At 38.8% G+C, this 72089-nt stretch overlaps 4 protein-coding genes across 6 annotated transcripts; 2 read left to right on the forward strand and 2 right to left on the reverse strand.

The window, feature by feature from the left end:
* Positions 1 to 2500: 2500 nt before the first annotated feature.
* Positions 2501 to 31463, reverse strand: LOC141651853 (uncharacterized). The gene is made up of 5 exons (XM_074459547.1): positions 31318 to 31463; positions 30568 to 31143; positions 29583 to 29598; positions 13954 to 15954; positions 2501 to 2584 (listed from the first exon to the last, which is right to left on the reverse strand). The coding sequence occupies exons 1-5, from the start codon at positions 31461 to 31463 to the stop codon at positions 2501 to 2503; spliced, it is 2823 nt and encodes a 940-aa protein (XP_074315648.1).
* Positions 31464 to 47704: 16241 nt separating this feature from the next.
* LOC141653678 (uncharacterized) lies at positions 47705 to 57649 on the forward strand. 3 transcript variants are annotated; one of them, XM_074461516.1, is made up of 8 exons: positions 47705 to 47860; positions 49955 to 50112; positions 55070 to 55089; positions 55252 to 55389; positions 55529 to 55835; positions 56422 to 56492; positions 56585 to 56707; positions 57129 to 57649. In XM_074461516.1, the coding sequence occupies exons 2-8, from the start codon at positions 49989 to 49991 to the stop codon at positions 57429 to 57431; spliced, it is 1086 nt and encodes a 361-aa protein (XP_074317617.1). In that variant the 5' UTR covers positions 47705 to 47860; positions 49955 to 49988; the 3' UTR covers positions 57432 to 57649. The 3 variants fall into 3 exon arrangements, with proteins under 3 accessions (XP_074317617.1, XP_074317618.1, XP_074317616.1); XM_074461515.1 differs by having other exon boundaries at positions 47706 to 47922; positions 49683 to 50112; XM_074461517.1 differs by lacking the exon at positions 55070 to 55089 and having other exon boundaries at positions 47705 to 47922; positions 49683 to 50132.
* A 1839-nt stretch (positions 57650 to 59488) lies between these two features.
* LOC141653679 (large ribosomal subunit protein uL11c) lies at positions 59489 to 61562 on the forward strand. The gene is made up of 4 exons (XM_074461518.1): positions 59489 to 59874; positions 60051 to 60223; positions 60329 to 60392; positions 61252 to 61562. The coding sequence occupies exons 1-4, from the start codon at positions 59664 to 59666 to the stop codon at positions 61458 to 61460; spliced, it is 657 nt and encodes a 218-aa protein (XP_074317619.1). The 5' UTR covers positions 59489 to 59663; the 3' UTR covers positions 61461 to 61562.
* Positions 61563 to 61845: 283 nt separating this feature from the next.
* Positions 61846 to 63435, reverse strand: LOC141653680 (uncharacterized). The gene is made up of 2 exons (XM_074461519.1): positions 63233 to 63435; positions 61846 to 62210 (listed from the first exon to the last, which is right to left on the reverse strand). The coding sequence occupies exons 1-2, from the start codon at positions 63347 to 63349 to the stop codon at positions 62064 to 62066; spliced, it is 264 nt and encodes an 87-aa protein (XP_074317620.1). The 5' UTR covers positions 63350 to 63435; the 3' UTR covers positions 61846 to 62063.
* Positions 63436 to 72089: the final 8654 nt, after the last annotated feature.

Raw genomic sequence — 72089 nt, forward strand, 5'->3', positions numbered from 1 at the left:
AATAGGGGAATATATCAGATGTGATGAAGCAACTCAATAGAAAACTTTGCTTAGTTTTGCTAGGATACTATTCAAAGTTAAACCTGATCAGAATTATCCTGAAGGACTTGAATTCTTAGATGAGAAAGGGAAATTGCAGAAGATTAAGGTGGAATATGATTGGTTGCCAATAAATTGTACTAGCTGTAAGGGGATGGGACATCTAGCATCTAATTGCAGGAAGCCAAATACTAAATCAATCCCTGCAAAACCTAAGGTGGCAAAGCAAGTCTGGAGGCCAGTAGTCAGAACTCGGGCTCATGTTCCTCCACCCCAACCCATACCTCAAAAACTTGTGGTACTTGAAGAGCTCACTCCAAAGGTTCCTTTTACTCCAGCCAGAATATTAACCAGAATGAATACACAAACATATGGTAAAGAGACTGGCCAAAGTAAGCTACTTTTATGGATGCTTTCAGTGCTGCAGTACAGAGATCAGTACAAATGGCTAAGGGAGGTATAAACAGTAGGAGAAGTGTTGTGGAAGGAATTGTTGAGGAAGGCTCCACTTCAAGGGTGGGTAATGGATAATTTTGGTTTCTGGAATGTTAGAGGGATGAATAGCCTTAATAAACAAAAGGAAATAAGGGGTTGTTTGGTTCAACAAGTTGGAATAAAATGGAATGGAGTTTGATAGTATAGTAGTATGGGGTTCTAAATCCATGCTTGCCTACTCTTGTTTGGTTCACCATACATTATAGAAGGGAGGAATGGAGTTTGAATCCAAGGTAGGAGGGTGGGTATGGGATTCCAAGGGGTTGGGGTGGAGTTAGAATCCATTGGGTATCTAACTCCATTCCAAATCACCCCAACCAAACACTAGAATGGATTGAATCCATTCCAATACATTCCAAAAGCTCCAACCAAACACCCCCTAAAGTGGTTTTTGTATTCTAATAAAATTGGGCTATTTGGTTTAGAAGAAACTAGGGTTAAAAGTAGTAATTGGATTAAAGTAAGGAATAATATGTGCTCTAGTTGGGCTTTATGCACAAATAATAGTTTGAAGAAAGGAGGAAGAGTATGTCTTCTCTGGAACTCAACTAGTTTTGATGTTGATGTTGTTGATATCACTAGTCAAACCATTCACTCTTATGTCCAGAATAAGAATACTGGTAGGAAATTTTGGCTTACAATTGTTTATGATTTCAATCAGAGCTCCAGAAGAGATAGTTTATGGGCTAAATTTAAGGAGTATGCTGGAATGTGTAATGAGGCTTGGGCTGTGGGAGGTGATTTTAATAATGTGCTTAATTATCATGAAATAATTGGCTCTGATGTAACTGCAGCTGAAATTCTTCCTTTTCAAGATTGTGTTAATTGGTGCCAATTACAAGATATTCCTGCTATTGGCTCTTATTTTACGTGAAATAATAAACAAGGAGTGGATACAAGGGTATATAGCATAATTGATAGGATTTTGGTTAATGCTAAATGGATTTCATGCTATCCTGAGGCATTTGCCAATTTTCTACCAGAGGGTCTTTATGATCATTGTCCCTGTATTGTTCAGTTTGATGTTGTGGTTAGAAGTAGTAGGGCTCCTTTCAAATACTATAATATGTGGTCCATGAGTCCAGGGTTTGAGGAAATCGTTAAAGAGAATTGGGGTGAAAGCATTGATGGAACCAAAATGTTTCAGGTGGTCTCTAAATTAAAGAAGTTGAAAAGGCAATTAAAAAATCTCAATAAAAGTGAGTTCAATGATATTGAAAATAATAGCTCCATTACTTTTATGGCTTTGACTCAAATTCAGAAAAATCTTAGGATCAATCCTATGGATCCAGGGCTTATTGAAGCTGACAGGGCCCTAGCAAAGGAGTATGCCCAAATGCTGAAGGCCAAACATATGTTTTTACTGCAAAAATCCAAAGCAGAATGGGCAACAGATGGAGATGATAATACTGCATACTTTCATGCCAGTATAAGAAGTAGAAGAAGCAGAAACAAAGTCATTCAAATTGATGATATTTATGGTGAGTGTCAGAAAGAGGGGCATGGAATCAATTAGGCTTTTATTGAGTACTTTACTAACATCCCGGGGACTAGTAAGAATGTAATGGATGTACATGTTCCTATTGTGAGAAGAGGGAAGCTGATCATAGAAGAAATGTATTCAGTCTTGCTTAAACCAGTGACAGCAGAGGAAATTAAACTGGCTATGTCTTCCATTCCAGGGACCAAAGCACCAGGCCCTGATGGATATACAAGTCAGTTTTTTAAAGATAGTTGGGAGATCACTGGTGGGGGTGCCACTGCTGCTATAATGGATCTTTTTTCAGACTGGCAATTTACTCAAACAGGTGAATAACACAGTGCTGACCCTAATTCCAAAAGTTGATAGACCTACCTTTATTACTCAATTTCATCATATAGCCTGCTGTAACACTTTATACAAGGGTATAGCAAAGCTGTTGAGTAATAGGCTTGGTGAAATTTTACCTCTTATTATCAGTTCTAATCAGAGTGCTTTTGTCAAAGGGAGAGATATTGTTGAAAATATCCCGATCTGTCGGGATTTGGTCAAGTTATATGGTAGGAAATCCTGCTCTCCAAGGGTAATGATCAAAGTTGACCTTTAGAAAGCTTATGATAGCATTGAGTGGGCCTTTTTAAAGAATATGCTTGTTGCCTTGAAGTTTCCTGATAGGTTTATTAAGTTGATTATGGAGTGTGTGTGTGTGTGTGTGTGTGTGTGTGTGTGTGTGTACTCCCTCTTTCTCTTTGGCTCTCAATGGGGACTTTTTTGGTTTCTTTAAGGCTAAGAGAGGGATAAGGCAGGGGGATCCACTCTCTCCTCTCTTATTCACTATATGTATGGAATATCTGAGTAGGTTTTTGCTAATGGTACAGGAAAAGGAAGGGTTCAAATTTCATCCTCTTTGTAAACCCTTGAAGCTTTCTCATCCGTTTTTTGCAGATGATTTACTTCTTTTTTTTTGCAAAGGGGATCAGAGTGTTGTAATAATGATGCTAAGAGCCTTTGAAACCTTTTTAAGAGCATTTGGTTTGTGTATGAATAAAAGTAAGTCGTGCATTTATAGTAATGAGGTATCCAAAGATGTTATTTCTGGGATTGTTCATTTGAATGGTATGGTGGAAGGAAGCTTTCTTTTAGATACCTTGGGGTCCCAATAGCTTCTAAAAGACTATCTGCACTTGATTGCTCTAAACTTGTTGATAAGGTGAGTGAGAGGATTAGGGCAATTGGAACGAGGAAACTAACTTATGCAGGTCGACTTGTTCTTATCAAGTCTGTGTTGAGTACCTGTGGACAGCGGGCCGCCCATGGGGGCGCTTGGTGAAGGGGCTCGAAAACAAGCGTTTGCATTTTGTATGGAGTCGCCACCAATTTTTATGGGAAATTGGAACCGTTCGAATACCTCGTGTCATGTCAAGACACAAAGTAGTGACATGAACACTAAGCAATCGTTACCCTTAGCATTCTATGTCTAGAATGACTCTCGTGGATGCCAATGAACACGGGTGCTCACGGAGATCTGGAGTAAGGGGTGAGGGTACGTATTAGGAAGCTCTTTTGATCGAACACCTAATCCCGCCCGCCTCGATAGCGGCCTCTACTAATGATTAGGGAAGTTATTCGTACTTGATATACCGTCGGCTATATGCATGCAATGCAACATCCATAGATTAATCCTAGCATGTGAGAATTAACTAAGTCGGTTGACATGTAATTAGCAAACAATTAATGTCGAAGTTGGGATTTAAGGTCGATTTACATGTGAAAACATACAAATGATACAAAATACAATAATAATAAATATGAATTACAATAATTACAATGGATTAGGCGATTTATGTCGAAAATACCGCTAAAACGGATGATTTGATAAAAAAGAATAAAAGAATAAAACAAAGAAATACGAACAAGTCAGAAGGTGATAATACGATATATTAGTTAGTTAATACGTAGCTAATTAAACGAGGTCAAGGCAGAAGAGGAGTTCAGGGACAGAATTCACCCTGGAACAGGCGCAGCAGGCACTGCGCCCTTTGGAAGAGGCGCAGCAGTTGCTGCGTCTGTTCCAAGGGTGAGTTCTGGCTGTGAAGCCGGAACTGCAAATCGTTAATGTTAATTGGTAAATTAATGGATTGATTACGATTTTAGACTCGGATGAAAGTGATTAATGAATTATTTACATATGATTGAGGTCATAAAACAGTAAAACATGGATGAGACGGAAATAAGACGGATTAATTATGTGAAGGGTCGATGTAAATGAATGATTAATTAAACTAACTAACTAAACGAATTACACTAAACATGATGAATGACGATGAATTAATGAACAAACAGGTGAAAATATATCAACGATGAATCCCAGAAACTCAACATGAACGAATTGAATTTCTAAAACTCGAATTGAATTTAATGACGAAAACCCGCAAATATTGATTATTTGGGATTAGAGTCGGTTTTATGACGATTTAAACATGTTAATGACGATGGTTAATATACATATGAATTATTAAACTATCATGTGAACGAATTAATCAGACGAACAAAACAAAAGAAATTAATTTGATACGAATTACAGAGGACGGAGGAAGAAGAAAAGAAGCAGGAACTGCGGCAGCCTCACGAAGAGGCGCAGCGGTTGCTGCGCTCCTTCGAAGAGGCGCAGCGGTTGCTGCGTCTTTTCTCGACGTCTGTCTACTGGAAATCCGCAAAAAGGTTTTAAAGACGGTTTTAGAAATCGGTTTTAATGGTGTTTTCGACATAAACCTTACAATTGTTATACAATAATTAAAAAAAATACAATAAATAAAAGAGAGATTAATACACCCTCAGACTTACATGTTTGATGGAACGAGAAGAACTAAGAAGATCGATTAGTGAATGCTCGACGCGAATGCAAGGAAAGAGTGCCCTCGTAAGAGGAAAACGATTTAAACAGATTGATTAATTAGATTGATTGAGTGTAGTGGTCAAATTGGTCGGTCATGCAACGGAGAGGCTGGTACCCGGAAAGATCCGAGCTTACGTGGTCGGAAGTCCAAGCACGTAGGCGCCAATTAGTAAGAACGAAGTCTAGAATGCAAAGGGAGAAGAGAAGGGCGGACACTCGCGTGAGAAATATGAGGAACGAAAGCTCCTATTTATACTAATCACGTGAAGGAATAGGGTTTCGGAGACTCTTTGGAAGTGAATCTCGGAAAGATATAAAAAAGATACGTAAATCATGCAAAGAAGGGCCTGGGAAGAGGCGCAGCAGCCACTGCGTCTCTTGGAAGAGGCGCAAAGACCTGCTTTGCGTCTATTCCCAGGAGGTTTCCTCCGCTTAAGAAAGATTTCGCGTTTGAGTTATGGTAGGACGGAAATAATTCGATTATCTTTTAAATATTACGGGATATTATTTGCCAAAAGATAAAATTTGAGAAATATGGAATAGAAATATCCGGAACATTCCAGAACATTCTGACTCGGGATTTAACAGCTATCAGAAAATGGAGACGGTTTTTGACCGGACTCGAATGTACTCTAATTACTGCCAAAACGACCGTATCGGCACGTAGATGACAACTAAGAGGTTGACATTAATATTTGAGCAATCACTTGACGATAATCTTACGAACTGTCACTAATCGTTCCGCGTATCAAACATGCGGCCCAATCATCACCGGGTGGTTTGCGGGAGGTGCAGAAACGAGGTGTCTACAGAGCCCCCACTTTGACTGAGGCTTGGACAAGGCAAAAGTCAAAGTATAGCCATCAGTTCAATCGAAGATTACAACCTGACGACTATGGCGACGCGAGGCGGCTCAAGGGATCTGAGCGAAGGACCTATCGTCGGGAACATTTTAGAGTTTGTCGACTATCGGGGAGGGTCGTTTAAAGTCCATTAGACTACGTAAGGAGGCTCGCCAGCCATAAAAAGAGATCATACCTGAGATTTCCTCGAACTTTGCGGGGAAATAAGAGATAATGAAAACAGCAGGACGTCGGTAGAAACTGCTGGGGATCCACTTGCGTCGGTCTCAAGCGAACTCTGGCGAAATTTGGAGGTCGAATCTGTTTGCGTTGGCCTCAAGCGGACTCGGGGTTGGAAAATATGCCGACGACTAGTAACATCTTGATCGTCGTAGGGGAAACCTTGAGTGAGCAGTACTGCAAAATACTACTGTGCTGGGGGATAGACGACTAGGAACATCTTGATCGTCGTAGAAAGAAAGTCTTGAGTGAGCAGTACTGCAAAATACTACTGCGCTGGACATAAAAATTGAGCAATACTGCAAAATACTGCTGCGCGGGATAAAATGAATTCGGACAATACTGCAAAATACTGTCGCGCTGGATGAAACGTGGGCCGGAACGAAAGAAAATCGTCGAAACGGACCAAAAGAACATAATAACATTGAAGAAGAGGCGCACCAAAGATGGGCCCACGAATAACGAACTCATAACAGATTTTTGAAAATCCACAAGGAGGGAACAAAAGGAAGAGGCGCAGCAAGAGCTGCGTCTCTTGGAAGAGGCGCAGCACCTGCCGCGTCTGTTCCCCAATTTGGCAATTCTGCGTAAAAAACGCGAAATCAGAAGGTTTATGTTCATTTTATTCGAAACATAAATCACTCCATTCTCTCTCAAATCTTCACCATTTTCGTCGAGGTTGGATTCAAAAGCTTGCTTAAAATATGACTAATCGAGGTATGTGCTTTAATCTTGCATTAATCTTCCATATTTGTTGAATTTTGAGCCGCGAACATTAGGGTTTTCGACCCTTTTGATCGAAAATTTGGGGCTTTTCCCCCAAATGGATTTGTCTTGCCAAATTGATGCTAGAAATGGATAATAGGTAATGTTAGGAACATAACCATGTATTTACTTTGAATTTTCATCGAGTTTTGAGCCCTTGAGCGAATTTTGAGACGGTTTCACAGCTAGATCGTAAATTGCTTCGAAAATGGCCTTAGGATTGCCCATTTGTGATGAAACTTGATATTTGGGACCCTTGGATGATGGGTAAACTTTCTACCATCTTGGAATTTTGGTTTGTGACAACTTTTTCAGGAAACTTATTAGGGCATAATCGCCATTATAGCGAAATGCTGCCGAATTTTCGACTCGAACCCGAGACTAGGCTTTGACTCGGACTTGACTTGACTCAATTCATCACATGAGTGATTGAATTGGTGGGAATATGGCCAAGGATGGCCAGAAATGGGGAATTTCGGGGCCTTGAAGGCTCGAAAACTTCTTAACAAAGGCTTGTCGTCATGGGACGCGGCTTGGATTTGCTTTAATGTTTGCAGGTGACGATGCTTTCTACTTCGGGAGAGATCCCATGGACATAGACGCCGCTGTTGTTGAGGAGGCTTTGGAGCAGGCCTTCACCGCCGTGATGATGGGCTGCTGCGGGACGAGGTTCCCGAGGAGGAGGTGGCGAGGAGGAGGAGATTCGAGACGGGCCCACCTCGGACGAGGGGTCATCGGTGAGAGGTGCTCCGCGTGGCCGAGACCGGGAGAGTAGGCACCTTGTGTGGGCTGCGCAGAGGGTCACTTGTCCTACAGGACGGTGAAGAGCTTGGTAAATAGGAATTCCCTAACTCATTACCTATCCTTTTCTATTTTTGTTCAAATTTCTTTCAAATTTACTCAAAACTAAAGATAGCTTTGTTTCGAATCATAATAGGAGGCCGGGAACATCCGGTCGTTCTCGGGGTATACGACAGCGATGGAGCACTACGAGCGGCTGTCGGAGGAGGAGAGGGCCATGATTGAGCGTGGAGCGTTCGGTCCTCTGGTTCAGGTCTGGAGGGATATCGTGAAGAGGAAGTTGCGGGCCAACCTTAGCTTGGTCCGCGCTTTCTTGGATCGATTTTGGGATACGACTTCCACGTTTCACCTGCCTTTTGGTGAGGTGGGAGTCACTTTGGAGGACTACGGCATGATTTACGGTGCCGTGCGGGATCGAGGAGATGGTGTGGCCGGAGGCGGCATGAGGGCGGATTCGGCCGAGGCGAGGAGGTTCATCGGCTGGAACTTGTCGCCGAAGGCGGGTGCAGTCGGGTTTGGTACCAGTACCTACGTTCGAGATTACTTTGCGGGGAAGACCCCGGCATCGGTGGTGATCGACGGGAGGGAGACGGCTCCTCCTCCTCATGAGCAGAGCAGAGGGCCCGTCGTGGCTTTGGTGGCTCTTGTCTTCGATTTACCTCGGAGACAAGGGTGAGAGGTTGTCGACGAAGCTTCTCCCCTTTCTTTCGACTGAGTTCCCTAGGACGTTGGGGACCGGGTCATCTTGCTGGTTTTGCGGTCCTCATCCGCTTTATGAGGGCCATGGTTCGTCCGGAGTTGATGGAGAAGGGGACTTCTCCGGCGCTGTCGGACACAGGCTCTTGTTGGAGGTATGAACCTTCCTTTAGACCAAAGTAAATTCCTTTCTTTTATCAAAGATCAAAAGATCGTCATTGACTATTCTGTTTTACAGGCGTGGGTGTACTCTTACTTTCCGGACCTCGCGCCCAAGAGGACGGAGCCGTTGGAGAGGGCCTACCCCGTGGTGAGGGAATGGGTCATGTGCCGGACGAAGAGCAAGCGTTCTTCTCACAATGTCTACCGGCGGGATGTGAACGCTCTTCAGCTGAGCAGCGTGAGTATCCCATTTGCATTCATTCCCACCTTCTTATACTTTGTTTTAAATTGATCATAGGAATGACCTTTGCCTTGATATTGTTGCAGTGGGTGCCCAGACCTTGGGCGGAGTACGCTGGAGCGCCTCCTTTTGTTGCTGAGGTCCTTCGACCTAGGAGCCCGAGTCATTTGCTTGTTGTGGACGTCGATGGGTCTGTGTGGTATCCGGGCGAGCGTATGGCTCGTCGGTGCTCTCGGGCGCGTTGACGGTTCCCATCGATCCTCCGAGGACGATGTTCGGGGAGCCTTCGAGGCCGAGAGGGAGGCGGACTTGGCTGGTGCCGATGGCGACGACCTTCTTCTCCCGACGAGGATTACTCGGCGTTCTTTACTGGGAGGTTGGCGTGATGCGGCCGTAGTGGTGAGTATCCTTTATTTACTTGATTTGATTTTGGGAATCACGACGAAAGATCGTCGATTAATGAGAGCTATTTGTCTTTGCGGGAGGTCGGCGGCGGGCATCGAGCCCCGTGTACCCCGAGACCCTCGAGTACCGACGCCTCGGGAGGACGACGATCTCCGAGTTGCGTGACTTTGACGTGGCTGTGACGGATCTTGGCCTAGATGACGGCAAGCATCGATTCGGAGGGTGAGTTCCCATTTTGCATAGTTTTCGTGTAAGAACACATTTGATTGAACTTGTTCAATTTTGCTGAGAATTACTTTTGAAATGCAGGTCGCGCCATCTCGGTTCGTGGCATTATGGAGGGTGGCCAACCGGCTGCGAGCTACCGCCATCGAGGCACTCGTCGGTGGTCGGGGTCGTCAGGTATGAACCTCATTTGTTTTTTCCTTGATTTTTGATTTTTTCAGTTTTGTTTGAATTGATTGACATGAGTCAATTTATTATTGTCCACAGCCGATCGCGAGTGGAGCGAGAGTTGACTTGATCTCGGGAGGAGACGGCTCGTTTGTCGAGGGAGCTCGAGTTTCGGGACGCCGAGATTGCCGCTCTTATGGCGAGGGTTGCCGAGCTGGAGGGTGCCCAGCAGTAGTCTGCGCGGTTTTGGTTTTGAACATTTTGGACTTGTTTTGGGGCGCAAGCCCCCAGTTTACTTGGATTTTTGGACCTGTTTGGGGCGAAGCCCCCCAGTTGTACATTTGGACTTGTTTGGGGCGAAGCCCCCAGTTTGCTTGTACATTTGCTTTTTTGTTGTATATACGACGGCCTGAGTGCCTTTTGCTGTTGGGTTGTGTTGGTTGTACCTGCAGGTTAGCTTTTGAACAGGTTTGGTAGACAACGGTTTACGCCGTCATGCTGCCGGAATTTACATAGAAAATCACGCAACACATACATTTTTTTATATACACATAGGGCCTTTAATTAGTGCAAAATGAGACTCGAAAGGACGTGAAATGCAAAAATTTTGCCGGAAATGACCGGACGGTAGGGAGGGTTACCCCCAAAAAAAAAAAGAAAAAGAGAAATCTATGAGTTAGAAAATGGAAAAAATTAAACAAATGAAATGACTAAGTAAAATGTTGAAATAAAAAAGAATTAAAAGGAAAATTAAATATAAAAGTGTGAGAAAAATGGCGGAAAATGTCGATGTCGCCTCGAAATGCGTGTCCGCGGATTAAGGAAACCTGAAGCATGGTAAATTTCTCGGATTTACCAAAATAAAATCCCGTAGGAATAGGAAATTATTTGTTTATAGAATTAGGAAAGATCCAAACACGGAAATCACGGAAGTGAGGTTGGGGAAGAGGCGCAGCATGAGCTGCGTCCCTTTGAAGAGGCGCAAAGAGTGCCGCGCCTGTTCCCAAGCAGGTCGGTTCTGACGGATTTTTGGAAACAGCAATTAGTATAAATAGAAGCGTCGACGAAGCTTTAAATCATATAATTCTTCCGTCTCTTCTTCGTCGCCTCACATAAAAAACTCCCAATAAATTTTCAAGAGAAAATTATCATCATGGATACTTTGGAGATTCGCTTGAAGGAATGGACTAATGAGTTTTCGAACATTGAGAAGCACGATATGGGTGCTTATAACCTTGGGTCTTTATTGAGTTTGAAACTCATTAAGGTTGTAAGACCGTTCTTGGATGCTTGCCTTGATTATTGGGATCCAAATTATCATGTTTTTGCGTTCCCAGGAGGTGATATTTGTCCTTTTAGGAGGAAATTGTCGCTATTGGCGGGTGGGACCCTGAACATCTACCTGCCATCCCTTCTACTGCTCAAGGGTATAAGAGCAAGTTTAGAGATTTGCTTGGACTTACTAGACTGGAGGTGGATCGCTTAGTTACCCCGAAAGGCGTGAGGATGTTAGATTTTATAGACCGATTCATCGGGGCCGACCCCTCTGTCTCTTATGTTGCTAGGAGGAGAGCATTTGGCTTCGTTTGCTTTGCATGTATATGTCTTCCAGGGACATGTTGATGAAGATTTGAGAGGCGATCCTCGTCTGTTGGGTCTTATTGAGCAAATGGAGCTGCGCAGGAGCCCAGCTTGTCTATGCCTAGGGGAGATCATTTTGGGTTTGGATAATAGGAAATCCAACCGTGATCTGCCGTTCTTGGGAAGTCCCGTTATCCTACAGGTAAAAGACACCTTTCTTTCTCTTTTTTTTGTCTTCGTTTTTTCTTTTTTTTTTGTTTTTTTTTTTTTTTTTTTTTTTTTTTTTTTTTTTTTTTTTTTTTTCGGGTGTCTAATACCTGTTTTTTTGGTAGGTTTGGCTTATGGAACGGCTCCACCGCTCGAGCCCCGGTTCATGCACTTTCCTATCATGCCCGTATGATTTCGATGAGGACACGGCTGTACATGGTGGACTTCACCCGGGTCTGTGACTATTGGAAGAACAAGCTGAAGACTGATGATGGCCCGCTGATCAGGTGGGTCGTTCCGTGGTGGCACCTCAAGTCTGTCACTGGAGTGTCTTCTTTGGATCCTACTAGGTCCGTGCGCATTCCTGGATTGGAGTTTATGGTATGCATCTTCCCTGAGAGATTGATGAGGCAAGTCGGGTTGAAGCAGATGATCCCTAGGCTTGACACCGTTCCGCAGACTGCTATGGCGCTTACTACAGAGAGCCGAAGAGAGTGGGCTATGAAATGGGCCCAAAGAAACATGTGGTTCTTGAACTTCTCCTCCAATGCCTTGTGGGTGTCGGACTCTTATCTGAGGTGGAGGAAGGCGACAACTTCGGAAGAGCGCGAAAGGCGAGGAAGCGCGAGCCCGTTGACTACAAGGTGCGAGAGGGAGAGAAAGAGAAGGAGAAGCATCCGATGAAGGAGAAGAGGAAGCCGGGTTCCAAGTCATTCATCCTTCGAAGAAATCAAGACTACTCTGTCGCGAGAGATGGTGGTTGGCAAGAATGGGAGAGTCGGGCCTCGAGAAAGACCGTTGGTGATTAGGTCGAAGTGGTGCAAGAGCGCTCGGCTCGAGGTCGTGACAAGAAATATGACAAGAACGACAAGGGCAAGGGAAAGATGGAGGAATAGCCCAAGTCTTATTTATTATTTAATTATTATTATTATTGTTGTAATAAGGAGGGATTTTTAGAATCCTAGCCTAATCTATTTTTATTATTTGTCGTATTATTATTATTAGAAATTGAATGAAATAAAAAGGTTAAATGGTTATGAAACCGTTGTGATTTTCTTTAATTATTCTTGTCGAATTTCATATGCAATGCAAATGTCCTTCTATTTACATTTTAAATATAATGGTGGGTTGAATCCCGTGAAGGATTGCCTACGTATTCACTTAGAGAAAGCGAAATCAAACCCTTGCGCGTAGTTCGAGTAAATGTAAAAGAATAATTGTTCGAAGCAAGAGCTTGTAATGAACATAGAAAATAAGCATGAGCTTTTGCTTACTCGGGAGGTGCGAATTTAGTTTGTTTGATGATATGAGGATGACAAGTTTGCCAAGATGCAAGAGCATAGTGACATTCAAATGGGCCAGGGGCCGTTTATTTAGTGTCACAAGAGCGACACGTAGGTTTACGCGAGGCGCGTTTTTATCCTATTCTAGGCATAGTATCGTTTCAGTTGGTCGAGATTTGTGGGGTTTGAGAACTCATTCCGTCTAGGTCCTGTGATTCGACCGCACCCCCGGGAGTATTGATTTGACTAGATATGGTCCGGCCGATTAGGTTTGAATTTTCCCCTTGGGTCGACGGGTAAAAGAGCTCTGACCGATTTGAGAACTAAATCTCCTTCTTTGATGTTTCTTGGCCTAACCCTTTTGTTGAAAGCTCGTTTGATACGTGCTTGATATGTTTGGACATTATGTAAGGCACGAAGCCTACGTTCATCCAGGAGGATGAGTTCTTCGTATCTATCTTTCTTCCAATCGGCTTCCGGGATTTGACTTTCTAGCAGAATACGCAAGGATGGTATTTCTAGCTCGACTGGTTGTACGGCTTCCATGCCGTAAGTCAAATAGAAAGGAGTAGCCCCAGTGGGCGTCCTAACTGATGTACGATACCCCCACAAAGCGAAGGGTATTTTGCTTGGCCAATCTCTATAATTGTCAGTCATTTTCTTGAGGATTGTGACGACATTCTTGTTAGCCGCTTCTACCGCGCCGTTAGTACGTGGTCGATAGGGCGATGAGTGATGATGCTTGATCTTGTACTTGGCTAGCAATTGTTCGGTTTCGGCTTGGAAGTGGGACCCATTATCGCTAATGATTTCATGTGGGCAACCATATCGGCAGATGATGTTGTTTTGTATGAATTTGGCTACATTTTTGGCCGTAAGAGCGGTGTAGGAAGCCGCTTCTACCCACTTGGTGAAGTAGTCAATTGCTACTAGGATGAAACAGTGACCTCTGTACCGGGTGGGGTTATTTTCCGATTATGTCAATTCCCCATGCGGAGAATGGCCAAGGAGATGTCATCGTATAGAGCAACGAAGGAGGGACATGTTGTACGTTCCGAAGATTTGTGATTGTGGCAATGTCTTACATATTTGATGCAATCGGATTCCATTGTGGTCCAATAGTACCCTAGACGTGTGACTTTCTTTGCCATCATAGGTCCACTCATGTGAGGACCGCATTCTCCGTCATGGACTTCTTCCATCACTTTTCGTGCCTGTGAATGATCAAGGCAACGTAGGACTACACCAAGAGGTGTTCTTTTGTACAATTCTCCTTGCATCAGGATGTATTGGGAAGCTAGTAGGCGTATAGCGCGTTGTCCCCTTTTGTCCATATCTGGCGGATAGGTACCATTGAGCTTGAAATTCAGGATTGCTTGGAACCAGGGCTCCTGTGCGATTTCTTCTTCATCGGTAATTTGATGGACATAAGCCGGCTCCGACCGTCGTTCGATACACAAAGGCATTTCCATCATGTAATCCGGCATGTTTATCAAAGATGCAAGTTTCGCAAGAGCGTCTGCAAATTGATTTTCTTCTCGAGGTAGGTGTAAGTAGGTTACGTGATCAAAGAATTGAGCGACTTGGTCTATTCTAGCCTGATAGGGTGCTAGGCTTTCACTTCGGATTTTCCAGGATCCTGTAACTTGGTTGATGATTAGTGACGAATCCCCGTGCACTCGGAGGTTTTTGATGCCTAAGCTTACTGCCGCTTGTAGTCCAATTAGACAAGCCTCATATTCTGCGGCGTTGTTTGTCACCTCGAAGTCGAGTTTGACAGCAATCGGTGTATGCTCACCTTCAGGAGAAATGAGCAACACTCCTATCCCAAATCCTCTTAGGTTTGATGCTCCATCGAAGTATAGGTCCCAGGAGTCTACATCTGTTTGAAGTATATCCTCGTCGGGAAATGACCAAGTATCTATGGTTTGTGCGTCGTTGATGGGATTTTCTGCGAAGAATTCGGCGACGGCGCGACCCTTTATAACTTTCAGTGGCACATATTTGAGGTCAAATTCTGAGAGCATCATGGTCCATCTTGCCAGACGTCCGTTGAGGACGGGTTTCTCGAAGAGGTATTTGACTGGATCCATTTTGGAGAATATCTTGACGGAGTAGCTAAGCATGTAGTGACGTAGCTTCTTCGTCGCCCACACAAGAGCGAGGCATGTCTTTTCGAGTTGTGAGTATTTGCACTCGTATTCCAAGAACTTCTTACTTAGGTAGTAAATAGCTCTTTCTTCACTTCCTACGGTTTGAGCTAACATGGCACCCATGGCGGTTTCGGTTACCGTGAGATACAAACCAAGAGGTTGATCTTGTTGTGGTGGCATGAGCACTGGTGGTTTAGCCAATATCTCCTTGATTCGGTCGAACGCCTTTTGACAATCATCGTCCCACATGGTGTGGTCTGTTTTCTTGAGTTTCTTGAAGATAGGCTCGCAAATCATCGTAAGTTTCGATATGAATCGACTTATGTATTGCACTTTTCCCAGGAATCCCCTGACTTCCTTTTCTGTTTGAGGTTGTGGCATTTCGATCAGAGCTTTGATTTTGGAAGGATCTATTTCTATGCCTCGTTGGCTAACGACGTATCCTAGGAGTTTGCCAGATGTCACCCCAAATGTGCACTTTTGAGGGTTGAGTCTCATGTTGTACTTCCGTAGCCTTGCGAAGAATTTGCGAAGGTTCGCAATATGTCCCTCTCTTTCCTTGGATTTGACAATCATGTCATCTACATATACCTCGACTTCTTTATGCATCATGTCATGTAGGAGTGTAGTCGCGGTGCGTTGGTATGTAGCTCCGGCGTTGATCAATCCGAACGGCATTACTGTATAGCAATAGGTTCCCCATTGGGTGACGAACGCGGTCTTATGCATGTCTTCCATGGCCATTTTGATTTGGTTATAACCCGCATATCCATCCATGAAGGATAGTAATGCGTGGTCTGCAGTATTGTCCACTAATATGTCGATGTGAGGTAGAGGGAAGTCATCTTTTGGGCTGGCTTTGTTCAAGTCCCTAAAGTCAACACAAACTCGGATTCTCCCATCCTTTTTGGGCACGGGTACTATGTTAGCTACCCAGTCAGAATACTCGGAAACTTTGATGAACCCGGCTTTGAATTGTTTGTCAACTTCTTCCTTAATCTTTAGAGCCCACTCTGTTCTCATTCGTCGAAGCTTCTGCTTCACAGGTTTGAAACCTGGTTTAATCGGAATCCTATGTTCGGCGATATCCCTGTCGATCCCTGGCATGTCTTTGTAGGACCAAGCGAAAACGTCTTTGAATTCATTTAGGAGGTCTATGAAGTCGGCCCGTTCGGTAGAGCTCAAGGTAGTCCCTATCCTAAGTTCTTTGGGTTCTAGTTCGGTTCCTACATTGATGGGTTCGGTGTCCTCAATTACAGGTCCCCCTTCCCCTTCCTGTAGTATTTCTTTGGCTACGTAGGGAGGTATTTCGGTCAAGTCGGGGTCTTGGTCATCCTCGGTATCATCATAAATGTAATTGCACTCAAAATAACGCAAAGAGTAAGCGAGAACCCGATTTATTCATATTAAGATTTGAGTAAAGTTGAAACAAAGAAGCCAACCGATCCATGGTCGGTGGCGGTAAAGGGACGATAATGGTGGGGCATTTCCCGAACTACGTGGCTACTTGAAAACAAGCTAGGAGAAACGAAGGGAGTGGGGATGACGACAGGAGTAGACTCTCTAATGACTTCTCTAGACTTTGACTCTGACTCCGACTCCGACTCTGATTCTGATTCGAACTCGTCGTCTTCTGGTTCTTCTTTGAACATCTCTCCTTCTCCAGTGGTGAGTTTGAAGAGTCTTCCTTGATTGTCGGTCCATTTGATTGATTTTCTCCATCCTTTCTGCTGCTTTGTGTCGATTTCTGTGATCAATGCGGTGGGGTTGAAGCGATCGTCTTGAAGTATCGTAGTAATGATCTCATCCTGCGCGGCCTTAACAAATCGGTCCTCTCCAAACAAAAGGCTAACAGCTTGTTCGTCTAAGCAAGGTGCTTGACGGGTTTTGACGGTAGGAACCGTTTCTGGAGGGATGAAGTAGCAATCGTGAAAGATCTCGATTCCGGCTAACTTCCTCTCGAGGTAATGCCAAGGTTCGGGAAATCCGTGAAAGAGTTCCGAACTTCCTTCTTGAACGAAGTATCCATTTAAGGTCGGGAGATATGGCCTCATTTGGACTCCTACATACTTGCGATTTTGGACTTGGGCAAGCATTTCGATAACTTCTTCTGTTGTGGGTTTGTACCCTAGTCCAAGTGGTATTCTCGATGAGTTGCCTTTCTTGTATGGCGCGAAGGTGTTCTTCCGAGCCGGGTTCAAAGGCATTCCGGGGAAGTATCCCTGATTTTTGAGTATGTGGTTGACCACCAAGTTAGAGTAGGGATTATAGTATAAGGGTGCCAACTCACTTTCTATGACATTTACACTTTGGAAGCCCCCAAGTTCGTATATGGGATCCGCAAGGACTTGATTGTTTGATTGCTTCTCGATTATGGCCTTGATGGGCGACGAAGTGATCGTCACAACTTTGCCATTTAGTGGGATCTTGATCTTTTGATGAAGGGTGGATGTTACTGCTTTGGAAGCGTGAATCCAAGGCCTTCCCAGAAGTATGTTGAATGAAGCTTCGATGTCCACTATTTGGAAGTTAACCTTTCGTTCGATTGGTCCCGTTGCTATGGTTAGGTTAGCAAGTCCTACCACTTTTCGTCGTGTACCGTCGTATGCACGTACACCTTGATTTGTAGAGGTCCAGTCCGACTCTTTCATGCCTAGTTTGTATGCCGTTTTGAGGGGTATGACGTTGATCGCGGAGCCATCATCTACCAAGGTCATTGGCACATTTTTCTTTAGACAGATGACAGTGATGTATAGAGCAAGGTTGTGACTGGCGCCGGAAGGTGGCAAGTCTTCATCTGAGAAAGTAATAGGATTACTTAGCTTGGGTGATTCTTGGAAGACCAAGTTGACTACATCTTCAGGGGTAGAGTTATGTGCTACATTCAATTTGGCCAAAGCTTGCAGTAAAGCTTGGCGATGCGGAAATGAGCTTGCTACTAGTTGCCAGACTGAAAGATCAGCCTTGGTTTTCTGTAATTGCTTGAGCAAATGATCAGTGGGGTCGTCTTCGTTGTCATTTGGTGTGATGACGTTGGTTGGACCGTTTTGAGTGGTGCTTTGATATGGACGATCCGAACGAGTTAGGTGATCCACATCTTGGTCTTCACCATTTTGGACTATTTCCTTTACCAAAGAGTTTTCAATGAGATATTCGTCTTCATCGTCATCGGCCCAAACTCCATTGATCGCAGCTAGTTCCTTCATTCTCATGATGTCACTTTCGAGTTGTATGATTTGATCGACTAGCTTGTCGACCACGGCGACTACTTCTTGCATAGTGGCATTTTGAGAGAAGGTCAATGGTATGTGCTCCTTAGGTGTTGCATTGGGATTGCGCAAGACCATTACCATGTTTTCTAGTTCCCACACTTGTCTATCTACGCTCCTTTCCCATGCGATGAAGTCGAAGATGGTAGGGGAGATGGTAGAGTAGAGTCTTTCTTTCTCAATTGCATGAATGTCGTTTTCGGTGGGAGAAATGAGATGTGAGCAATCTAAGGTAGATTCGTCACTTGTAATCACTAGAACTCCAAGAGGATTCTGAGTGTTGTTGGGCTTACCTCCTGGTGGAATTGGAAGTCGACCATCTTCAATCATATCTTGTAGCACGTGTTTCAACTTGTAGCATTTTTCTGTGTCATGCCCCTTGCCCCTATGGTATTCACAGTAGGAATTTTCATCCCAGAATTTGGACTTCCTTTCAGGTTCGGGAGTAGGTCCGATGGGTTGGAGTTTGCCTTGCTTCATTAGTCTTTTTAGAGCGTTGGAGTATGTATCCCCAAGGTTTGTGAACTTCCTTGGTGGGCTAGTTTTCTTGGATGGCTCGAGAAGGTTAACTTCGTCGGTCTTGCTAGTAGAGCCGTATGAACGACTCGTGGACCCTTGGTATCCTCGACCTACCGTTTTGGACAAGAGTCCTTTGCGGATATCATCTTCAATTCGTGTCCCTAGTACAGTTAAGTCCTTGAAGGTCTTGATGTTTTGATATCTCAAATGGTTGGCATATATGGGCTTGAGATTGTCCACGAACTTCTCCACAAGAGTGGCCTCATCCGGGCGTTCAACTAGTTGAGTACTAGTCTTCCTCCACCTACTTAGGAAGTCGGTGAATCCTTCCTTATCATTTTGGGTAAGAACCTCTAGAGTGCGCATGTTGACTTTGATCTCAGCATTATCCGCATATTGTTTTGAGAACTCGATGGCGGCGTCCTCCCAAGTAGCGACCTTTTTGTGATCTAAAGTGTAGAACCATTGCTTTGGGATGGTGTCAAAAGATGAAGGAAAGATCCTTAAGAACATCTCGGGTTTGATGCCTTTGATAGACATGTAGTCCTTGAAGGCGCGGATGTGGTTCAAAGGGTTCTCATGTCCTTTAAACTTAGGGATATCCGTCATGCTAAAGTTAGTGGGCAATTTGGAATTGACGGCTTCATACTTACGATTGTTCTCCCTGTAAATGTCATCCCCCTTAAGGTACATCAATTGCTCCTCTAGGTATTGGAGTCTTTTCTCAGCTGCGGTTGTTCCTAGGATAGGATTCTCATCTTTAGACTCGTCATCGGAGAATTGTAGCACTCCACCTTTAGGAGGAGGTAGCTTTCCCTCTACATCAAAGATACGGCCTTCGATAAGCTCAAGGCGGTCATAGGTTTGTTCTTGGGTAATTTGCATTTGGGCTATCGCGGCTAGGATTCGATCATTACTTTCTTGAATTTGCTGGAGGTTCGTTTCATCACTTGACCCAGGCATCTTGAAAACTGGACAAGAGATCGGCGACGAATCAAGACACGATCGACCATTCTATCACACTTGCTAAAAGAGGAAAAGTTTTGACTCATGAAGTGGGTGTGTGCCACTTGTGTCGAGTGAGTTTTGAAGAAAGACAAGGTCTTTGAAAATGTGTGTCCTAGTCAACTGTAGTGTAGTTGTAGGAGCGGACTCGAGGTGAGGTTTGAAATGGGCTTGTGGCCCGAATTTTGACACGACAAATGGACAGAGTTTTGACCGGATTTTGTGCTAATTAAAGGCCCTATTTCGAAATTTCTTGATTGAAAACGGGTTTTGATTTTTGAAAATTCGTCATGGTTTTGTTTAGAAATGGTGATCACATAAGGTTTACACGTTTATACAAGCATTATAACGGGATGCTGAGTGCATTTAGAAAGGTTTTTGGTTTAAAGGGTGGGTTGCCATACCGAACCATCAAACCCGAAGTCTGTGGAGAGGCTCGTGCCAAACAAGAGTAAGGCCGATTCCTAGTCCATTTCCTCAAGTAGTGAAGGCCCTTGATACAAACAAGAGTAAGCATCATGGTATGGATGACGTCAATCGCTATCCATCCTTAGGCCCAAATAAGAATTAGGACCGTTTAGACGGGACGATTGGTCGAATGGGTTGGGTTGGGCCTAGGAAGGCCGAATAAAACGATCTAGGAAGACCGAGTTATGAAAACCGACAATTGTCTTGTACAAACTTATTCCGTAACCTTGTTCAAGTTTCACCCTTAGCTACACGTAAGTGTATTATCCCCAGCGGAGTCGCCAAAGCGTGGAGCGGGCCGCCCACGGGGCGCTTGGTGAAGGGGCTCGAAAACAAGCGTTTGCATTTTGTATGGAGTCGCCACCAATTTTTATGGGAAATTGGAACCGTTCGAATACCTCGTGTCATGTCAAGACACAAAGTAGTGACATGAACACTAAGCAATCGTTACCCTTAGCATTCTATGTCTAGAATGACTCTCGTGGATGCCAATGAACACGGGTGCTCACGGAGATCTGGAGTAAGGGGTGAGGGTACGTATTAGGAAGCTCTTTTGATCGAACACCTAATCCCGCCCGCCTCGATAGCGGCCTCTACTAATGATTAGGGAAGTTATTCGTACTTGATATACCGTCGGCTATATGCATGCAATGCAACATCCATAGATTAATCCTAGCATGTGAGAATTAACTAAGTCGGTTGACATGTAATTAGCAAACAATTAATGTCGAAGTTGGGATTTAAGGTCGATTTACATGTGAAAACATACAAATGATACAAAATACAATAATAATAAATATGAATTACAATAATTACAATGGATTAGGCGATTTATGTCGAAAATACCGCTAAAACGGATGATTTGATAAAAAAGAATAAAAGAATAAAACAAAGAAATACGAACAAGTCAGAAGGTGATAATACGATATATTAGTTAGTTAATACGTAGCTAATTAAACGAGGTCAAGGCGAAGAGGAGTTCGGGGACAGAATTCACCCTGGAACAAAGCAAATCGCTGCGCCCTTTGGAAGAGGCGGCGATTCTTTGCGTCTGTTCCAAGGGTGAGTTCTCGCTGGAAGTTTTAATCGCAAATCGTTAATGTTAATTGGTAAATTAATGGATTGATTACGATTTTAGACTCGGATGAAAGTGATTAATGAATTATTTACATATGATTGAGGTCATAAAACAGTAAAACATGGATGAGACGGAAATAAGACGGATTAATTATGTGAAGGGTCGATGTAAATGAATGATTAATTAAACTAACTAACTAAACGAATTACACTAAACATGATGAATGACGATGAATTAATGAACAAACAGGTGAAAATATATCAACGATGAATCCCATAAACTCAACATGAACGAATTGAATTTCTAAAACTCGAATTGAATTTAATGACGAAAACCCGCAAATATTGATTATTTGGGATTAGAGTCGGTTTTATGACGATTTAAACATGTTAATGACGATGGTTAATATACATATGAATTATTAAACTATCATGTGAACGAATTAATCGATTTAACAAAACAAAAGAAATTAATTTGATACGAATTACAGAGGACGGAGGAAGAAGAAAAGAAGCGAGAGCTGCGGCGGCCTCACGAAGAGGCGCAGCGGTTGTCGCGCTCCTTCAAGAGGCGCAGCGGTTGCTGCGTCTTTTCTCGACGTCATCTCCGGAAATCCGCAAAAAGGTTTTAAAGACGGTTTTAGAAATCGGTTTTAATGGTGTTTTCGACATAAACCTTACAATTTTTATACAATAATTAAAAAAAATACAATAAATAAAAGAGAGATTAATACACCCTCAGACTTACATGTTTGATGGAACGAGAAGAACTAAGAAGATCGATTAGTGAATGCTCGACGCGAATGCAAGGAAAGAGTGCCCTCGTAAGAGGAAAACGATTTAAACAGATTGATTAATTAGATTGATTGAGTGTAGTGGTCAAATTGGTCGGTCATGCAACGGAGAGGCTGGTACCCGGAAGATCCGAGCTTACGTGGTCGGAAGTCCAAGCACGTAGGCGCCAATTAGTAAGAACGAAGTCTAGAATGCAAAGGGAGAAGAGAAGGGCGGACACTCGCGTGAGAAATATGAGGAACGAAAGCTCCTATTTATACTAATCACGTGAAGGAATAGGGTTTCGGAGACTCTTTGGAAGTGAATCTCGGAAAGATATAAAAAAGATACGTAAATCATGCAAAGAAGGGCCTGGGAAGAGGCGCAGCAGCCACTGCGTCTCTTGGAAGAGGCGCAAAGACTGGCCTTTGCGTCTATTCCTGGAGGTTTCCTCCTGCTTAAGAAAGATTTCCGCGTTTGAGTTATGGTAGGACGGAAATAATTCGATTATCTTTTAAATATTACGGGATATTATTTGCCAAAAGATAAAATTTGAGAAATATGGAATAGAAATATCCGGAACATTCCAGAACATTCTGACTCGGGATTTAACAGCTATCAGAAAATGGAGACGGTTTTTGACCCGGACTCCGAATGTACTCTAATTACTGCCAAAACGACCGTATCGGCACGTAGATGACAACTAAGAGGTTGACATTAATATTTGAGCAATCACTTGACGATAATCTTACGAACTGTCACTAATCGTTCCGCGTATCAAACATGCGGCCCAATCATCACCGGGTGGTTTGCGGGAGGTGCAGAAACGAGGTGTCTACAGTACCTTACACTGTTATTGATCAAGAATTTTCATTCTTCCGGCCAGCTAGTATTCTTAACAAAGTTGAAGTCATTTGCAGAAGTTTCTTGTGGCAAGGGAAAGAATATGCTAACTCACCCCCTCTGATTGCTTGGACAACTTGCTGCAAAAGTAAAAAGAATGGAGGCCTGGGAGTTGTTGACTTGAGAAGATGGAATAAAGCAGCTTTAGGCAAGTATATCTGGTGGATTAGTCATAAAAAGGATCACTTATGGGGTCAAATGGGTTCATTCCATTTATTTAAAAATTCAGACTGGGTGTCTTATCAACCTAAGGCTACTTTTAGTTGGTCCTGGCGCAAAATTTATGGTGTCAAGGAGCAGCTTAAAGCTGGGTATCTTGGTGACTGGTGGTTACAGGATGGTAAATCATATACCATTAAACAAGGATATCAATGGTTGGGAAATACTGAAGGTTCACATAAGTGGACTAAATTTGTATGGAACAATATGAGTCTGCCTAGGCATTGTTTCATAGGATGGTTAGTTGCCAATGGGAGACTTCTCACGAAAGATAGATTACATAATCTGCATTTATGCTCTGACAAAGTATGCGTGTTATGTGGAGTTGAAGATGAAGATGAAGATCATAGATAATTGTTTTTCAACTGTGAATTCAGTAGAAGATGTGTGCACCTGGTGACCCTCATGCTGGGTATTCTTATTCCTACAGATGACTTTATTCAATGGTGGCTGAGAGTGAGAGTCAGAAACCTTTTTAAGAAGAAGATAATTGCAGCAGTGATAAAAGCCCTTGTCTATAAAATTTGGGAGGCAAGGAATAGATGTCGATTTGAGTATGTTTTGGGTAGGCCTGAAGTTATTGTAAGGCAGATAAGAGAGGAGGTTAGCAGTAGAGTTTTTCATATTTGTAATGCTAAGGATAGAGAAAGGGTTAGGCAGTGGCTTAAGTAGTTTGTTGCCTGACTAAGTGGATTGATGTAATTTTGAAAGTGTTATTGGTATTAATATACTTAAATTTTACCAAAAAAAAGAAAAAAAAGAAATGGTTAACAATAGTGATTACAAAGGTAGGGGCAGACTAGGAGGAAATGTACAAGATTACTGCGGTGATAGAATTTTGTACATTTCTTACCATTTTGACCTTGCATTTGTTAGTCACTAATATTCTTCTCACTACTCATTCTCCACGTATCTTCTTTCATGTTCATTCATGTCTCAGTGGATAGAACAACATGATTAAAGAGATTGTTCTACTTTTGAAGTGATCTTTAATTTAGTTTGAAATGCGCCCCTACTATTTAATCCTGACCCACATGCTTCAACACATTCAAAGAGTCTAATATGTTTGTAGGAATAATTATACTAAGAACTAAAACTCATTTGTTAACTTACATAAAGATAAAATCCAAAGACTTTGAGAAAACGATTGGTAAAGGGGAAAAATTAGAAACTTGAAGCGGTGGAAGAAGGAGAAGGAAGTGATTTAGACGAAGATCTCTGACATCCGTCCTCAACAACCACTCTTACTTGTGCCCTTTACACTCATGTTGTTTTCCCTAGCCAATTCATTTAGTGAACTTCTGCATACAACTGCCACAAGTAATGTACAATTTAATGTTTCTTTCAGTTTCTACCATATAATACTTTCAGGACATTCTATTTTTAAGCAAACAGAAACCTGTTCATTTTCTTTTACGATATTACTAATTTTTATTCCCGTTGCTATTATTTTCGATATCACACATTCGTATTTCCTGCCTTGTTGGTAGTGGCATTTATTTAGGGAATGTTTTTAAATGCTTTTGAAGCAAGTTAAAGAACAACAGTGAGAGATGGCAGGTGTTTTTGCACTAATTAGATGTAATAACAAGTTTGTACCAAAAAAAAAAGATGTAATACCACGTTGTTTTTACTTGTCCTATGTCACTTTTCTTGTGCGTGAGGGATGTTTATTTTCTTGTAATTTTTTACAAGCGGCCATTCAGGCGACGTAAAAGGTAGTGACAACTCACTTATTTAGGACGCTTTAAGGTAGATTAAAGGTTTACAGCAAGATGAAGTCGTAGCATTGATAGATAAGAGGTTGTTTTTTCCAATAATTGGTTGTAATGTCGCATTGATTTGAACTGTGCTATGTTACTTTTCTTATGTCTGATTGATGTTTCTTTTCGTATCATTTTTTAGGAGAGAAACTAAAGCAGCATAAATGTTGTGGCGAAGTACTTATTGAGGAAGTTTTGGGTCAGGTAATTGTAATATCCGGATATTGTGGACCCATATAAGAACCTCGAGATGCGTGAGAGGACCATCAGAGTTGATGAAAGACTACTCGAGAGTAAAGTATATCCATACACTAGACCAAGTAAGACTTAGACTAGACCTACTGAGACTTCAGTGGACCGAGTAGAGCGGTCAGTTGATCGAGTGGCTGACACTCGGCTGAGTACGGCGGTACTTGATCCAGTGAGTGGCACTCGGCCGAGTGGACTCAGCACTCGACCGAGTGCAGCTGAACAGTACACGATCAAGCCTATTTCGGGATCTTATCCTAAATCATTTTATACTTCTTCTTTATCACTCCAAATCCTCTTCCTTCTCTCTAAAACCCTCACAAACACCTTCTCATGTGATTCAAGCTTGGTTTAGGATATTACTCACCTTATCCTTCCTTCCTTTTAGCTTGTAAGTTGAGATATACCTTTCTCTAGTTAGTATGAACCGTAACTTTCGGGGTTTTTGTTATGAGTAATTAATTATTAATTAGTATGTGTAATATGGGCAAGTAATGGGTAATAATAAGGGGTTTTGTATTGTATAATAGTGTATGATATATTATGATGGTATTGTGTGACTTGTATTGGATGTGACGGTTTCATGAGATGGAATCGAGTCGGATTCGGGTAGCTTATGAAGATTGCTAAAAGGTTGGTTTATCCTACTCAGTTTTGATAATGTATATACTTGCCAACATGTCTTTTGTCATTGTTTTACTTAGCATGAGTCGTATTGCATCATATGAGAGTATTTGAGGATGGTTGTGAATCTTATGTGGTGTTAAAAATGCATTATAACATGATATTGAGTTATGGCGACTCTATGAGTCGGGATATGGAGGATTTGATGTTCATAGCATATTTGGGAATGTGTCTCATAATGATTCATGTACTTGGCATAAAATGTTATTTATTACATATTGTGGTTATTGTGTATGTCGGAGGTTGATGGTGATACTTGGTGGTTGTAGAGACGTAAGGCGGTTAGGAGACCATGTTATACGCTTGGGTCGCCTCTTGGAGCTTCCCGCTCCAATAAGGGTGTGCACATTAATGACTTGAGTATGGAGGGACGCTTGTGGTTGAGGCACGACGTCTGACAGGGGATCCGATCGATTGGCTTTTGGGCCCGATACCACGGGTGTGTCCCGAGTACCTTATTACGGACTAAGGTCCGGCTGTTTGGTGGGAGGTGCTACGGTGCTGTTACCTGGTTGTGGGTACGTATGGGTGTGTCCCGGTAACGGTTTGGTGATTGCATAATCGTATCTGATGTACGTCATTGGCATGTTGCATGTTTACATATCGTCTAGTGTCTTTTGTCTTTATTTATCGAAAATGACATGTTTTGGGTTGTGTGTAATTGTCACCTATTTCTGGGGTGGCCTGTGTTGATCCATATGATATTTTCGATCATATGGGGAGCAGTATAACTACTTCATGCTTAATGAGCTTCATAGTTGATTAGAAATAAAAACCATATAATTCTAAAAAAACCATGTTATATATAAATCGCCTTTATTAGTCTTTGAATTTAATTGTTTGAAATACTGTAAGTTGTAAATATTCTATTTAATTTAAATTTAAATCTTAAGAAGTGTGTTGTTGCTTTAGCAGTTAATTATGTATGGGTAGTTTGTATGAACTGAACTGATCTGAATTTACAAGAACCGAAATTAAGTTTAAAAGAACATGTCCTTAATGTGTCCTTAACGATGTTAGTTGTTAGTAATTTACTTTTTTCATTTAGTTTAATTAGTTCTTGGAAGTATTTGTTTTTTAGTGTTTTAGGAATTTAATTAGAAGGAGAGAAAAAGGGCATTTGGGATAGTTTAAAATGGTAAAAAGTTAGTAATTTATTGATGATGAATAGTGATTGAGATTATAAATATGTATAGACATTAATTATCTTTCTTACTCAATAGAAGGTCAAACTCAGATAAAAGGACTTAAAATATGTTGAAGCGAATTACTTAATTTATTATTAGTTTAGACCCGTGCAATAAATGCACGACATAAAGAGTTTTTTTTTTTTATTTTGAATAAATTGCTTACATAATAGTGGTATCTTACTAATTGTTCATATTTTTCATCATTGTATTATACTTTGAGGAAAAAAAAAGTTGGAGCTGAAAATTAATCAATGTGCATAAATGTATTTTACAGAAAGTATTTTTATACCACAAAGTTAATGATTTCAATTTAATTAAAAATATTATAATCTAAATTTTAGTGAAAATAATATAATTTGATGGAACAATTATTTTAATGAAAAGAAAATAATTTATTGAAATAAATCGTAATTATTAGTTTCTTTATTTAAGAAGATGCTTTATTGGAGGAAAAATTTGTGAGAATTCCTATTTTTTTAGTAGATAGTTTATGTAGTTAATTGTAATTAGTTTTCTTATTTAAGAAAGATCTTTTTGGAGGGAAAATTTGTGAAAATTCCTATTCTTTTAGTAGATAGGGGATGTCATATACTTCATTGTGCAACCAAACATTGTATTGCTACTGCACAAGTAATAACTAAAACTCTCTTCAATAAATAAGACAACGAACAGAATACTTATAAACTTTATAATATTTAGTTATTATCTAAAAGCTATATTAACTAGGTTCACGTTTTAAATTATACTTGATTACTCTATGAACACAAAAAAAATTCAAGCATATATTATTTTATTGAACATACCTAGACTTATTAATTTCCCTTAACTCGGTGTTACGGTACGACCCACAAAATTCCATGATAAATTCTTTAATGCCACTATGACGATATAACCCCGGCAACTCCCGGACATGAAATCTAGTTATGTATAAAAAGGGATCGGAAAATATAACACTTTTTATTTGTATCTCTACACTTGATTTTCACTCACTAATTGTACTAAAGGAGTATATTTCTTAATCATAATGATGTTTCTGTTTCTATAGCGTTCATCTTTTGTCTCATACTACTCTCACCTTTACACATCAAAGACAAAAATAAATAAATACATCCTAAATGTGATTTTTTTTTTTTACGTAAAAAGCATGTGACGAGATATCAAAAAAATGGTGGATCCTCATTGACCTAAAACTTAATATTTTAAAGATAATTTTTGTATTTATGAAGTATTAGTTTTTTCTTGTCGAAAAGTTAATTTACAATCTCCTACAAATAAATGTAAATAAAATTATATTAATTTCAAAATTATTTATGCATTTTATTTATTTATGGACTTAAGCCATAAATGTAATACTTTTATTTTTTATTGTCCAAATCTCCCATTAAATATTTATGGTATGTTTGAGAATTTATAATCCGTAATTGAGATATTCTAAGCGTTAAAAAATTTCTTTCAATTACAACCTAGTAAAAATCGACCATGTTGTTCGCGAGGCAAAAAAGGTAGCGGATTTGCTTGCTAATGAAGGGGTCAATTCCGAAACTACTATCAACTATTTTGATCATCCACCCGATGACATTCTTACGATTCTCCGTGAAGATTTACTTGAGGTTGCTATTCCCCGTTAAGTTCCTATTTAAGTTTCTCATTTGTATGGGGGCTTAGCCCCCGCATCAAAAAAAAAAAAGAAGCTTCTCAAATACTCGTATACTACTCAAGTGGATAACCGACATACATTATTTTGAGTTCTTGACTTTGTGTGTCGGCTTTGAACCAAAATCCTACACTAAGGTGTTGTTTGGCCAAGTTTATGAGAAAGAATTTCTACTTTTTAAAAGGAGTTTTTTTATAAACTACTTTTTGGAAAAATTGTGGTTAGTTGACCTAACTTTTGTAAAAATAGTTTCTTAACAAATGAATGTGTTTGACCTACTTTCTATTTTCCAGCTTTTAGTTTTTTTTTCTTTTCTTTTTAACTAACATTATTAATGATAAGATCAATTGATGAAAACACCCTTTAATATTGCACTTTTTAAAACTTAACTAGCTCTTGTGCCCATGAAATTCACGGAACGTTTATGTGTAGTTGTATGTTTGACGACAACGTGTAATTTTCTCGAGAAAAAATGGTCGTCACGATGGCGTCATTGTTCATACATTAAATTTAGCAGAACAATTGTTTTCATATATATTTTTTTAATTGAAAATATATATGTTATAACTATCATATCGTACATTGAGTGAAAATAGTGGTTAATATAAATCATCGAAAGCTAAAAACGACTACGTTTAAATAGTGAAACTATGCAAGGACTAAAGGACCACTGAACTAACTTCAGATTCAATATACAGAGTTAATGAGATAAATACGATTATAATCCGCCTAAAATTAATCTTATACACCCTATACAAATACACTGATGGTTCTTAGATAAACGACATAATAAAAATGGTAAAACTGGAATTCAAAATTTATTCGTCGTAACAAAATATCCCATCTAAATGACCTTACTACGGGCCCTCATTGATCCAAAATTTGCGGCTTTTTTATCCTTTTTTTTGTGGCTGCATTGCTCAGATTTCTCTATTGTTTTAATTACTTCATTTGCGCCAAAAAAAAAAACAAAAGTTAACAGTTTCTACAATGAGCATAAAGTAGGAAATAAAATTAATACAATGACTACCTATCAATCCTTTAACCAAAACTTATAAAATGATGCAAAAATTGTAGTTTTGATAAATGAAGTGATAAATTACCTACCCGCATAAGTACCATGAATTACCTTGAAAGAAGACAATCTGAGTAAATATTAGAAGATGTTAACCTAAATTAGGCTTTTCTTCCTGTAAAACTTAGTGATTTTACAAATTTAGTAGAACTGTAAATCGAATTATACTATAGACTAACACACTTAATTCAGTATGAAATTACAATGAAATGAGAAATAAAATTTAGTTATTAGGAATTATTATGGAACCAAAATAAAATTTAAAATCGTACATAGGGTTCAATGTGAAGAAAATTTTATGGAGCATAAAATGTGTTTATCTTATTTTTCATGTGAACATAAATGAAGTAATAATTTTAATAAGAGAATTAAGAATAAAACCTTTTGTCTTTTGAGTTATGTGTGCATTGAATCAATTATCAATCATTATGATGAGCATTCATTTAAGAAGAATTTTTAAGACCATTTTAACAATTTATTGAGAAGAAGTTTGAAGATTACAGATCAAATAACGCTTTTGTGAAGGGAGTATTCAAAATTCTATTGTGAATGATAAAAACTTTTAACTCACATAAATGATAGTGATAATTAATGCTAATAATTTTTTTATATTTATTTTTACATATTAATATGCTACATTAAAAGTATTGCCACATGGTGCATCTATAGTGTGACTTGATTTTATTAATATCAAACAACTACTCAATCTTTCTTTTTTATATTATTTATAGATATCTTATGAAAACTTTTTAAAACTTAATACATTAATGTTCACTTTATTCACATCTTGGTACCTTAAGTGAATTTAGGCTAAAAAAATGTGAAATACTGCCGAGATTGAATCAACGTGACTTGTAGTTATAAGAGGGAAAGGAAGAGGTTCAAAATGTGAACCGAGTGCATCATAAATACGTCGTCATGTCCTTAAAAGATGGTCGGAATATTCTATTTTTTTTTTTGGCCTAAATCCATTTAAGGTATCAAAATGTGAATGAAATGCACATTTTTTTTTTGGCAGCAAACAAATAGCATAGCTTACAAAAGAGCTTCCTGAGCAAGATTATGAGCTATCCTATTCACTCCCCTAGGATAAAAACTAAGAGAGTAACAATGAAAACGAGGTGCAATAGACTTAAAATCCTGGATAATGCAATTAATAGACGCAATCGCCTTCTCCGCTCCAGCAACCTGCATAACCAAGGTAAGACAATCTGTAACCAGTCTAACATGAAGATATCCTTCGTTCAAGGCCCATTTTAGCGCCATGATAGCAGCGTGTCCTTCGGCATGCAGGGCAGAGGAGGCAAACGAGCGAGCGTGAGAAGTATTCCTTAAGGTCCCATTACCATCCAACAAGCACCACCCCATGCCAGAACTTTTATCAGCCCTCCAAGCAGCATCACACTTGCTAGTGCAAATATTTTTGCACACAGGTCCACCAACAATCCAAGAGGGAAAAGAGTTCCTAATCCTCTTTGATAATTCAAGTTCAGGAGAGAAGTCCAACAAAGGCGCTTGAGGAAGGCTAGCGTCCTTATTACACACAACCTCATTCATACATTGAATGTCACCAAGAATAGAATTGAAATCACCCATAGGCCAAGGGCGACGGTTCCTGAATACCATATCATTCCTACAACACTAAATTCTCCAGAGAGTAGCGATAAGGGGAAAGAGGAGGGAGTTAGGATCGGGGCCATTTAAAAAATAGATAACCCAGTTAATGACTCATACCTTAACATCAATATCCACCCCTCCCGTGATTCTAAGTCCTAAAGGGCAGCCAAACCATATAGCCTTTACAAAGCTGCAATCTCTGAAGAGGTGAGAAATAGTTTCCACACAAGGAGATAAGCCATCGCAAAGAGAACAGAAGGAACGCCAATTCAAATTTCGTTTGAGGAATTCAGAACCCACGGGAAGAGCATTAGCCATAAATTTCCATAAAAACACCCTTAGTTTGCTAGAAATAGACAACTTCTAGAGCTTTGATTTGCAAAACGCAACAATGGTTGTAGACATTCTAGAGTGATCAGCAACCGAGGTATGCCCATTAAATAAGGCCATTGCAGCAACGTAGTATCCCGACTTGACAGTGAAAGCACCATGTTTAGAAAATTTCCAATAGAAGGAGTCATTCGAAGGATAAGACGGGATATAGGTTCCGAGGATCTTCTTTGAAACTTCCTCACCCGGATCGAAACCGAGAGATGAGAGATCCCATCTTCTATGATTATCATGAAGGTCACCAACCAGGAGAATAAAATCAGTAGGAGCAATAATAAAATCCCCGCAAAGATCCTGAAGATTAAACCCTCTATCCATTTAATCTTCCAAGCATTAACACGAGAAGACGAGCCATTAGGCTAAGCAATATTGTTATAGATAAGATCGGATCCCCATACAAGGCTTTTAAGAGCCCATGACGACGCCTGTGGGGCCTTCCAACGATTTTGGAATAAAATATCATCTTGAGCACCAAGCTTGGGACCAATAACTTTACTAATAAGGCTTTCCGGGACACTTAAAATTCTCCAAGCAGACTTAGCAAGAAGGGCTTGGTTAAAGCATCCAATATTGCGAAGACGAAGAACCCCTTCTCCTACAGGCCTGCTAAGGAAGTCTTTACTACACCAATTAATAGACTTATTAGTTCTAGTTCTACTCCACCATAAATGTACCATCAAAGACTGAAGTTTTGATGTTACACTTACCGGTATTCGAAATACCGATATAGAGAAAAGAGATAGTGAAGAAAGAACAGAACGAATAAGAGTCAATTTCCCAACCGAAGAGAGAAGAATATTATTCCAGGACGAAAGCCTTCTCTTAGTTTTGTCTATAAGGAATTTAAATAAATCCCTCTTAGAAGACCCAATACTCGTTGGTAAGCCAAGATAGTTACCAAGATCATTTTTAGGGGCAAAATTATACTCAGCCAAGCACTTCTTGACCATCATAAGAGAGTAGTTTAGACTGAAAAGAATAGAAGACTTATCTTTATTAAGGCGTTGCCCAGAGGCAACACAATATTCATCGATAATATTCATCAGAAAGTCCAAATCCCCATAGTCACCACGAAGAAAGAAGAGTGAATCATCCGCAAACAATAAATGGGAGATTTCCGGTCCATTCTTGCATATTTTGATACCCTTAATGAGATTGTCATCCCGGGCGTAGAGAATCATTTGAGATAGGACTTCCGTGCAAAGCACGAAGATATAAGGGGATAATGGATCACCTTGCCTAATACGCTAGCAAGGCTTAAATTTTTCCATAGGTGCACCATTAAGCAGAATTTCATAAGAAACAGATTCAATAGTGCTCATAATAAGTTGGATCATAGAATCCGCAAATTTAAGTAAGAGAGCACCCCTCTTATAAAATTCCAGTTGAGTCTATCATAGGCTTTACTCATATTTGCCTTTAATGCCATCATACCCTTCTTACCGTAGCTCCGATGATTAATAACATGGAGAATTTCTTGGGCAATGACAATATTATCCGCAATACTTCTATTTGGGACAAAAGCACTTTGAAATGGACTAATGAGATCATCCATAACCCCATTTAATCTATTAGCAATACACTTTGTAACCACTTTCATAATAACATTACAGAGGCTGATCGGCCGAAAATCCCCAACTCTTTCCGGGCAATCATTTTTCGGGATAAGGACAATAAAGGTTTTATTGAAATTTTTAAGCACATTACCCGAATTGAGAATAATGAGAGCACCATTAATAACATCATTCTTAACAATAGACCAATACTTCTGGTAGAAGGCCGCTGGTATACCGTCAGGACCTGGTGATTTTAAAGGTCCCAGTTGGAAAACAGCCCGACGTACTTCCTTTTTCGAATATGTACGGCCTAGCTTAGCTCTCTCCTCCATGCCCACTTTGCGCTTAAGATTATCAAATAAGTAACCGTAGTTATTTAGGTAATCTTCAAAACACTCAGGCCCCGCTTCAGAATTAAAGATAGTGGAAAAGTATTTGTGAAACAAACCACCAATCTCCTTCATATCAAAAGTCCATTCATTAGACTCCTTCTTAATACCCAATATAAGGTTATCACCGGATCGTCCTTTAACCCAATTGAAAAAATATTTGGTGCACATGTCACCCTCACAATTCCATTTCAGTTTGGCGCGTTGCCGCCAATAAGTGCCAGCAGCAAGAGAGAATTCCATAAGCTTTTTGTGACAAGCTTCGTAATTAAGAGTATCACCACCATTTTCAATGTTCAAAAGATAGGACTCAAGATCTTGATCAAATTCACTCCACTTTAGCCCCCATTCATTTTTTTTGTTACAAGCCCAAACTCTGAAGGCATTATTTATATGACGTAATTTTGACAAAAGGACATGCGAAGCATCACCATTATCTTTTCTTTCCCATCTTTCTTTGACCAGTCCACAACATTCGGCATGATCAAAACACCAAGTCTCTAGTCTGTAAACTTTCTTTTTGGTATTGAGGATCATATTTGTATCAAGGATTACAGGTGCATGATCCGATATTTGAATAGGCAAGTGTTTGATAAAAGTATTTGGGAATAGGGAAAGCCAATCATTGGAAGCAAACCCCTTATCAAGTCTTTCGTATATCCGATGTGGACTCTCCCTATTATTGCACCAAATGACTCTAGGTCCTTTAAAAGGGTTATCCATGAGGCAATGGGTATTCTTCCAGTAAGAGAACAAGTTTGCTCCTCTAATCAATTTATCACTGCCACCTAATTTATCAGAAGAAAACTCAACTTGGTTGAAATCACCAATAAGTAAGAAAGGTTTGTCTAGGGAATAAAGATGACAGGTAAAAGTTTCCCAAACAACACCCCTCTTTGTATGATCAGGCTCACCATAAACACAACACAAATACCATAATCTACCCTTACACTGATTAACCAGGAGGATAAGAAGATTGGAACTGAAAAAGACACATTCTAATTTACAACTACTTTTCCAGCCAACCCAGAGCCCCCGAACCAAAGCATCACACCCGTCTGACTCAAGAAAACCCATAGGACGCAAAAGAACATCCATGGATCGTACATCACATTTGGTTTCAGAAAGGAAGATGAAATCTAAACTATTATTAAAAGACCTGCATATAGCTCTAATTTTATGGATTGAAGGGGAAAGTGGATCTTTAAGACCCCTACAATTCCAAGCCAAACCTTTCATGGATAATAATGAGATTAAGACCACCGCATCCGGGCCACCCAACAATGCCAAACCCCGACTTCACCCTACCAAGCAAATTTCATACGGGAACCCAACAAACGAAAAAAGACTCCAGCATAAGCACCACCTCCTAATAGTCCAACCCAGCCGATGAGACCAAAACAAAACTACATAAAAACACACCAGGAACCAGTACCCCCAGACTCACCAATCCGAAAAGAACCAGCTTAGAAACCGATACCAACAGCAACCACTCAAACTAAGGCTGCCAAACAACAAGTCATGAGTCACGAGACAACGCAACTCACACCGAGACATCAAAAACACACTTTCAACCAACAGGAGCAGGAGATGAAGGTCCACCAACAAGACAATGAGGCGGATCAAGACACCACAGAGACACCCGAAGCACCAAGGGACACCTCCCAGGACCACCGCCAAACAAACAACTAGACATCACAGAGACGCTAAGGATAAGGACGAGGGAACAACAGGTGGGGGAAATGAGGGGATCACCGTATCGGACCCAAAAGGCAGCCACTTAGAAAGTAGCAATGCATACAAATGAGCTAAGACTCATCAACACATACACATAATCTCAAGACAGGGCAATCAAACCACAGGTGGGGGGAATGGGGGGACCACCCATGGATTGAAAGCGAAAACAAAGGCGGTGACAGGACAAGGAGCCAAAGGAACGGGAACGTCAAAGAGAGATCCACACCAGACAAACGATAGTCTTTAGCAACCATTAACGAAAAGAGAGAAAAATCACGAAAAGAACACAAAAAACGTGATTACGTCTCAATTCCATCCGTGACAACAACGAAAAAACATAAAATGGAATTAATCTTGTCAGCCGTAAACCATCTAATACCATTTCCAATCATAGCACAAACCGGTGCCGATCACAATCAAGCCCCCAGACACATATTGGTCATAACCGACCAGCACCAAGAATAAAGAACCACTAATCAAATCAGAACCACCACAAAACCCCGACCCGAGGGCCTCTAAAAAGCAGGTCGAAAACAAATCGATAAAAGAATGGTCTGGGTAGAGGTGAAAGAGATTAAAGGCGATAGGCAAAACGTCACCGGAGGAAAGCCAGGACGGACCCAATCCCGGCGACAGAGCAGCAGCAATGGAGCATCAGGCGGACTGGAGGTGCGCAGGAAAAAATTGAATTTGGGGGTTTTAAAGTATGAAATGTGTCGAATCGCCGGAGACAAGCTAAGGGACGGACCCATCTCCGGCGATTGGGTAGGGGAAGAAGGAGGGGCAGGTGTGGGTGGTGGAGACGGCGGAGCAAAAGGTCTAGGTTAAGGGGTGTTTTTTTTCGCGTTATCGAGCTTCTTTTAATCGCGGCTCGGTGTCTTTTTTGAAATGCACATTAAGGCATTAAGTTTTAAAAACCTTTTCATAAGATGTTAAGTTTTAAAAAGTGCAACATTAAAGGGTATTTTCATCAATTGATCCTTAATAATATATATCTTTTGGATAAGAAAACTTATGATAATAAAATCACAATTTTAGTAAGGCAGTGTTTGGCAATTTGAAATTGATTTTGTTTTCATGAATTGTATCTAGATATTGAAATGGTCATATTTAGTTTCAATTTCAATTCCAAGATATTGTTTGGGGACCCTCAGAATTCAATTGTAAAACCTAGGAGTAAGATAACAAAATCGATTTACTTACCTGAAGTTAAATTAATCCAAAAAATCAAAATTAATTACCTAATTAGGATCATTAGGATCAAGATACTTTAATTTTGAACGTAATTAGGATTTTATACTTTCATTTTGCACCTAATAAAATGAAAGATGTCTTACCTTCATGCTTGATATTGGCTTAGCAATGACGTCGATCAGAGCAAAAGTTGGTTGACGTTGAAGTTAGGAAGATGGAGAACGTGATGTGAGAAAGGAAGAGAGGAGTCCAAGAATTGAAATGACGTGCTAAAAACCGTCATTTAATTTGGGTTATTTTGTACTTAGTTGGAATTGGGCCCAATTCCATTTCCAAGTTATTGGAGTTTCCAAACATAGATTTAGGCCAATTCTGGATTTAGTTTCCAACTTCAAGTTTCCAAACAAGGCATAAAGTTGCTTTTTAGTGTGTGTGGAATTGTGGGAAAGACGAGCACAAGCACCAATTTAGTGTGCTTCTATTTCTAGTGGCTTTTTTTTCGTAATTGCTAAATCCCGCGCATCATTTTACTATATCGCACGCATTTTTCCTCTATATTGCATTTCTACCCTTACTCTTAAATTTTTTTTTTTTTAAAAAAATGGAAAAAACCCAAACTACCAGCCTCTTTTCCCGACCCCCTCACCCGCCCCAGTCACCACCCTGACCACCCTCCTCCTAGCGGCCAGCCCCATTCCCAGTGCTCATCCTCATCACCGTTGAGTCGTCGAACGCACCGCCCTCGAGTTTTTTAGCGCATCTACCCAACTCCCTCTCCAATTCCCGCGCGTCGAACCGATATTCTATGCCCTCGAGTCATCCCCGGTGGTCTGTGGGCCCAACTATAGTCGAATCCGCCCCTGTCCCCAGCCGACCCAACTCCCCTCCTCATTTTCCGCGCGTCGAACGGTGGTGGTATGCGGCCTCGAGTAGTCGCTAGTGGTCTATGACTCGAAGTCATCGTCGTCGATGGATGTCATGTAGGCCAACACTATCGTTGGTGACCTGTGGGACCGCGCCGCTGCCGGTGGCATGGGTTTCATCCTTGTGTTGCTGCTGATACCGTCGCCAGGTACCAAAAATAAATACCTAAGTACAACTAACAGAAGTCAGCAATAAGTAGGGTCGATCTCCACAGGAAGGCGGTCACTATATACTTGTCTATTCGGTCTGTCTAAAGTCACCAGAAGGGGGTTTGAATTGATTTAACTAAACTAAATGAAATTAAGGCAAGAGAAAGAGAAAACTAGGATCGTCGGGTCATCAACGAACGTCAGTTAATTGCAGTTAAGGTCACAGATCAGTCGATGTGTCGGTCTAAGGAGCAACGAATATCTCCTTCCAGTCTCAATTCGCCCTAAAATACTATTAGCTTAGCTTCTGCCCTCACTAAAGCATCATATTGTTCACTGCGGGTCTCACCCCTTCCAACCTTCCGGTCTAGGTCAAGGCTTACCAAAGTTAAAAAGGCTAAATGCATCGATTCAAATAGCTAGATACAATTAAAGTAGTGATTAACAACATAGACATAACAATAGCGAACGATCTGTAAACCTAATTAGCAATTAACATCAGTTCATTGACTCCCCTAAATCCTAGCAGAGCAATTAGCTAGACATAGTAAATAAGAAAGGAGCAAGAACAAGGGATAAAAGAATAATAAGCATTAAATAAAGAGAGTAAAAGGGAAAGGAAAATTACAGACTAAGATCCGGAAATAAAGAGAAGCAGAGAACAGTTTTTTTTTTTGATAAAGATGTGAGTCCTTATGAAGTCTGTCGTCTTCCTATTTATAGGAAACACAATTTATTTGACCTAGAAACGAAATAAAGCTAAAAAGCCCGAGCCCAATAGAGATTTACTCGATCGAGTTATTTTAAACTGCTCGATCGAACAGATTCCTGACAAAACCTCTCGATCGAGTAGAAAAACTACTCGATCGAGGAACTCCAATTATGCGCATTTCGATCGAACATAAATGTTACTCGATCGAAGATTTCTTCTATCCAAAACTACTCGATCGACTGCGAAAACCTTTGATCGAATGACTTGGACTCAACCAACTACTTGTTTCGTTGGTTTCAGCTTTGACTTGGTTATTTAGCTTCCGAAATGACTTCACGCATCCCATGACAGCAGTATTTCCGCTCCAAAGCCACTCATCTTCCAAATCCATGCAAAATAGACGATAAAAGGTCTGATTCCACCACTTTCAGGTCCATTCCTGAAAATAAAGCAAAACAAACCAAAGTAGAATATTCGGGGCATTTCGTAGCATAAAACTACGAGAATCGCATGGAAATACGTGCATAAAAGGCTTATAAAGACTGTATAAAATGCACGTATCAAATCTCCCAAAACCAAACCTTTACTCGTCCTCGAGTAAACTAAATGCAAACTAATGGAACGGATATGAAAACTCAGAGCTAGCTACAAATGCCCACTTAAACCAATTTAATGCAAGCAAACTAACACTTATAGCAAAAACTGTCAAATGCAAACGAGTTGTAGGATGTTTATAATCAAGCTGAACTGTCGACCTTGCAAGACCTTTAATAATGGACTCTCACGGTCACTCTTCTCTCATAAAGCAAAGGGTAAGCATATGAATGTAAGAGAGAAAGAAATATAGACGCTCACCTAGACTACGACCCACATAAACATGCATGCAACTAATATGATAGACAATTCTAACTACCGAACATACATTCCAACCAAACAAGGTCCTGTCACAGCCGAAGGCTTACAAAAATATGGTAAAGTGAGGCAATGGGTAAGAAAAGGCAAAACATTTATGGGAATGTGGAGGTATAGGCGGCCAAGCTAGTACCTAAACAATACCATATAACAGCATATGATTCTCACTCAATTATAGAATTAAGCACATGTGCCTTTCATTTGGCACCAAAACTCACCAACCCAAACTGAACATACTCCTCAATAGATATAAATAAAGCATAGGAGCAGAAACCGTAAACAATCGAATCTTTCCATTTTTTCAAATTTTTTCTTCCTTTTTTCGGTTTTTTTTTTTTCTTTTTCTGTTTTTCTTTCATTTTTCAATTCTTTTTTTCTTTTTTTTTTCATTTCATCTCATCCTCCTTCTTCCTTTTCTACCAACTCCAAAACGATGCAATATAAACCAAACTTGGACCAATAAAATATACACCGCAAAAACATACACTAAACTAGCTTGACAAGGCAGGCTAAATTTGAGATGTAGTTAAGGGTCAAAAGGCAAATTTGGCTAATGTGGAGTTAATTGGGTAAAAATGGAAGAAAAGGAAATGTAAGCACTGTGACACCCCGCGATAAAGCGGAAAATATAACTTATATTTTAAAGTTTTAAAATTTAAAGCGGGGGTTCATTAAAACCCAAAACACAAATAAAGATTTCGGAAATAAAGATTAAATTATACAAACGTGATAGTCAAGGTGAGGGAAAATATATCCCTCGAATGACAATACAATAAAAGGTGAGTCAAATCAATCCTAATAAACCGACTACAAGGCCAAAGTGCTCGCTAGCTCACACATGTCTTCACCCCATGAATGCACCAACTAGTACCTGTCATTCATGTAAACATGAACGCACACATCGGTGGGAGTAACTCAAGGTTCTCCGCCCACAAAATGTCGAAACGAACATAACAAAGAACTAAAACAGGTAAGTCATGTAAGATACTTACAAAAGATATGAATATCAAGTTTATATTTAAACATGGCAATTAAATGAGATGGAACAAGATAGATCAAAATTAGCATAATAAAGATTCAACTAATCATGTGAGACAATTAAATAATATGAAAGACAAGAATACGGTCATTTATACAAGGGCACGCATTTCAGGGAAATTCAACATAGATGTGAGATTAGAATCCGAATCATGTGTAGCAGTTAAGTAAGGGATCAACCAATGCAATTTATAAGAATAGAAATTGTAGCCATTATTTGGAAAACCACTTAGCAAACATTGTACGGGACGTGGCTACTAATGTCACATTCATACTTATGGCTTGCATCTCACCATAAGAACGGATGGGATCATCAATCCCGACGATCATATCGCAACTAGAGGGCTTCTAGCTCACCCCTAGTATCCGATAGGACCAAGACAAACAACAGACAAATACCAATATCTATAACCAAGCAAGACCTTTACTACTCATATATCAAAATATAATTCCCCTGGTAGGACGACAATGGTACTCCCAAGACTCAGTCCTAGTCTAAATCTGGCCAGACTCTCGGGACAGCACAGTTCCCGATTCGACATACGGCAGGACAGTCCGCATCCAAGACCCGAACCTTAAATCGAAAATCGAGAACCCATAATCGGCAGGACAGTCTAGAAGAGGCGGAAGATATGAGCTAAACCCACAATCGGCAGGACAATCCGAAAGAGGCGTAAAGATAAGTCAAGCAATACGGTATAGCATAGAGGCATTATCAAGAGAATACGACTCAACCAAGCGATACGAATCAACTTGGAAAGAGACTACTACATGTAATGAACCGATGATAATCCAAGTGAGACATTTCATGCCAAATTATATTCATGAACATGAATGAGTAACCCAATTCTTCAATATTTGTCACTTGAATAAAAATGTAAACAAACGAAAATGAATCATTTATAATAAGCAAAACAAGCATTCAATTATAAACGACTCAATTTAATTAAACAAGTAGAATAATTTGCTCATATTTGAGATAAGATAAATAAATGAGAATGAACGGACTAAAATTTCATATTATAGGTAAATGAGACATTTCATTAAATTTTGACTTGAATAAATAATAAATTCCACTTTTATGATTAATGTGAGAAAAATATATGAATGAACGATATTTAATGAATTAAGTTATATAAGGCATGAGACGAAATTTAAGACATTCAAAAAGAATCACATTTGCGCCAAAATAAACTCGACCCACAACTCAAAGTGGCCATTTGGATAGCCCCTACACGAACTCAGACAACCAGCCATAACCACAGTGCGAGACAGCCCAGTTTTGGGTTCTCAAAAACCCTTCCCAAGCAATTGTCAATTACCAGCTCCTAAGTCATTTTCGAGTAATGCATATTATTCAAATGCCAATAATTTCAGCATACAGTCTAGTTCCGCTAAAGAAGCAGATTATACGGCCCAGAAACCTACTTAATCACTGGCTCTTAAAAGGTAGTTGCATTTACCATCTTAAAATGGAGGTATGAATATACTGAAACACATAACTGTGCATTATTTCATGAGGATCTGAATATCATCTCTGGGATCAAAACAAACAGCAGTGTCCCCACAATCCCACAACTCAGTGAGAAGCAAAAATGCATATGCCACGGTGTTTACCTATTCCTTACAATATCGCAAAATGAAAGCTTATCCTTACTATATACTCCCTCCGTCCCAAATATAGAGTTCGGACAATCTTTCCACGGTTCCCAAGACAGTACCAAAACATCCCACCAGACCCACCAAGGACAGGCCGAAGTGCAGGCCGTAACAGGGCACACAAACAGACTGTAAACACCCATTTCTCGGCTGAAAAACAAAACTAATCCAATGACACTCAAGACCACCATGGAAACAGGCCGATTTACCTGTCATTTGAGACGGAAAAACCCAGCTAAAACCATCAAAACGGACCCGACCCGGACCGTGATAGGACACCCACAACCACTATTTCGACTACTAAAAAAAATTGCACAACACCAGTCCGCGCGACCATTATTTCGACGGTTCAAAACAGAGGATGAGACCGTCCAAAACAACATCAATTTGAGACGAAATTTACCATACAAATGAGACAAATGTAAAGAACCAAACTTTATCAAATAAGGACATGTAAACGACCCATAAGACGGAAGTTTCGACAATTTTGTCGAGTAACCTATCACCGTTACCTTTTTGCCCTTCAAAGAACATGATTCCGTCGCAAACTGTTCTGAGTTGTCCAATCTTGCATCTACACACGCAAAACGAGGAAACTTAGTGAAACCCGAACCCTAAGGAGGGACGACAGTCACGAAATTGGAGGAAAGCTGGGGCCTTTCTTACCTAGAAAGATGGAGAACGGAAAGGGGAAGAGAACGGCGCAAGAATTAGCTAAAACCGTCAAGAAACGAATGAGAAATCTAAGGTTTAAGACGGAAGTTTAATGGGTTTAAAATGTCGATGGTGTTACTGTGTTTGATCGAAAAAAAGAAAGGGAGGGAGGGAAGTAGGGAAATGCAGACGGTAGTGAGTGATCGAGTGATAGAGGGTGAGAGAGTAATCTGAGCTTGAAGGATTAATGGTGGTTTATTGATGTTATTGTTCATTGGTGGTTGCTGCGAAAAATTGAAAGGAAATGGGGAAAAGGAGAGTGGCGGCCGGCGGGGTACAGGTACAGGTACAGGTATAATAATAATAATAATAATAATAATAATAATAATAATAATAATAATAATAATAATAATAATAATAATAATAATAATAATAATAATAATAATAATAATAATAATAATAATAATAATAATAATAATAATAATAATAATAATAATAATAATAATAATAATAATAATAATAATAATAATAATAATAATAATAATAATAATAATAATAATAATAATAATAATAATAATAATAATAATAATAATAATAATAATAAAAATAATAATAATAATAATAATAATAATAATAATAATAATAATAATAATAATAATAATAATAATAATAATAATAATAATAATAATAATAATAATAAGCTGTGCGCATCCTTATAATAATAAAAAAAAAAAAAAAAAAAAAAAAATAATAATAATAATAATAATAATAATAATAATAATAATAATAATAATAATAATAATAATAATAATAATTAAGTTAAGGATAAGGTGAGTGTGAGTATGTGTATGTGTAGTAGGAATCGGGTTGGTCCGGGTTGAAATAGCTTTATAAGAGAAATGCGACGATCTTTGCTAGAAGGAAATGTGACGGTCTAAGCTAGTCGGAATAATGTCTCGAGTCTATATTAACTTTAGACGGAAACTAATATTATCACTGTCACTATTATTAATGTCCGACTAAAATACGTATTTTTATATAAATGAGCTTTTATATATTATTTTAATAAAAATCGTATTTGAAATAAAATTAATTAAATTGAATAATTCGAAAAGATAAAGTAAAGTGATCAAACAGTTTAATAAATCTTAAAATGTCAACATATGAAATTCGCGGGTGTTACAAGCACCTCCATGCATGTGACACCAACCACTAACCCGAATGTATGTAGGCAAAAAGTAATTGAATTTCATATACGTGTAAATTAATGATACATGTTATGCAAGGAGTAACTACTCACAATCCTAGATGAAACTGGTCACAAATGACACCAGTTTATACGGCTCTAAATCTTAGAATTTATAAGTAGTTTGCCAAAATTTCAGGTCAAGTCTATTTGTTCAGCTGAATTAAACATTAACTCGTAGATATGCAGAAGACAAAGCTAAAGATATTAATTTATGCAAGGCTTAAGTAAAATGACAAAAAGTAGTGCAGTTTCATCACTGAAATCTACTGTTCCGACTCAACCTATATGCAAAAGTAAACGTGAATATTTTTTGAATTTTATATTTTTATGGGATTTTTGAATTTTTATAAAAATAAACAACAATGCATACAAAAATTAAACGTGATAACAGAAATGCAATAAAAACAACATGCAGACACGGATATGGATGCATAACCTCCCCAAACCAAACCGTACAATGCCCTCATTGTACTCAAAAATAGGGAAAGAAAATGCAAACTAAAAAGGAGAGCGTGGAGATGCGGAAAACGTACAAGAACACGCGAAGAAGAGACCTCCCCAAACCAGCCAGCAACGTGGGAGGTCGCTAATAGCTACAAAATAGCGTCGTAGGAAGCGAGTCAAGTCAAAAGTACTCGATCGAGGTGACAGAATAATCGATCGAGTGACTTGGGCATCCAAAACAATTCGATCGAGGAAGTAAGGCTCTCGATCGAAAGATCCTCTTTGGCAGGCACTCGATCGAGAAGAAGTTGTATTCGATCGAGTGAAATCATCAGCAAAGGGATTCGATCGAGTATATAAAGTACTCGATCGAGCCATCCACAAGAGATTCCTGCAAAGACGCAATAAAACCGCCCGCGAAACTAACAAAACAAGCTTAACTGATCCATTCTATGGTATGACAACCAATTATTACAAAACTAATTGAAATGTTTAACAAAACAACTAAAAATAAATATCCGGGTTGCCTCCCGGGTAGCACTAGTTTCAGACAGGTCCCAGGTCGACCTTCTTTTCTTCAACGAGCCTCTCTAATTTAGCCTGGTCAAAACAGCTCAGAGCACACAGCAACCGATCAAATAGATGCGCATGTGCTACACAAAACTGTAAGTAGCACCATAGTATAACAGCAACATAGGAAAATAGCATGTTCAATCGTTTAAGCTTAACAAATTTCCTATGACAACTCCCAAATTTGTCCACAAAATAAAGGAGTTCAGGAGCACTTAAAAATAAACTAAGGTACCGTTTCAGCCTAACGAATTTCGGATGACAGGAATGGTGAAAAATCGTTAAATTGTATGAGATAGCGTACCATTAATATCAACAATAATAAAATTTTCGTTAACTACCTCGGTTTGGTTGCTCTCAATGACGGAATCATTGACAAAGGAATTTATTACCTCTTCCGTACTAGGAGCAATCACTGACTTAGTTGTCTTCTCGTTACCCTCCTCTGTGGGTTCTACCCCGTAAATCGCAGCCTCCAAGGCATCCAGCTCGGCTTTGAAGATGGGGGATTCACCATAACCATTGTCTTCGTCCATATCATCATCCAAGGCGGACCAAAGTGACATATCATTACGCTTCATGGCCAAAATGGTCGATCGAGTAGAGATAATACTCGATCGAGAGCTTTCCTATTGAATTTTGCTCGATCGAACAAAAGAATCTGCTCGATCGAGAACTTCCTCATAATAATTGTTCGATCGAGTAGTATTTGTTGTTCGATCGAACATTTCCTCAGACATATCACTCGATCGAACACAATAATCAGTTCGATCGAGCATTTGTTGCTGTGCAGTGCAGAAATCCTCGTATGAAGCTTCGTTTTCTGATAGACCGTCATACTCCGAGTCATATAGATCATCAATACCAATAGGCAACTCGGGTCCTTCATGGGAAAGACCACTCTCAGCGTGCCTAAAGTTTGTCTCAGCAGCTAGCTGAGCTATTTCAGACTCGAGCTCATTAATTTGAGCGTAATTAAGTCTATCATGCTCCTGCAATTGGAGCGCAAGCGCCTTCACCAAAGATTTGAGTTCAGCAATCTCTTCTTTCTGCTTATCAGGAGGAGGAGGAGCTTGTTGTTGCGGCGGCCAGACAAACGGAGGCTTTTGATAGCCTCGTTGATAAGGTAGATGTGGCGGCACAACTACAGCGGAATGGCTAGCTTGTCTACGCTGCTTGAACGCATAAACCTCGTCATTTCCCGCTAAGCAAACAGCTGCATTGTGCCCAGAAGCACCACATCTCCCACATAAACCACCTGCTGCGCCATAGAATGGAACATAGGTGGAAGGTCAAAGGTACTCAAGCCTTCCCTTTGACGATCTTTTACCTAGAACTGTCTAGGTAGGACCAGTAGGACCTATCAAAACAGCACTAAAGAAAAAGATGAGAACGGCCTCAAGGGATAAATCCCTTGAGGCTAAAGACAGACAAAAATAACAAGCAAATAAATAGTTGCCTCCCCGGCAATGGCGCCAAAATTTGATACCGTCGTCAGGTACCAAAAATAAATACCTAAGTACAAATAACAGAAGTCAGCGGTAAGTAGGATCGATCTCCACAGGGAGGCGGTCACTATCTACTTGTCTATTCGGTCTGTCTAAAGTCACGAGAAGGGGGTTTGAATTGATTTAACTAAACTAAATGAAATTAAGGCAAGAGAAAGAGAAAACTAGGATCGTCGGGTCATCAACGAACGTCAGTTAATTGCAGCTAAGGTCACAGATCAGTCGATGTGTCGGTCTAAGGGGAAACGAATATCTCCTTCCGGTCTCAATTCGCCCTAAAATACTATTAGCTTAGCTTCCGCCCTCACTAAAGCATCCTATTGTTCACTGCGGGTCTCACCCCTTCCAACCTTCCGGTCTAGGTCAAGGCTTACCAAAGTTAAAAAGGCTAAATGCATCGATTCAAATAGCTAGATACAATTAAAGCAGTGATTAACAACATAGACATAACAATAGCGAACGATCTGTAAACCTAATTAGCAATTAACATCGGTTTATTGACTCCCCTAAATCCTAGCAGAGGAATTAGCTAGACATAGTAAATAAGAAAGGAGCAAGAACAAGGGATAAAAGAATAATAAGCATTAAATAAAGAGAGTAAAAGGGAAAGGAAAATTACAGAGTAAGATCCGGAAATAAAGAGAAGCGGAGAACAGTTTTTTTTTTATAAAGATGTGTGTCCTTATGAAGTCTGTCGTCTTCCTATTTATAGGAAACACAATTTATTTGACCTAGAAACGAAATAAAGCTAAAAAGCCCGAGCCCAATAGAGATTTACTCGATCGAGCTATTTTAAACTGCTCGATCGAACAAATTCCTGACAAAACCTCTCGATCAAGTAGAAAACCTACTCGATCGAGGAACTTCAATTATGCGCATTTCGATCGAACATAAATGTTACTCGATCGAAGACTTCTTCTATCCAAAACTACTCGATCGACCGTGAAAACCTTCGATCGAATGACTTGGACTCCACCAGCTACTTGTTTCGTTGGTTTCAGCTTTGACTTGGTTATTTAGCTTCCGAAATGACTTCACGCATCCCATAACAGCAGTATTTCCGCTCCAAAGCCACTCATCTTCCAAATGCATGCAAAATAGACGATAAAAGGCCTGATTCCACCACTTTCAGGTCCATTCCTGCAAATAAAGCAAAACAAACCAAAGTAGAATATTCGAGGCATTTCGTAGCATAAAACTACGAGAATCGCATGGAAATACGTGCATAAAAGGCTTATAAAGACTATATAAAATGCACGTATCAGCTGCCGTCGTACAATGTCCCTCTCTCTATTCTAAATTATTTTAGGGTTGAGTGGTTGAAATGAGGGGTAAAGTTGAGAAAGACGGAAAATTAGCACGAGATTGAGTAAAATATTACGCGGGATTTAGCTAGTTCCATTTTTTTAGGTTTTGACTTTTTTTTTTTTTGGCGTGGAGATTTTGACTTTTTAAAAGTAGTTTTTAAATTTCCTAGATTGTAGTGTTTGACCAAAATTCTCCTTTTACATTAGAAAAAAGCTTTTTAAACTTGGCCAAACACCCCCTAAAAACTCCAACCCCAATTTCTCCGACGATTCTCCGGCGACGTTCACTTCAACATCGAATTTTTGAATTCCAATCCTTTGAGGTTCGTCTTCTTTTAATTAATCTCAATTTCAAGAACTATATTCACTGAGGTTTTATAAACGCGTAAACCCTAGATTCAATCGCCATCCAATTTTCCCCCAATTGCGAGTCTAATTACTTAATTAGCTACTGAAATTAGTATAATTGATTAGTTAACAATGAAAGGAGCCCGGTCGAACCGGGTAGCGACTACTGAACCGCCGAACGACTGGGTGAACGGTTCTTGGACTGTGGATTGTATTTGTGGAGTGACTTTTGATGACGGGGAAGAAATGGTCAATTGCGATGAGTAATGTTGCTGATGTTGAGGAGACCGAGGTTGCTCGTTGAGTTACCGACTAAAACTATGCGTCATAGTCATCATAGTATTAAGATGAGTAGTAATATTAATGTTGGTTCATGATGAAATTGACTTGGTCATTATCATCCCTATTCGTATCCAATTCAATTATATAAACGGGTCAATTGCATATACCTTAATCCGATCCATTTAATTTTTCTATAACTAGTCTCACATGTTCAACCCATTTATTTTTAAGCTGTTCCTTTCAACCCATTTAACTCGAATTCCCTATTAACCCAACTAATATATAGCCCGTTTAACCCAAAAATGATGAATGTTACTCCATATCTTAATTCACAAAATCTCATTTGTGACGGTACGTATCCGTCATTTTAGAGTGACGGATACCATTTTCCCTCATAAATGACCCAAATAGAGGAGAGAGGGAAGCACATGGGGGTGCCCCACCTTGTCTCCCCTATCCGTTTTGTGAGTGACATTATCCGTCACTTGCTTCAACCCATCTCCAGCAAGACTAATTGATCTTAATTTTTGAATAGGTTAGGTAGATTCTTATGGTTGGTGGTAGGGGTTTCTAGATTAAGGCCTTAAGTTGCGGTGGGTTTGAGTGGTGTTAGGATGTTGTGTGGTGGAATGTTGGGTAAATCGGGTGTAGTGCGGTTTTTTGTGTAGTATTCGTGTTGAAAGACATCAACCCTAACCCAACCAAATAATTTTCGTATCTTAAACATGTCTACCCAATTCTTAAATGGGTCATGGGCTAGGTAGCACCAAAACGGACACGGACAAGTGTTACGGCATCCCATGAAATTTAGGACACGGGATACGCTATTTAAATCTAAGAAAATATATATTTTATGGTTATAAATACTGTATGATTTTAGTTTTGTAATGTATTTGATATTAAATTTAGATAAGTGAAGGTCAAACTAATTCTCATTACCACCCAAATCCATCTTCTAATAAATCTCTTTTGACATTTCATTCCTCGTCTAAACTATAACATGTTTAGGCGTGTGTCCGACACGGGCAGCGTCGAACACGGGACGGCTAGTTAGGAGGAGTGTCCATACTACCTAGGTCATGGGTTACAACATCTTAGCTCGAGCTCTCTAACTTTGTGTCGGTTTTTCGGTGACACCGACAATTGGAAATGTGGAACCTTCCAAGAATAGGAGGGAGTATGATATAGGTAATCCCAAAAGCAGTCATTTTTTTGGATTTTTTTGTTACCTCAAACCTTAATTCCTTAACAAGTGGGCAACTCTTACTAAAATCCCATCACTGTGGTCCACCTTGTACATTCCCTTTTTTAGATCCTACTTGAAACACTTTATAAACCATTTTTTCTGTATGGCTGAGATCTGAGACCGCAATTCTGGCCTGCGACTGCACATCTAGTTTTACAAAATTTTCAGCTGATCACATTATCATAAGCAGTAAGATATAGACTTCAGCTGTCAGCTCCTCATGCCTGGTACTTTTGCCCTATTGCTGCCATATAGTCTTTTTTTATAAGCGTAATGCTGAATTGGTTAGGAATTTAGAAGCTATCATTCTCCCGGAAACTGATCAGTGTAGTAATGAAAGAAAGTCGGACGTCCCTTGTGATAATCCAAAAGAGGTTCTGGCAAGCCATCTTGATAAAGAATGTAAAGCTTCTAATTTAAGCGAAGTAGCAAATACGTCTACACCTTCGGAACAGGATGGGAAGGACAATGTCAATGGTTTAGAAGCTGTGACTGACTACCACTTTGGCAGAAATGATGAAATCACTGATATTCGATGCAGTGCAAAACTTGAATGTGAGGCATCAGAAAGTTCCATGAATATGCAAAAACTTCTTCATGATTCCAAAGAAGCTGCAAGTGCAGGACAGACACCCCAACCAAGTGGAGCAGCACCATCACCACGGAATCATCACAAAATCTCATTATTTGGGAAGTCATCATCTACTATTAGAATATTGGTACCGACTTATATGGTAACCATATATTCCGTAGTGCATCTGTATCATTGTATTATTAGCTAGTGTATATTGTGAATATTTGGTGATAATTAGTTACCATAGAAATAGGAGTAATTTAGTCATAGCCAAAGATTTGACCTAGTTTGTTTAACTATATATGTGGAAGGGATGTATTACGTTTGATATCAAGAATAATAACAATCATCTTCTTCAATACTTGTTCTCTAGTTTTCACATGGTATCGTGAGCTAGAATTCGATTCCCGAAAAATATATACAATACACCATGTCAGGTGATAAATTGAAAGGAACTAGTGGTGGTGGTCCAAAGACCATCCCGACAACATCACCCCTGTACCTCCACCCTTCGGAGAATCCAAACCTCAATGTCACGCAAATCGTATTCAATGGAAATAATTACGATTTGTGGGCTGAGGCAGTCAAGAACGGGTTGGATGCCAAAAACAAATTAGATTTTTTGGAAGGAAAGGTTGCCAAACCTGAATTAGATGGAGGAGAGGAGACTGTCGAAACTGTCGCATGGCGGCAATGCAATGCGATGATACGAGCATGGTTACGTAATGTGATCGATGAGAAATTGCATCCAAGCATCACGTTTACGCAACCAGTAGCAGAGATTTGGGAGGAGTTGCGTGCTAGGTATTCGGCCGGAAACGCGCCACGAGTTCACCAATTAAAAAGCGAACTCAATGAATGCAAACAGGGGAACGATACAGTGGTAGAATACTACACTCGACTCAAAACCATATGGGATGAGTTGGGAAATTATAGCAAGATAAAAGCTTGCACCTGTGGAGCGGCTAAATCAATAATCCAAGAGCGAGAAGAGGAGAAAGTGCACCAATTTCTCATGGGATTAGATTCCAAATCATATGGAAATTTGAGAACAAACTTATTGATGGAAGATCCAATTGCGAATTTAAATCGCGCATATGCTATCGTTCTCAGAGAAGAGAGACATGCTTCGATTACGAAAGTCAAAGAAGACCGAGTAGAGGCAGCGATGGCGGTTCGAAGCACTGGAGGACAAGGCAGAAATTGGGGTCAAAAATCAGAGAATGAGGATACAGAACCACCACCGAGGTGCTCTGCTTGCGGAAAATATTATCACACAGAAGAGAACTGCTACCAGAAGCATGGATATGAGGCTGTGATATCTCGCGGAAGAGGACGAGGAAGGAGAGGTTCTGGCCGTGGTAATCATGGAAGAGGAAGAGGCCGCAATCACGAGAACCACCAAGCTAATGCTGTTGGTAATTCTTCTGGAACGAAGGAGTCTGACTCTACTCAAAGGACTTATACATTCACCGGTGAAGAATTCGAGCGATTGAAATTATTGCTAAGAGGAAGTCCTGAGGGAGATGACAAATTGAAAGGTATGAAAGCATTTTTTGATGTTGAATGGATGCTAGATAGTGGGTGTTCTCACCATATGACAGGAAAGCAAGCACTATTGGAGAATATTTGGATCGAAGATGGGTGTTCTACTGTGAGTCTACCTGATGGCAGGAGGGTTGAGACGAAAGTACATGGAGAAATCAGATTGAGCGAGACATTCGTATTGAAGGATGTTTTATTTGTACCAACCCTTACTTGCGATTTAATTTCGGTTAAGCAATTAATTTGTGAAAATAATTGCATAGTAACATTTCATTCTGATTTTTGTGAAATACAGGACCTGAGTACGAGGATGATGATTGGACGCGGTGAGCATCGTCATGGGGTGTATTACTTAAAGACGGAGAAGAAAGAAATGGTAGCTCGCACTGTTGTCACGAAGGAAGCAAAATTATGGCACAAAAGGCTTGGACATCCATCTAAGAGTATTTTCCTTAGTTTTTCTGATTTAATTGGCAGTGATTTACAATGGACATCGGATACAGTATGTGATTCTTGTTGTAGGGCAAAACAATCCCGTACACCTTTTAAGTTGAACAATAAACGATGTGATTTTTTGTTTGGTCTAATACATTGCGATATTTGGGGGCCGTATAAGGTTGCTAGCTTAACTCGGGCTCATTATTTTTTGACCATCGTCGATGACCACAGTCGGGCTGTTTGGGTTTACCTTATGAAAGATAAAAGTGAAGCTGCTTATTTTATGAAAATCTTTTGTCAAATGGTAAAGACCCAATTCGAGTTTTGTGTTAAAAAAATTCAAAGTGACAATGGTACGGAATTGTTGTCGGGACCGATGCAACAATATTATGAGGAGAATGGGATTTTATTCCAAACTAGCAACACTGGTACACCCCAGCAAAACGGACGAGTTGAGAGGAAACATCGTCATATATTAGAGAAAGCCCGTGCCTTACGTTTTGAAGGAGGGTTGCCTTTACAGTTTTGGGGGGAATGTATTTTGACCGCTGCTTATTTAATAAATCGAACCCCTACACCATTGTTAAATGGGAAAACTCCATTCGAAATTCTACATAAAAAAAGGCCAAATTATGAGAATGTCAAAGTTTTTGGATGCCTATGTTATGTGCACAATAATGAAAAATCGAGAGATAAATTTGAGGAGCGTGGAAAACGATGTATTTTTATAGGTTATCCACATAGTAAGAAAGGATGGAAGGTGTATGATCTTAAAGAGAAACGTGTTTTCGTATCCCGAGATGTTAAATTTTATGAACACGTCTACCCATATTCAATCACTAATGATGCAAGCCAAACCAAATTACATGCTGATGGATTGTTAAATGAGAAGGATTGGGTAGACAGGGGGAGTATTAACATGGGTACGAGTGATGTGGACACAAGTGCTGATACATCATTAGACGCACAAAATGCTGCTGATACATCATCAGACGCACAACATGAGGGTACTGATGCAATGACAGACGCCAATGAGGCCATAACTGACAGTGCCGAGACCAGGGACAGCATTGCAGGCCATGAAACAGAGGAAAGAATGGGTCGAGGGGCTCGAGAAAAATTTGAGCCGGCATGGAAAAAGGATTATTATTGCAAGTCAACAAGAGTAATTACCCCCGATCAAGATGCTCACCGTACACAGTCAGCTTCCTCTAAATCAGGTACTCGTTATCCATTAATCAATTATGTTACTAACAATTGTTTTTCCAAGACACACAATTGTTTTCTAGCCAAAATTGACCAGCATAAGGAGCCAACCTCGTATCATGAAGCAGCCAAAGATGCGAGATGGCGTGAAGCGATGACAAAAGAGATAAATGCACTAGAAAACAATGGAACTTGGCGAATTGTTGATTTACCCGAAGGGAAGAAAGCCATTGGGTGTAAATGGGTGTACAAGATCAAGTATCATGCGAATGGAGAAATAGAGCGATACAAAGCGAGACTCGTAGCCCAGGGATTTACACAAATTGAAGGTGTAGATTTTCATGAGACTTATGCGCCAGTTGCAAAGATGACGAGTGTACGATGTCTACTCGCCGTGGCTGTAAAGAAGAAATGGATTATTGAGCAATTAGACGTTAACAATGCCTTCTTGCACGGAGATCTTGAAGAAGACGTGTATATGAGGATTCCACAAGGATTTGAAAGAGACAAAGGCAGAAAGGTATGTAAATTAATGAAGTCCATTTATGGTTTAAAGCAAGCCTCGCGTAACTGGTTTGCAAAATTGAATGTGTCATTGAAGGATTACGGCTTTGTTCAATCCTTGGCGGATTATTCATTATTTACATTGAACCGAGATGACATTTTTATAGGGGTTTTGGTGTATGTCGATGACATGATAGTAGTGGGAAATAATAGAGTAGCATGTGACAATTTCAAGAAATTCCTCGACAAACAGTTTGGGATCAAAGATTTGGGCAAACTAAAATTTTTTCTTGGAATTGAGGTTGCTCATGGCGCTAATGGATTGTTTCTCAATCAAAGAAAATATGCCATAAATATTGTTGAAGACAGTGGTATGGCAGGCGCAAAAACGGCATACACTCCCATCCAAGCTCGGCATAATTTGGGGCTCGCAAAGGGGCCTGTTTTGCACGATGTTATGAAGTACCGGCGATTAGTTGGAAGACTGGTATACTTGACGATAACCAGGCCAGATATTGTGTATTCGGTTCATGTGCTATCACAGTTCGTCAACGAGCCCAAGAAGGAGCATTGGGATGCCGCTTTGAGAGTGGTTCGGTATGTTAAAAGAAACCCTAGTAAGGGAATTACCTTTAATGTCAATTCGGATTATCAACTTCGAGGATATTGTGACTCGGACTATGCTGGCTGTCCCGTCACAAGGAAGTCGTTGAGTGGATACTTTGTGTCAATTGGAGGATCACCCATTTCTTGGAGAGCGAAGAAGCAAGTTACGGTGGCCAAATCAACGGCTGAAGCGGAGTATAGAGCAATGGGATCGGTCACAAGCGAATTGTTGTGGCTAAAATCGTTTCTCGTGTCACTTGGAGTTTTTCACACCAATCCTATGCTAATGTTTTGTGATAATCAAGCTGCACTTCATATTTCTAAAAACCCCGTGTTTCATGATCGAACGAAACACATCGAGATTGATTGTCATTTTGTTCGTCAACATTTGGTGTCCAATGTGATCAAAGCGCAACATGTGCCAAGTAAGGAACAAATTGCCGATTTGTTCACTAAAGCTCTTGGAGGGGAATCTTTTGATCATTTGTCGTACAAGTTGGGTCTCGGGTTACCCCGTGCTCCAACTTGAGGGGGAGTATTAGAATATTGGTACCGACTTATATGGTAACCATATATTCCGTAGTGCATCTGTATCATTGTATTATTAGCTAGTGTATATTGTGAATATTTGGTGATAATTAGTTACCATAGAAATAGGAGTAATTTAGTCATAGCCAAAGATTTGACCTAGTTTGTTTAACTATATATGTGGAAGGGATGTATTACGTTTGATATCAAGAATAATAACAATCATCTTCTTCAATACTTGTTCTCTAGTTTTCACATCTACCTCTCCTGCTATTGTAAGTCATCATCTACATCACAAAATCTCATTTTCATGATTCCAAAGAAGCTGCAAGTCACATCCTTGATTAGCTTTATTTAATTCACACATGCTTTACGTACTAAGGTTATAGCACGCTTATTGGGGGGAACTGATGCAGCTTGCTTTGCTTTTACATCAGGAACTTAACAGTTCTCCTAGAGTTCCTCAAGTGCCACGTGTACGTAATGTTGGGAGCTTACCTCAACTACCTTCTTCCTCTGCGGCAAACATGATAATGAAACGTACTTCCATTTCAGGAGGGAAAGAGAAAAATATGGTAACATCATTGTTCCTTTTCTAATCTCTCTATTTTTCGTATTAGAACCTTATTTGTTTTGGTAATCAACTTTGCAACAAGATGATATTATTCTTCCTCTAGTACATTTAAACTAATATGATGGGTAACGTTGTACTAGTTTTCAAGAAGAAAAAGTAGGGACGCTCCCAAGGACGAGGCTCGTAGTTCTCGTGAACAGGACAGTGAAGTTGGTAAAGTTGATCGGGTGCCCTCGTCTCCTGATTCATCAAAGCAACCAGACACTTTTAATCTAGCTGAGGTTAATACTGATTCTAATGCGAGAAAATCTCGGATCTCTTCGTCAGCTGCAAGTAGTGGCCCATTAACTACTGACACTGCTGAATTGAAATCTTCAGCAGTAAATAGTCACGAAGATGAGACAGACGCACATAAAAATCCCGAAGGGACTTATCGCACTTTACCAGGTAGCAGCACTATGAATTCTATGTTGTTTTGCTTTTCAGTTACACTTTTGGGATTTGGAGGGAAGGAAGGGAAAGGGGGTGTAAAAGGGATATAAAATCCCTTGTTTACTTAGCAAATAAGGGTGGAAGGAAATAGTGGGTGAGGGATTTGGAGGGATCTATTTTATCTCCTCTGAGGCAAATCAAAATCCTTTTAACAAAGAAAAGATTTGGAGGGAAATTGTATCTAAACATCCCTACTTCGTTCCCCCTCGCCTTCACTGTCCTCCCTTAACTTGCATCCTCTCTCCTCCCTTCCCTCTTAGTTTGCTATCCAAACAAGCGCTAAGAGGTGGTTTGGATGCTGGGAACTCGAAGGAAAGGGAAGGGAAAGATACAAAATTCTTTGTTTAGCTATCAAGTGGGGTTTGACGGAAATGGACAATTAAAATCTTCCCAACATAGGTAGTTGGTGAGAAATCTTCCTTGATCCATAGTCCTTTCCCCCTTCTCTCTCTCTCTCTTTCGTTCCTTCCATTCCCCTTCCGTTCCCAAATGCTGCCGAAACACACTCTGATTAGTTTTACTTGTTTCTCTTTACTTTTAGGATTGATTTCAGAGATCATGGGAGCAGGCAAGCGTATGGCATATGAAGAATTGTGTGACGCTGTCCTTCCAGTGAGTTCCATTATGTGAATGATGCTGCTAGTGTTTTGAACTTTTATACCATGCTGACTGTCGTGAAATGTGTGATTTTGTTTCATTTACAGCACTGGCCACACTTGAGGAAGCATAACGGTGAGAGGTATTCATACTCCACTCACTCTCAGGCTGTTCTAGACTGTTTGAGGAATCGCGCTGAATGGGCACGGCTTGTTGATCGTGGTCCCAAGGTATATCCTAGCTGCTTCTGGTTTCATAGTATTCCACTCTCTTTCAGATATGATTTGGTCAGTGTTCATCTTGTGGCCTACACATTCTGTATTTATTTTGATTTTAGGACTACTGACCAACTCTTCTGCACTAGTTAAATTAGAGGCAAGTTTAGTGCATTTAGAGTCTTGAGGTGGCATGTTCATTACTATCGGATTGTTGAGATATTTTTGTGGATGGTGATTGATAGTTACTGGTTTCCTTAATAATAGACCCTTGTGAATTGTGATATAATATATAGCTGCTAGAGTCACCTATGACGAGTAGGATGCATTATGCATCAATTTATTATATGCATGCCTGCATATTGGACACACTGTTTACCTCAGCTGCATTATTATACTACACGGGAGTATTAATTTGGAAATTTGTCTGGATCAGACCAGTTCAAGTGGGAGGAAACGGAAGATTGATGCTGAGCTTCTTAGCTCCGAATCAGAGGATGGAAACCATAAAGACGGTGAAAGCAAGAGCTTTGAGTCAAATAAAGAGGAATTTCCAAAAGGAAGGAGAAATGCGCATAAACGCAGGGGACTGGCCCCGCAAGGAAGAAATGGCTCTGGATCAATTTCTAACTCCAGTGAAGACAGTGTATCTTGTCAAGATGACAGTCACGGAAGCGAAATGGATGTGGCTAACACCGAGGTATCTGCTAGTTCACAGGAGATGGGAGCGTCGTCATGACGATTCGGTTTACACTTTAGTCTGACTTACCGAGTGAGAAACTTTGTTAGATGTGAGAGGTTGTCAGGGAAGATGCTATGCTTTTGAATCCTCCGATTTATACTTTTGCCGTTGTGATTTAGCCATTATATGGATGAGATTGTATCGGAGGTAACTGGATCGGTAGATGATTCTGCTCGTTCATGTTGCATGTTATTCGTAAGAAGCGTCACACATAATATTCGTAAGAAGCGTCACACATAATACTCGGTGTTCAAGGCCGAACACCATAATAGAACATCTCAAATTCTCATTTAAGACAGAAGTATCCATCTTAAGAGAGACTAGTTGATAACACATACGGAATTTAGTTACAAAAATTTACTAATACAACCATAATTTGATCGACTAAGGCATTTGGATTTGAGTTTGAGATTGCATTGGTTGAACTTAAAATAAGTCAATCATATGACCCTTTCGATTTGGCTCGATTTAAGTTGGGTTTATTCACCTTAGGTGATTTGTGTAACTAAAAGTTGAAAACGGGTTGTGGTGAAGTCAATTCATTTTTGGTGAATTTATTTCAGATATAGTTCAATTTACTCGTTTCAGCATCTAAAATATAAAGCCAATTCAATATTGTATTTAAAGTTCTTATCTGCCTTGTTAGGTCAAAATAAATACGCAATATTTATTAACTTATATGGAGTATTATTATATTATGCATGGAAAATTGAAATCTCATACACACAATTATTTTGTTTTTATTCTTACAAGAAAAACATTAAAAATAAACTTAAAGCCCTGTTTGGTAAAGAGTATATTGAATGAAATTAGTATATTTTGGCCTAATTAGTCGATTGATAAATCAATTTATTAATTTCATGTTTTTTTTTAAATATATGATGCGAATAGCAACACATTGTAACAACATATTTATTTAATGGGTTTTTTCTAAAATGTGCCCAATGGCACATGTTAATAAATGTTCAGGCATAGGTTAAGCTTTATTTCAATATTAATTTATTCAAATTTCCTAAAATTTCTCAATTATAATCATCATTTCCTTATTTTTCTCCACTCACGATTGAGTGAGGAAATATTCTATTAGTGAAAATAAATAAATTAAGGATATTAATTTGAATTTAGATAAGCTTATCATGTGCCTATTGAGCACATTTTGGAAAAAAAACCTTAATAAATAATAAATGAAAACAATCTAGTTGTCTTATAATCTGCTAATTACCAAACAGTGTTTCTTAATTTGCAAATTTAATTTGATAGTCAAGCCTATTACAAAAATCTGCTGTATATCCGCTATTATAAATTTGCTTTTACCGTTTGCCAAACATGTCTAAGTAGGGATGTCAGTGGGTGGGTTTTTGGCTTTTGGCGGGTTTCGCCCCCCACCCACCCTAAGTGGGAAGGGTGCGGGTAATGATTTGATGAGTCGTGGGGCGGGGATGGGTTTCAAAATTGTTATTCGTCGCGGGTCGTGGAGCGGGTGCGGGTATCACATGACACCCACTCCACTCCACCCCTCACCCGCCCCGTCCCGCATGTCTCCGCTCCGTTTATACCCGCCTTACTCATATACCTAGGCAAATTTATGCTATATAAAAATAAAAATAAAATTTATAACTTAATTAAAAAGCCTAAATCACTTTTTCATAAACCTAAACAAATTCCATCTACTTCTTACCCACCCAAATGCCCAACAATCTTCATTGGGCATGTGTTTCATTGTTTGTAAAACTATTTCGTGGCTTGAAAAACTTGTGTACTAGTAATTGAATGTTAGACCATTTTGCGGAAACTTATTTGTATAAGTTGTCCAAAAGTACGAGATTAGTATGTTCTAGATTCAAGATTTATATTTTTAAAAATTATTTTGTGAGGAGATAGATAATTTGGCGGGTTAACGGGTCTCCGTGGGACGGAGACGGGTTTGAAAAGTTCAACCTGCTACGAGTGTGAGTACGCATTATAGTTCGCGAATGCGGGTGTGAGCTACCTCTGCTCCGCACCCACCCAAGCGAAAAAAACGACGCCGTTTAAAATACACACATGACACACCCAAGCAAAAAAAGGGACGCCGTTTAATTAGACGAGAAAATCAATAGGCTTTTTAAGACGAGCTAAAAAAGGGGGGCAATATCAGTAGGAGAAGAGAGTAAACATTATCTAAAATCAAAGCAAAAGGATATCCCCAATTAAACATCATACTCCTTTCATTTTTGAGTTATTTCATCAATGGCGCATACTTTGTCTCTTTATAATTATCACCATGCTTCTTCTTTGACAAATCACAAATTATGTTCGTCTTCTTCGGCCCTCAGCCTTTCCTCTAACCCCAGAAGTAGTATCCATTTTTTCAACAACAAGAAGTTCCTTTCTTCTCCTCGAAGTAGGCCTCTTACCATTGTTTCCATGGCTCCTAAGCCTGGTGGCAAAGCCAAGAAAGGTACTTTTCATTTCCGATAAAACCCGGAAACTCATGCTATCAGTATTCTTAAAACATGGGTCAGCCTGGGCTAACATTGTCTTTTTTTTTGCCAAATTATGTTGTTGTCGTCGTTTCAATTTTTGAATTGGGGTGGTTTCTAATATTGTGTTGTTTTTGAATTTCAATGTACACAGTAATTGGGGTGATTAAGCTAGCGCTTGAGGCCGGGAAAGCAACTCCAGCGCCACCAGTTGGACCGGCACTTGGTTCTAAGGGTGTGAATATCATGGCTTTCTGCAAGGATTACAATGCCAGAACTGCTGACAAGCCTGGTTTCGTTATCCCTGTCGAAATCACCGTCTACGATGTTCATCCTCCTCCCACTCCTTTTTCACTTCTACTGTCTTTCTTTTCTGTTTTATTTTTCTGTTTAGAGTAATTTTGTGTTGTTTTCGAATTGGGTTTATCTCAGGATAAGAGCTTTACTTTTGTTTTGAAGACTCCTCCTGCTTCTGTTCTCCTTCTCAAAGCTGCTGGTATCTTTCTTACTTCTTCTTTAGTTACTGTACCTATGTTGTTAATTTCAAAGTACTATCTGTGTTTAGTACGAATCACCAAATGAGGTTTGTGATAGTGATCGCCTACCCGAACTCAAACTGTACTAAATTTTATCTCACAAACCGCATAAGCGGATATAAAGGTTTTGAGTAGAGGGAAAATGAAATAAAGGAGTTTCCTCATAGTAAAAATTTTCTTATGTTTGGAAGCGGAAATGAAGTGAATGTATTTTCCCTCAACATTCTCCATCCAAAGGGTTGGAGAACCACCTGTTGCGATTAGTAATTGCTGACTATGCTTTGCGGTATCTGATTCACTATGCAAAATGTTACAGCAGACCCGATTAGTGACTTGTTTATCAAGGATATCCATCTGCCTTAACTACTGTCATCAGCTTATATATATTGGATTATTGGTGGAGAGAGCATTTTGTGTTCCATCATTTTTGTGGCTCACTGGCTCTGATCTCCTTCGACTACTTGTTGGTCTAAAATGATAACTGTTTGTTAGTGCTCAACCATCGATACGTTTTTGAGGCAGAAACTGAGTGCCAATTTGTTGATGCTGTCATGTTTGACATGTTCGTACTCGTGTTTATGTTCCATCATAGAAGGAAATAATGGGGAATGATCCGAGTGTTCACTCTGTAATCTGTATTGTGACGTTTGATGCGAGTGTTCACTCTAAGTCGTGCTGTTTAATCATATATGATCGGATGAGAGTTCACTCGATATAGTTCTGTTCAATGAGTGTGTTTACTCTATATCGTGCTGTATAATCACAACCTAATGGGTTGTTACTCTATATAATGGTTTTCTATCACCTGACTGAATGCAGGTGTTGATAAGGGATCGAAGGACCCGCAAAGGGAAAAGGTGGGGAAGATCACAATTGATCAATTACGTCAGATCGCCACTGAAAAGTTACCAGATTTGAATTGCACAACCATTGAATCTGCAATGAGAATTATAGCCGGTACTGCTGCAAACATGGGAGTTGACATTGACCCTCCGATTCTTGTAAAAAAAGAGAAAGTTGTTGTCTAGGTCTTTGGCTTGATCAATTGTTGTTTCAGTAGGCTTCTGAACTATTTTAATTCTATTGTAATATGAAAACTTTTTGTTGAAGTAGTTTACTTTCACCGTTTACCCGTGTATTTCAATTCCTAGTACAATAATTCATCCAAGAACCAAGAGCTGATAGTAACAAGCTAGGTTTAATGAGAGAATTTACAAGTTTGAACGTATATTTTACTCGGTGTTGAACAGCTTTCACAAGGGATAATAATAGCAAATAATCTCGAAGGCTTTGTTGTTACTGTCGTTTATTTCTATTATCGCTCAAGACTGAATTTTTCTGACATTTATCGCTCATGTTAGTCAACCAAAAGCCTCTCACTCTTTTGCTGCAATTCTATCTCCTTCCAGCAAGTAATTGTAAACCAAATAGGATTAATGCCAAAAGCTACAGAAATTTATAAGTGGAAGTAAAGCAGCATACAGCCGATAGAAGTTTTAATGAACTAAACCACGATCTAGTTCACGAATTTAAAGTCACAACACTTATCATCATTCAATTTCTAAAATAAAAGTGAATCCAAGTCCTCTTGACTAAAGACAGCAAAGGCGGATTGGATGATGAATAGCCCATCAACGCATATTTGTCAGAGCTTTAGCGACTATACCAGTAGCCTCAAAATAACGATCCACGCATCGGGAAATACAGCTGCTCTCACTTCCACTTAAGCTCGATCCTGGTTTTGTGATACACTTTTCAAAGCACTTCACTTTCAAAGTCTGACCATATTTATATTAAGAAAACAAGTCAAGTTGAAGCCACAATCAAATTATACTATGGAGCACATGACTTGGTAAAGCTCAAAGAAATGAAGCATAAGATAGCAACAAACACAAATAGAATCACCAACACTCGCTAACGTGTTAAATCAACAAGTAGCCATCTCACTTTAACATTACCCTTCAACATGTGATAATATTGCAAGCCAAAGCTGTTTAATTTGAAGATATCCTATAGTACATAATATGTTGTTGTAGTAATGAGATTTGTGAATTGTGCAAGCTAAAAACTCTCTGTCAGAGTCATTTGTTTCCTTATCCAATCTTAAGATGACTCGATCATTTATTCCATCACCTTTTTAGAGAGAAAACTAGACTCGCCAAATTACAAGTTTATCCTTGCTCTAACGCACCTCTTTTTTCTCCTCGTCGATAAGTAATGGGGTTCTCTACAAACAACAGTGGTTCAATCATCTAACCTAAGGACAGGAGTCGTTTGTATTGAGGATTATTAGTCAATTTTCATCTCCTTCCTCTATCTAACACCTTACGCCACCCCTACTTCCTACTTTATCGTATTTTTGCTCGATTAACCTACACTACAATTACCCCAAATCCAATAACCTCAAAGATAGTCGAGCAAGTCTTTGTACCAAAACGATAGGTAAATTAAATAAGTTTCTAACCCAGCACTGACCACAAATTCCCAAATTGCAAAAACTCGACTATCTATCTAGCAGGGATTAACGCTTTCCTACCAATGATAAAAACTGAATTCTTTTAATTAAAATTTTTGGGTTTTTTTCGCATGTAAATTACTCTATTGCACCAGCAATTCCCACCACTAGAGAACTCAATCCTTATTTAACTTCCGTAAGACGTCAAATCCTAGCTCCGCCAATACTACTCAGTAATCAATCACATACAAAAACATGTAATCATACAATCATGCGAATTACAATAATAAGAGGTAAATTTGAATTAAAAATTAGAGAAATGAATGGAAAAGAGGGAAAAAAGACCTCGACAAATTCTTCAATGTAGGCTTGTTGGAGTTGATTTTGAACCTGAGACATGACTACCTCTGGGTTAGGTTGCGAAGATCCGCTGCTAGGTGAAGAAGATCCGAAGGAATCCATCTCTTTCTCTTTCAATTGATAAACCCTAATTTCCCTAAACCCTTTTGTTTGCTTTATCTTTATGTGTTTATCCCTCTTTTTAAGTTTTAACCTTCTTCACACATTCCTTTTTAGGTCTTATACTCTTGTACAAGACTCTGTTGGGCCTTACGGATTGTACTCACACAACTATCCAAATCATGGACCGACCCGATCAATGTCATCTTTTTTTTTTGGTGACAAGGAATACGTAGCTACTCCCTCCGTACCACACCAAAGGTAACGTAGGAAAAAATGGAGTATTTAAGAAAAGGTGGAAAAAGTAAGGGTAAAAAGGGAAAAAATAGGTGGGGTATGTAATTGTGGGTTTAATTGTGGGTTGGTAGGTGGGGTATGTAATGGCATTTTGTGTAAATATCAAATAGGTATAAGGATAACTTGGTAATGTTGTGGGCCAAATAAGGAATGTTACCTTTGGTGTGGTACGTCCGTTTATAGTAAGTGTTACCTTTGGTCTGGTACGGAGGGAGTATTATTTTTGGTGCGTACTGTTTAAACCCTCGGGTATACGTGATAGACTCCAGCATCAACGTTGAGGTCGTTGACCATTAATATCTTCAATTATGTAAATAAATTATCATAGGAAAATCGAACCTTTTTTGTTGTTTAATTTTGGAAATCTGTATTTTCATGAAAAAAATACCTTTTAAAATTTATCATTGGTTAAGTTAGAACAACTTCTAACTAATTGATTTAAATGTAGATATGGAAGTGGACAAGCGGGTTGTTGGACTGGGCACACGCCCCAACACGGACCATTTTAGCACAACGCAGTATTGGCACAACAACCCAACACTGTATGACAGGCCATGGGCCGAAGTTTGAGAAAGAAGGCCATATCTAGCCCAGGCACGACACGACCCACATAGACGCGACACTCTTAAGCAAGCTCAATTCTCAAATATAAAGAAACTAGGTTTGGTGCCCGGCTACGCCCGGGCTACCTTTATTTGTCATTTAAATGTTATTTTCTATGAAATATGTTTCGCTAAATTTGGTTAACACATACATTTACAATTTATATCTTGAAATTATGATGAAATGTAAAATTAATCAACAAATTATGTGACACGTTCACCACTCCCGCTGTTAGTATTATTACTTTTGCTACATCCCCGGTTAATACTATTATGTTCACTACTTCTTCGGTTACTGTTGTTTGTTTAACTACCCCTGTTATTTTTACGGTTAACCAGTTAGTTTTGTCAAATTCATATATTTAAATAAATTAATATTTTCTTAAAATCGAATTGTTAGTTAATTTTTCATACTTTTCTCGTTGTTCGTACTGTTACTTTCATTACATGTTTTGTGACTACTATAGTACTATTACTTTCACTTCTCCCGCCGTCATAATTTTTTCTTTCACTACTCCCGCATTTATTATTGTTAATTTCACTACTCCCATTACTGCTAGTACGACTTTCACTACTCCGGTTGCTATTATTGTTGCTTTTGGTTACTATCATATCATAGTAGTTGATTTTCTAATTGTATTAGAGTTATATATTTAAATAAATCTGAAATATTAGATTAGAATATTATTTAAGAGTAATCATTATTATTTACTAATTAAATTATAAATCTAATGATTATGGAATATTATATTTTTTTGGAAATCTAGATTAATTTATTTATCTTTTAATAGTTTCCAAAATATATATATTAATATTATATATTATATTTGTGTATGTTAAATAATTAACATCTTTATACTAATTAATACCATAAGGGCATGTTATTTTAAGGAAAATCACCATATTATAATGTTATCTAAATTTATACTTCAACAAAAACTATATAATATTTACATTGAAGTTCCTTGTTTGGGTCCATCACACAGTGCTATGATTAAAAACTATATAGTAAAATTAATTTGTATATATTTATTTAATTACATTGAAGTCCATTGGTTTCTAGAATTAATATATACTCCCTCCAATTCCATATTTTCTTCCCCTTGTTTGTGGGCACGAGAATTAAGGAAATGAATAAAATAAGAGTAAAAAGTTGGGTGGGGTTTGGTGGTTGGAGAGAGGATGAATAATTATGAGTTAAATAAGGAATTGTGGGGCCAAAACATTAAGGAAAGTAATAAAATATGGGTAAAAGAATTGAGTGGGGTTGGATGATAAGAGAGAGGGATGAATAAAATAAGAGTAAAAGTTTCCAAAATAAGAAAGAGGAAGAAAATCTGCATAATCCGTTTTAGAAAATAGGGAAGAAAATATAGAATAGGAGGGAGTAGTATTGATAAGGTTGATGGGGAGGAATTGCTTGGGCAAGCCTAAGCATGGCAGTTGACACGACGCGACACGATATGAATTGTGCCTGAGCCGCCATTTCCATTTCACCGACACGGAAAGGTTCATTGTACTACGCATGAGGTCTCAGGATCGATTCTCGGTCGCCTAACTTTTTGTTAAATAATTTTTTGGTCATTTGGGTTAAGGCCCATCTCATTTCCTAGCTATAATTGGTCGGCAAAAATTGTTTGATATAAGATTCGAGCCTTGGATCTCAAGGTTAATGCACAAACTTCTTAACCATTGAATCACCCATGTTTATTGCTTATATTAGCACTAGAATGTACTATATCTTTTAATGAGAGATCTTATTTTCCATTAACTATAAAATACGTTTATTTTAAATTTAAAATAAATTATCAATCATATTAGAAAAATTATCCCGAATCAATTCTTTTTATATTTTTACATTATACTCCGTACAACATTAGTTTAAGCGAAAAAAAATTGAATATATATATTTTTTTTAAAATTTTTTGAAGATGAATTGAAAATTTTTGTTGGTGCCCCCCTTGTAAGAAATTCCTGCGCCCGCCCCTGTTTGGGGGTAAATGATCTATCATATCATATAGTTAGAAGAGTCTATATTAAGGCAAAATGGTCATCTCCTTTCTACTAGTTTGTTTTTGTCACAACAAACTTAATTTTGAAATGACTTGGTTTATAAATGTGATTTGTTTGGATTGAGGAAATCTTAGACTTGTTATAAACGAACCCATCTATAATAAGTAGGTAACTGTTCAAATATTTAAGGATTTGCAACTATGGCTTCTTAAACTAGTTGAAACGATCTGCGTGGATATATATATATATATATATATATATATATATATATATATATATATATATATATATATATATATATATATATATATATAGGCAAGATCCGGTGAGTTTGCCACTTTTCGTGAGTTTCCCCCGCATATATAAGCAAATGAGTTGACAAAACCCAATTATCAAAAATTTAGCCGTCATAATCTGCCAGCGCTTTCTCTCTCTTTCTCCCCCTTTCTCTCTCTACTGATAAACACTCTGTTTCATCAAAAAAATCAAGCGAATTTTTTTCATCAGTTCTTCAAATTTTGATCAACAAATTTGATCAAGAAATTCATCAGTTCTTCAAATTTGATCAATAATTCGTTCATTATTTTGATTCTTTCAATTAAAACTATCAATTTGTTCATCAATTTTTCGAAATTTGATCCACAATTCTCCGAAAACCCTAATTCTTCAAATTCGACTGAAGGTATTGATATTTCTTCCCTATTTCTGATTTAATAATCGAATAATTTCAGTAATTGAATCAAATAACAAATTCTGCCTTAATTTACGTGTTTTTCTAATAAAATTCAGCTTCAACGATCTTTGAATTGAACGATCAAACGCTTACTATGATTGATAATAATCTTTGATAATCAAACAACGATGAATTCAGGTATAAATTTGTGACATAATCTTGATATAAAACTGTTGTTATTACGTTGATAAGTTTTTTGTTCAAATTACTGATTGCATGTAAGTTGTTTTCATATTGTTTTCATAACAGTAATTGCATGTAAAGTTTAACTGTAATTGCATGTAGGTTTTCATTCATGATATCATTCAATATCTAGTATTTGAATAATTGGATTACAATAATACAATAACTGCCTTACAGTATTAAAATAACTTTGTTATTACATTAAAATAACTGCATTAATACTACTTTATAGGAACTGATAGAATAATTGCATTTGTATAATACAATAACTGCATTATAACGTTAAAATAATTGCTGAAACAGAGATTGTTTTTTCCTAATAAATACTACTTTATAGGAACTGACAAAAAAATCCTTACAATAACTACTCTTTAATAATGAAATAACTTTGATATTACATTAAAATAACTGTGTGTGCATTGTGGTGGACTAGGCTACCAATTTCACTAAAACCCTTTCCCCCTCTGATAGAATAATTGCATTTGTATAATACAATAACTGCATTATAACGTTAAAATAATTCTTTGAAACAGATTGTTTTTTCATAATAAATACTATTTTATAGGATCGACAAAAAAATCCTTACAATAACTATTCTTTAATAATGAAATAACTTTAATACTACATTAAAATAAGCGTATGTGCGTTGTGGTGGACTAGGCTACCAATTTCACTAAAACCCTCCCTCTCTCGATAGAATAATTGCATTTGTATAATACAATAAGCGCATTATAACGTTAAAATAATTCTGCTGCAGAGATTGTTTTTTTCATAATAAATACTACTTTATAGGATCTCGACCAAAAATCCTTACAATAACTACTCTTTAATAATGAAATAACTTTAATACTACATTAAAATAAGCGTGTGTGTATTGTAGTGGACTAGGCTACCAATTTCATTAAAACACTCCCCTCTCTGATAGAATAATTGTATTTGTATAATACAATAATCGAAATATAACGTTAAAATAATCGCAACTGCGAGAGGTTGTATTGTTTTGTTTTGTATAGAATCTAAGATATTGAAATTAATAATACCATAACAGTTCTCTTGTTTTAATGTTTCCAGGCATTGAAATTAATACTACCAATGCAACAACTTTTTCTACACCTCATTGTTGCGTCTCGAAACGGGAGAAAATACTATCCATAATCTGGGATTGAGATATACTCCAGGTGGCAGTGAGGAGTGGAATAAGATGGTAGAAAATGGTTTCAAACTCGCTCCGGGGTTAATGTTTGTAAAGTGGAGGAGGCAATAGAGTTTTACAATTTATATCTTTGTGGCTTGTGGTTTCATACCAAGGAAGTACACACAAACAAGATTCCGTGATGGTTTGATAGACAAAAAATCAATGGTCCGCAATGACATGGATTCAAAGAGGATCGCAAAAACTCAAACCCGTTGTTGAATTTGAAAACACGAGAAGAGAGAAAAAAAGAGGAAAAGGTCAGTAGAGCCAAAGAAAACAAAAATAACAAGATTTGGTTGCAAGGCAAAAATACGGTTTTGTCTTTGTATTCAATGACCTTAAGGAGCTAATAGGGTATGCTATTGATACATTTTATGAAGGTCATAATCACAAGCTCTGCTCACTCAAAGAACGGGAATTCGTAAAAACGTAAGAACACTTAACCTTTACATGAAGCGGACAATTGTTAACAATTGTAAACTCAACATCGGGGCTACCAAGACTTTTAGAATTCTGGCGGAACAATCAAATGGGTATGCAAACATTGGTGCATCTCTCAATGATTTCAAGAACTTCAAAAGAAATATTAAATGTTATATAGGTGAGAATGATCTTTGACATGATTCTCGATTATTTAAAGCGCTTTCTCAATCGCAAGATGGCTTTTACTATGCTTACCAAGTTGATGAGGATAATTGTTTGGCTAAACTCTTTTGGGCAGATGCACAAGCAAGAATGAATTATTCCTTGTTTGGGGACACCATCACCTTTGATCCTACTTACGGTACTAACAAGTACCGCATGGCCTTCACCCCATTCACTGGTGTTGACAACCACAAAAAATCGGTGACTTTTTCTTTGCACTTGTCGATCATGAGAACGATGGGTCATTCATTTGGGTGCTTAAGAAGTTCCTTGATTGTATGGGCAACAAGGAACCTCAGTGCATTCTTACTGATCAAGATCCGGCAATTAAACTCGGGTGCGTTACGTATTCAAGCAAGCAAGACATCGCTATCGCATGTGGCATATAATGAAAAAACTTACCGATAAAGTTGAGTCACAGATTTGTAAGGAGACGGACTTTGTTGAGCGGATATGCGGAGTTGTTTGGGATGCGACTTGGAACCCATTGAGTTTGAAGAAAAATGGACTCAAGTGATTAATGACTTTGAGTTGAATGATAATACTTGGTTGACATACATGTATGGCAAAAGGCACAAATGGATACCGCATACTTTAGGGATTTGCCTTTAGGCGCCTTTTGAAGACTACACAAAGATCGAGAGTCAAAACAGTTATTTCAAAAGATTTGAGAGCATAGACGGCACACTTGTAGAATTTTGGTTGCGTTTTCAGAGTGCAATGGAACAACAACGCTATAATCACAGATTTCTTGATCTTTGCAAGTGACAAAGACACATTGCCACAGGTTTCTTCTAAGACAATGATTGAAAAACATGCCTCTAAAATCTACACACATACTGTTTTCTATGAGTTCCAAGAGCAAGTGCAAATGGCTCCCTGTTCGTGTGCCGTTGTTGGGTTTTACGAGCAAGGAAACATGCACATTATAAATGTTGAAGATGCCTACAGGAAGCATAGAGTATTTCAGGTTATTCAATTTTATAAACATAACTGTCTTTTTACTTTAACATACAATAACTGTGATAAAAGAATACAATAACCGTCTTTTACCATTACAATAATCATGTGAAAACTATACAATAATCACAATTATGCTTTACAATAATTGATGTAGAGTTTATTTGCAATTGTTCTGATTTTTTTCCATAAATATATTAATTTGATAATGCTTTGCAGTAATTGATAATGCTTTACACTTGCCAATTTGTTACAATAATCAAGGATATGCTTTAAAATAATTGGGGAAGAGCTTTACAATAATCAGATACATGAGAGCTTTAAAATAATCAGAGGTATGCTTTACAATAATTGGGCAAACGCTTTACAATAATCAGCTACATAAAAAGCTTTAAAATAATTGCATTTGATCATTTGAATAAATTAATAATCATGTGAAAACTACTTTGTAACATTATATTAAACATAAAAAACCTGAAGGACTTCTACCTTGGTGTTAATTGCTAGTCCGCATAAAATAATTCATGTTGAACTATATAATAACTATGATTGCCTTTTAAAATAACTACACCTTTGTGCATGCAGTTGCTCACAATAACGAATCAAAGGAAACAACATGTACGTGCAAGATGTTTGAGAGGAAAGGAATCCTTTGTAAACACATTATATGGATTATATCAGGAAAAGGACTGCAAAGCATACCGGAGCAGTACATCGAAACTAGATGGACGAAGAAATCATATAGAAAGCCTTTGTATGGATTGGATGGAAAGTTATTGCAAGACTACGATCCCACTGATTTGAGAAAATTGGAATTATCAAGGGTATGGTCAGAGTTTTATGCAACAATAAGTGTTCTTAACTCGATGCCTGATAATCAAATCAAGGAGCTAAGTTTGATGCTTTTACAATTCCGAGAGAAAATAAATCCAACCAAAGAGAGCTTGACAAAGGATCAAGAACTGGAAATGCTCTTAGGTTGTTCAGCAAAATCAAATATTACTGTTCTTCCACCCAAGATTGCAAAAAACAAAGGAAGCGGCATGAGAATGAAATCAAACAAGGATAAGGCAATTGAGAAGGCGAGCAAACCGAAGAGGCTATGTAATAACTGCAAACAAATGGGACACCATGACAAGAGAAACTGTCCAAATCCGTTTGTTGAGCATGCTTTGGAGGAAGAAGATGAAGAGGAAAACGAAATGGAGGATGAAGATGAAGAAGAAGAATGAAAAATGAAAAAATGCATTACGCTTTAAAATAATCAAGATTACGTTTTAAAATAATCCATATTATGCTTTACAAATAATGACAAGATTGCAAAATAATTGTGTTAGACTTTTTACAAGTAATCGGGGTATACTTTACAATAAGTGTGTTAGACTTTTACAATAATCAAAGTTATGCTTTACATTAATTGATGTTGAATTTTTTGCAATTGTTCGATTTTGTTCATTTAATAATACCTTGCGCTATTACAATAATCATGTGAAAACTATACAATAATCACAATTATGCTTTATATATTTCCATAAATATATTAATTTGATAATGCTTTACAGTGATTGATAATGCTTTGCACTTGCCAATTTGTTACAATAATCAAGGATATGCTTTAAAATAATTTGGGAAGAACTTTACAATAATCAGATACATGAGAGCTTTAAAATAATCAGAGGTATGCTTTAAAATAATTGCATTTGATCATTTGAATAACTGAATAATCATGTGAAAACTATACAATAATCACAATTACGCTTTATAATAATTGATGCTGAGTTTATTCGCAATCGTTCGATTTTTTTCCATAAATATATTTATTTGATAATGCTTTACAGTGATTGATAATGCTTTGCACTTGCCAATTTGTTACAATAATCAAGGATATGCTTTAAAATAATTTGGAAAGAGCTTTACAATAATCAGATGCATGAGAGCTTTAAAATAATCAGAGGTATGCTTTAAAATAATTGGGCAAACGCTTTACAATAATCAGCTACATGAAGGTGATAGAATAATTGCATTTGATCATTTGAATAACTGTCTAGAGATATTACAATAACAGCTTAAAGGCATTACAAAAACACTAACTTGTTCATCAACCAATGACAAACT

The sequence above is a fragment of the Silene latifolia genome, chromosome 4, assembly GCF_048544455.1.
Source record: "Silene latifolia isolate original U9 population chromosome 4, ASM4854445v1, whole genome shotgun sequence".
Classification (NCBI taxonomy): domain Eukaryota; kingdom Viridiplantae; phylum Streptophyta; class Magnoliopsida; order Caryophyllales; family Caryophyllaceae; genus Silene; species Silene latifolia.

Excerpts from the sequence above, each read along its gene's own strand:
- LOC141653678 (XM_074461517.1), top strand. The coding sequence starts at position 49,989 with ATGAATATGCAAAAACTTCTTCATGATTCCAAAGAAGCTGCAAGTGCA. Across the intron at positions 55,836-56,421 it reads GACTTATCGCACTTTACCAG|GATTGATTTCAGAGATCATG; the intron begins GTAGCAGCACTA and ends CTTTACTTTTAG. Across the intron at positions 56,708-57,128 it reads TTGTTGATCGTGGTCCCAAG|ACCAGTTCAAGTGGGAGGAA; the intron begins GTATATCCTAGC and ends TGTCTGGATCAG.
- LOC141651853 (XM_074459547.1), bottom strand. The coding sequence starts at position 31,463 with ATGGCTAATGCTCTTCCCGTGGGTTCTGAATTCCTCAAACGAAATTTG. Across the intron at positions 31,144-31,317 it reads AGCTTTGTAAAGGCTATATG|GAACCGTCGCCCTTGGCCTA; the intron begins GTTTGGCTGCCC and ends TATGGTATTCAG. Across the intron at positions 2,585-13,953 it reads GACGGTCGGAGCCGGCTTAT|GATTTCCTACCATATAACTT; the intron begins GTCCATCAAATT and ends CTTGGAGAGCAG.
- LOC141653679 (XM_074461518.1), top strand. The coding sequence starts at position 59,664 with ATGGCGCATACTTTGTCTCTTTATAATTATCACCATGCTTCTTCTTTG. Across the intron at positions 60,224-60,328 it reads TCGAAATCACCGTCTACGAT|GATAAGAGCTTTACTTTTGT; the intron begins GTTCATCCTCCT and ends GGTTTATCTCAG. Across the intron at positions 60,393-61,251 it reads TCTCCTTCTCAAAGCTGCTG|GTGTTGATAAGGGATCGAAG; the intron begins GTATCTTTCTTA and ends GACTGAATGCAG.
- LOC141653680 (XM_074461519.1), bottom strand. The coding sequence starts at position 63,349 with ATGGATTCCTTCGGATCTTCTTCACCTAGCAGCGGATCTTCGCAACCT. Across the intron at positions 62,211-63,232 it reads ACATTGAAGAATTTGTCGAG|ACTTTGAAAGTGAAGTGCTT; the intron begins GTCTTTTTTCCC and ends AAATATGGTCAG.